This window comes from Eulemur rufifrons, chromosome 6 (genome assembly GCF_041146395.1).
Source record: "Eulemur rufifrons isolate Redbay chromosome 6, OSU_ERuf_1, whole genome shotgun sequence".
Classification (NCBI taxonomy): Eukaryota; Metazoa; Chordata; class Mammalia; order Primates; family Lemuridae; genus Eulemur; species Eulemur rufifrons.
This window is the reverse complement of record NC_090988.1, coordinates 57,380,767-57,449,799: the sequence shown is the minus strand read 5'-3', so window position 1 is coordinate 57,449,799 and position 69,033 is coordinate 57,380,767. Positions and strand designations below refer to the sequence as shown.

Below are 69,033 nucleotides of genomic sequence, written 5' to 3'. Positions count from 1 at the left end.
AAAAAAAAAAACAAAACACCCAAACTCTTCACTCTCTACTGCCTATGACCCCTTAGTATATCATCAAGATCCTCTGAGAACGGCCTTCTTCCTCCTCCCACCTCCTCCATGCACTGCACCCACTTAAGCCACTGTATGACTCAGTTTTTTGAATGCATCATGTGCACTCGTGACTTATTCCCTGCTCAAGTTGGTTTCTCAGCCTGGAATACTTTTCACCAACCCTCCTCCCCACTTCCACCCCCCATCTCAAGCTTATTTTCTGTAGCTGGTGAATTCCTATTCACTCTTTGTCCATCAGCACTCAGATTGACTGCCATTTCTTCTCTGATGCTTTTCTGGACACCTCATTTGGTATTAATCTCCTCTTCCTCTGACCTATGTATGTTCCTAACACAACTATTTAGAGCCCTTTTTACTTTCTGCCTTGTATTTTAATTATCTCCAAACATTCATTCTTACTTAACAAACATTTACAGAGGACTCTCTTTGTGCCAGGCACTGGGGACAAAGAGATGAACATGGCAAACTCTCTGCCATCTGAGAACTCACATGGAGAGAAAAACTCCGATACACAAACAGATAATTGCCACATGGTATGACAAGGAGTGAGGTTGGAGGATGTACGAGGTGCTGTGGGAGCTCACAAGGGGGCACTGGTGTTGCTGGGTGAGGCAGAGGGGCTGGGAGGCTGGTCCCATTTGTTTGTGTCATTGTCTATTGAAAGATGGATTCACTTTTTGACCTCCATATCACAGCCAGGCAGATCTGGACTGAATCACCCGTACCCATGGCTTCAGCATGAGGGAGATCGGCACTCAGGGAGAGAGGGCAGGGGGCAGAGCCTCCCAAGTTGGGAGGAGGGAAGGGATCAGAGTTGTAGCCCTCTCTCCCACAGCCCCATACATGGGCTGACTCTTGTCTTAGCTCCTAAATTGAACTACAACCATGTGCCACATAACAATGTATCAGTTAACGACAGACTGCTTATGTCTATGGTCCCCAACCCCTGGGCCGCAGACTGGTATTGGTCTGTGGTCTGTTAGGTATCAGGCTGCAGAGCCCTGTCGCCACCTCCCTCACCCCTGTCCATGGAAAAATTGTCTTCCGTGAAACTTAAGAATACAGCAGGGACGCACAGCAGGAGGTAAGTGGCGGGTGAGCTAGTGAAGCTTCATATATATTTGCAGCTGATCCCCATCACTCGCCTCACCACTTGAGCTCCACCCACCCCCCTCACCCCATGAAACCAATTCCTGGTGCCAAAAACGTCAGGAATTGCTGGTTATATGACAATGTTCTCATAAGATTATAACGGAGCTGAAAAAAAAATTGTATTGCCTAGTGTAATGTCAAGGGCAACACATTACTCATTGAGTTTGTGGTGATGCTGGTGTAAACAAATCTACTGCATTGCTAGTCTTATAAAAGTCTAGCACATATAATTAGGTACAGTACATAATAGTTGATAGTGATAATAAATGACTATGTTACTGGTTTATGTATTTACTATGCTATTTATCATTATTTTAGAGTGTGCTCCTACTTATTTAAAAAAGTTAACTACAAAACAGCCTCAGGCAGGTCCTTCAGGAGGTGTTTCATGAGAAGGCATTGTTACTATAGGAGATGACAGCCCCAGATATGTTATTGTACCTGAAGACTTTCCAGTGGGACAAGATATGGAGGTGGTAGACAGTGATATTTATGATCCTGACTCTATGTATGTCTAGGCTAATGTGTGTGTTTGTGTCTTAGTTTTTGACAAAAAGAAGTAAAAAGTAAAAAAAAATTTAAAATAGAAAAATGCTTATAGAAAAAGAACATAAAGAAAGAAAATATTTTCATACAGGTATACAATGTGTGTTTTAAGCTAAGTGTTATTACAAGAGTCAAAAAGTTAAAAAAGTTTATAAAGTAAAAGTTACATTAAGCTAAAGTTAATTTATAATTGAAGAAAGAAAAATATTTTTAAAAATAAATTTAATGTAGCCTAAATGTACAGTGCTTATAAAGTCTACAGTAGCATACAGTAATGTCCTAGGCCTTCACATTCACTCACCACTCACTCATTGATTCACCCAGAGCAACTTCCAGTCCTGTAAGTTCTGCTCATGGCAAGTGCCCTATGTAGATGTACTATTTTTTTAAAAAATCTTTTACACTGTATTTTTATCGTAACTTTTCTATGTTCAGATACACACATACTTAGCACTGTGTTACAATTGCCTACGCTATTCATACATTAACATGCTGTACAGATTTATAGCCTAGGAGCAATAGGCTATAGTCTTGGCGTGTATTAGGCTGCTATACTATCTAGATTTGTGTAAGTGCACCCTATGATGTTTGCACAACGATGAAATTGCCTGACAATGCGTTTCTCAGAACATATTCCTATCGTTAGGTGATGCATGACTGTATTTTCTCATAACAATAACCAACTTATTTAGAAGTTGTTGTAGCCATCAAAGAAGTATTATTTATAAGATATTCCCAAACTGAACTCAGCAGTAACATTATTTGCTCAGGACCACACAGCTGGTAAAGAGCTGAATCCAAACAGAAGCCAAGTCTCTGGATCCCTAAAATGCTTTCCCTCCTACTGCTCCCTGGCTGCTCTGTCATTCATCATACGGCCTCCTTCTCTCAATCAAATCTCAATCTACGTGCCTCTTTCTCCCTCCCCCTATACTCAATCCTGGCACTTCTCACTGTTTATGTTTAACTCTCTGTCTTCCTCACTAGACTATGAGCGTCTTGAGGGCAGGGGCAAGGTCTGTCTCATTCTCCAGTATATTCCTAGCATTTGGCATAATGTTCAGCACATGGAAGGCAGTCAATACATGCTTGTTAATGAATCTTGAGTGAATTTGCCTTTTAAGAGAGAAATGCACCTGCTTCTTCTCTCCTCATCCCTCACCTCTGTGGAGATACTCCATCATGCTCTTTTTTCTCTGCCTCTGTCTCTTTGGAGACACACGTTGGAAGGCCCTTGGAGCATCAGTGACAGGCTATGATTTTGGATGCACAACTTTTACTTTTATATACAAACCATCTGTGTCTCTTTTGGAAGCTGGGACCTTCTCTGTAGGGAGGGATTATGGAAGGCTTATATGTGACAAATTTGAGGGGAGTGTGTGTGTGTGTGTGTGTGTGTGTGTGTGTAGGGAAAAATAAAGAACCTTTGGGAGGGAGATCTCTGTCAGAGAAGTCCCTGGTCTCAGAAAAAAGAGCTGGTGGTCTATCTGGCACTCTTGGTGTCTCTTGCAAGTCCATTGTCCTCCTACCCCAACCCCCACCTCTTTAGTCTCTCTAGTTCCATCATCTCTTCCACATCCTCCTCTGAGGGTTTCTTTTCAACTGATTCTTGATGCAATTGCCACATCTCAAGTTGGTACAGGACTCTGAACTGTGAAAAGTACATTTCTCATTCATCCATCCAGCTGATGTGCCCCATGTGTGTGTCCTTGAACTTATTAATAGCTCAGTGTGGGGGACTATAAAGACAAAGCTAAATCTTACCCTTACAAAGTTTCTGATCTGCTTGGGGACTCCTGAAAATTAGAGGACAAAGTCCCAGTAAAAATGACCAAAACTTGTACAGTGCTTTTGCTGTTTTACTGAACATTCCTGGCTATTTTCTTATTCTCAGCCACCACAATGTTTCCAGGTCTTTACTGTTGAACAGTTAGGAGACATGAAAAATTCTAATTAAAAGCAATCTTAGAGCCTGAAGTTTAGGGAGAAAGAAGGACAGATGAATAGGTAAAGCACAGGGGACTTTTAGGGCAGTGAAATTATTCTGTATGATACTGTAATGATGGATACATGTGATTACACATTTGTCAAAACCTACAGAACTACACAATACAAAAGGTGAACCCTAATGTAAACTACAGAATTTAATTAATAATGTATCAATATGGGCTTATCAATTGTAACAAATGTATTACACTAATGCAAAAATATCAGTAAGGTAAAATAGTGTGTGTGTGTCTGAGGATATATGGGAATTCTCTGTAATTTCTGTTCAATTTTTCTGTAAACCCCAAACTGCTCTAAAAATAGTCTATTAATTTTAAAAAGTCACATGCACACAAAGTAAATCATAATTAAGGTGCATGTGTGTACATCCATGTGTATATGTGTGTTTGAATATGAGTGATTGCAGTGGCTTCAGTGACTGGGAACCTAGGGCAGGGGTGGAAGGATGGGAGATAGCACCTGCTGGGGTACAACCACCTGTGCCTTGATGGTCTACCTGTGGGTATCATCTTCCTGGGGATGTATTTGTTCTATCCAGATGATGGCAGAGAAGTATGAGCACAACAATCCAGATAACATGGCATAAAATGAAAACCAGGCTTTTCTAAGAAAGGATTCTACAGAACACTGAAGCTGCTGATGCCTTGAATTCTGCCTTCCACTACCATGTTGGATCTGGTCACCCACACACGCAGACATCGAAGTTAAGACCTAGAGCTCTGTAGTAAGCAGGGATTGTATCCAACTGACTGCGTGCAATAACTGGGTGAATAGGGGACACCCAAGTGTCAGTGGGTACCAACTAAGGGAGCAAAAGCAATCTGAAAGGGCATGTAGAGTGAGCATTGGGTAATACTTTAGTGTTTGAGATAATACACAGGTGGGCAAAAGTAACACTTCTGTGGGCAATATCTGGAGAAGGCTAACATCTACATGTCTTTACGCAATATCTGATAGAGTGTGGGTTACATTTAAGTTTAGGTAATATCGGAGTAAGTGTTGTAACATTTGAAAGAGTAAGGGTAATATCCAACTCAGTAGATAACATCTCATTTTATAGGTATCATCTTCAGGAAGTATGGGTTACATTAAGAGGTCTTTATGTGAATGGGGGAATAGCCAAGTGATGGCAGTAATAGCTGAGTGAGCAGATATAATATCTAAGTATGCATGGGCAGTAGTTAAGTGAGTAGAATGTGAGACGTTAGCATGTCAGGATGTTAATCTAACTGAGTAAAATAAGCATCTGAGTGAATGTAGGTAATAGCTGAGCCTTTCCGAGTACTATCTGAATATGTGAGAGTAATGTCTGTGATTTTAAGGGTAATATCTAGAGAAGGGCTACTTAAGTGGGCATAGGTAATGTCTTATTGTGTGTGGATAATAATAAAATGGAAGTGAGTACTATTTGAAGGATGGGTAACATCTAAATGACTTTGGGCAATGGTAAAGTGAGGGTGGTAACATCTGTCTTTTTGTGGGTAGCGTCTGAATAAACATGGGTAATACTCAAGCCTGTGTGGATTATTTAGGAATAAAGTGGTAACATACAAATTTTTATGGTAACATTGGAGTGAGCCCGAGTAACATATGCATCTGTGGGGTTAGTACCTGAATGGGTGTGATGAACAGGGTCTCTTTGTGTATGTAACGTCTGACTGCCCAGGTAACATCCACGTGCACGTGAGCAACAACATCCAGGCACGTGAGGCCAATTCTTACACCTGTGCTCTGAATTGCTTCACGTCCTGCTTTCTCAGGGTCCCTTGCTCTATTGACGAGCCACTTTCTCATCTGTATCTTATTAAAACTTCCTCTCTCTTGGCCCATTATCCATCAAAAATTTTAAAGTGCTCTTGTCTCTACTATCCACACACACATCCAAAAGACAAACCTACACTCACATCCCTTTCTTCCTCAATTCCATGCTATTTTTGACACTATTTTTCTGTCTCTCTCCCTCTCCCTACCAAACTTCTTGAAAGTTTTGTCCACACACCTGGTTCACTCCTTTTAACCCAGCCCCCCCCACCCCGACCCACTGGACCAGTCTTCAACCTATTGTAGTCAGTCCTCAACACCCACAACTCCTCCTAAGAACCTCCTTGTTATTGACTCCGAAGGATGCTGTTCTGATTCTCCTATCCCTATCTGACTTCTGTCGTTAGCATCTGACGTCACTTACCTCACCCTCCTTGAAACTCTCTTTTCTCTTGTCTTCTGGCAGGATGTAGCTCCTGTCTCTGATGGTTCAGGGACTCTCCTTCCTCTGCCTGGCTTTTAAATATTGGTCTTCTGCAGGGTCCTGTCCCAGGACCTCTACTCTTCTCATTCTACATAATCTTTTATGATATTATCTATTTGTATGGCTTCTACCTCCTCTAGGCAAAGACCTTTCAAATCTGTGTTTCTACCTCAGACCTCTCCTGTAAGTCCCAGATCCCTGGAATCCATAGTTTACTGGGTAACCTCATCTGGATATCCCACCAGCATCTAAACTCAGTGGGTTCCAAACTAAATTTATAATTCCATCTCCCAAACCTGTTTCTCTCCTTTGTTATCTTTCTCATTATATATAGAAGTGACATCCATTCAATTGTTAAAGTCAGAAACATGGATGTCATCCCTTGACCTCCTCTGTCCTCTCTACTTCTAATCAATTGCCAAATTCTATTGATTCCATTTCCAGCAGTGGCTCTCAAATCCATCTACTTCTCTCCATTCCCATTGCCAGTACCTTCATCTAAGCTAGCACCATCTTTCATTCCAACCAGTGTAATATGAGAACCTTCTAACGTGTCCCCCTGCCTTCCATCTCATGTCCCCCAGTCCATCGTCTGCACTACAGAACCAGTCCTAGCAATAGTTCATATTGCCCTCAGGATAAAATCCATACTACTTAGCCAGGTCTATCATGCTCTCTGAAAACCTGCAATTCCCTACTTACTTGTCTGTCTCCACTAAACTCTGAGCTCCATGAAGTAGGAATTGTGTCAATTTTGCTCAATTTACATCCTCACTGCCCAGCACAATCTCTCATTCAATAAATATTTGTTGAATGATAAACCTAAGTGAAAGTGCGTAACAACAAGGCTGAGAAAGCATGGATTATTTTGTGGGGTAAATAAATACTTGGATTACAGTTTATTCCAACTTTCCCTTCTTGAGCTTAGAATAATTTCCTTCTGCTTAATATTGTTCCCTTACCTAGAATTACACTCCTTCCTTTTCTGCCCACTGAACTCTAACTTCAAGACCCAGCTCCTAGATTGCATCCTTTGTATAGTTCTCAGACGCCATCTTCTTTGGGTGCCAACAGTTCAGATTCTCTCACGAGACTTCCATGCCTACTGTAATTTTTCCATCTGCTTTTTTCTCCTTTGCACTTGACTATGGAGTAAAGAGGGTCCAGACTGGGTCTAGTTCAACCCTGTGTCCCCAGTGCCTAGCTTAGGGACTACAAGCCTAGGACTTGGGAGAAGGCTTAGAAGGGAGTTGGAGACATTACTTGGAGACTGAACAAAAGAAAGCACAGAGTCTTGAGAACTCCAGCTTGGGAGGCAGAGGGGTTTGAGGATGAGCGAAATGGAGATGGGTAGCTCTAAGGAACATCCCCCATTGTTCAGCCAAATTCAGATTTGAGGATCTTTTTGGGGAAAGCTGGGGATTAGGATGGAAGACACAGGAGATTATAACTCTAACTTCCCATTCAGACCTTTCAGAGTGCTCCTTCCCTCAATCAGCCCCCTTCTTCTCCCAGTCTTGCCTTTTTCTCCCTTCCCTTGCCTGCTGTGGCTCTGTGAACTGAATCTAAAAGGAAAAAAGAGATCTGGAAGGATTGGCAAGAGGAGGTCCTTGCCTCCCAACTGTCTGTGTCTAGGAGGGGGCTGTGCGTTGGGGTGTGTGTTGTGTTCTGGGTTGAGCAGGAGCTCTGGGTGTGACCAGGGGACCAGGACGTGAAGGAGTCTAACTAGGTGGTGCGAGCTGTGATGGAGTTGTAAGAGCTGCGGGGATGAATATGCGAGGGGGTGCTGTTTGGAGGCTGAGGGAATACTATGAGAGGGATGTGGTAGGCATTTGAGGGGGTAGCGTAGGGGTCATGGGGGCCTCTTGCTAGTGTTATGGGGTGCAGTGATGAGCAGCTTGTGCAGGGGGCTGAGGGAGGCACCCACCTCGTGTCCCGGCTCCGCGGATGCGAGGGGGCTCGCAGCTGAGGTTGCCCGCACTGCTGCTGTTGAGGAGAGGGCCACCTGGGCGGCACAGGGAAGCCCCCGGCCCGGGTCCGGATCCATGCACGCTGCGGTTCAGATTTAGCAGCTCCATGGCCCCCACCGAGCCTGCCGCCTTACTCAGCTCGGCCCCGCTGCCTCCCGCCGCGGCTCCACCTGCTCACGCTGGGATTCCGGCTCAGGCTCCCCGCCCACCTCACTCGGCTCCCGGCTCCCCGCCTGGTCCCCGCCCCCAAACCTAGCCCCAGCCCCTTCACTCCCTCTGCACTCGCCCCGCCTAGGTTCCCATCCCTTCCCTGCTCTAGTCTGTCTCAGTCCCCCCAGGTGACTCTCCGCCCCTTCTGCCGCTCCGGAGTTAAGCGCCTCCCAGTGTAACTGTTCACCAGGATCGCCCCCTCCCTAGACCTCTCCTGTCTTCTCTTAGAGATTTCTTTCCTGCCCACCCCTCTTTACCAGCGCTCCCGATGCCTGGGAATTCGTGTGTGTGTGTGTGTGTGTGTGTGTGTGTGTGTACGCGCGCGCGCGCTGGCAGCGTAGGGAGAAGGAGTGTAGTAGGGGTGGGATAGGGAGCGGCTGCGGCGGGGTCCAGCATCTTTCTCTGGTGGGTCAGGGGACGTGGAGGTGGCGTTGGAGACCAGGTCTGCGTGCGTCACCCGCTGCGGCCAAGGTGCCTTAGCCTACGTTTAGCGCCGCGTTTACCGTACTATGCTGCAGTGGCTGCAGTGACCGTGACACTATCACTACCGTAGTTCCCTTCGGCTCCTCGCTGTGGGGCTGGGGTAGCCCCTGCATGTGCCCCCGCACCTTCCACTTCCTATGTGAGGCCCAACACCCAGAATTTCACCGAAGGCTCCCAAGGAACCTTCAGTAGCGGGGCGGGGCCGGGGCGCATGTGTCCCTAGGGAAGCCTGGGCAGGCGAAAGAGTCTGCCTTGGGTGTTGAGGGCGGCTGGGGGTGGTGGCGAGAATTGCCTGGGATAAACCCAGGTGAGCTGAGGGTGGGGTGGGGTTCCAACCCCAGCCAGGAGCAGGCAAAAGAGGGGAGGAGGCAGCTGGCTTTCTCAGCGGTCTCCAGGTAGCGCCCACCCCCACGCGACACGCTGACGCTCCCTGTTTGCTCTCAGAGCACATGGAGCCGCCTGTGTAGGGTGTCCGGTTCCCACGAGAGGGGGCTGGAAGGGCACTGGGTCACTGGGGTGCAGCAGGAACAAGGCTGAGAGATGGGTGTGCGGGACTGAAGTGGGCTCAGCTTTTTGGCCTTTCTCTACTATTTCAGCCTTGCTCCCTATTTATTCTCAATTTCAAAGAAACTCCAATATCATGTGAAATTCCAGCTTCTGGTCCCCAGCAGTAGCTGTAGGAGGTAGGGGCATCTGTGGAAGAACAGATTAGAGGATGGGGTCTGGGTTTATGGGGAATTCAGAGAGCCTTTACCCAATCTTTTGGAGAGGACCTGGTCCAGCCAGCACTAAGTTTATAGGAGTGGAAGCATTGAAGGAGGGTTTACAGCTGGAGTGGGTGGAGATGTCATCACCTGCTCCCTCTTCTCCTGGCACTGCCTGCCTGGCACATCAGAGAGCCCTGCACCAGAAGCTTGACTTGCTGTTTGTTCAGCTGCAGCATAGGTGGAGCCGCAGATAACCTGCTGGATTTTTCCCACATTGGATGGTGGTAGGATGTAGGGGCATGGGAGCAAAGGAAAAATTAGGGGAGAAAAGAGTGGAAATAGAAGTAGACAGACATTCACTTATTCAGCAAACTATTTCCAGTTACAGGGCTGTGCAGTAGTTGTCCAATACAGTCTGTCCCTGAGTAGCACCCACTCTAATGGAGATTTTCCCAAGTAAGTCAATGATTGCAATTTAGGGTTGCTAAGTGCATCCACCAAGATGCACACATCAGAAATTTAGGAATCACCCTTGATGCCTTGCTTTCTTATGCTCTTTCACCCCTGTCTGGAGGCTGTGACACAAATGCCAGACTCCTTTTCAAAAATGAAGAACTTATTCTCACCAGCCACTGAGAGTGCTGCTGAAGGATGGCGTTCAACTGTCAATCTCTTTCAGGAGTTGCCTGAGCAGAAGAAAGCTGGCTCATTCAAGGTCATGTTCCCTTTCTGGGGCATCCTGCATCCAATGACTGATCAGCACAGAGGTAGAAAGGTTTAGTACCCTTACCCCAGTGGAGGACAACTCTGAAAGATGTTCACAACTCCAGAGTTCCTCATGAGGTTGACTGAGGTCTTTGTTGGGACTGAATTACTGCTCAGCTTTTCCTTTTACCCAATCCTATTTTCATCCTCTCTCTTGCACAGGTGTTGACTCCAAGAACACTCCTTAGTAAACATCCTTCATAGTAATCTTTGTTTTAGAGTCTGCTTCCTGGGGAACATAACTACATCACTCCCAAATTCAATCAATCACGAAGACCTGTTGATTTTAGCTACTGAGTGTTCCTTGAATTTGTCTGCTTGTACATCCACTGACATTACGCTATCCTTGCACTATTCTCCTACCCTCCGCCTTATAGCCAGAGTGATATGCTCATAATACAAGTCTGATTATGCCACTCTTCTGACCTTTGCTTTTGGGATTGACAAAACCTTTTAACAGTATCTACAAAGCCCACATGGTTTGACTCCTACTGACAACTCTATCCATCTTATTTCAAGTCACTGTCATTCTTGTTCTTTCCACTGTGGGCTCATTGGTCTTTCTTTAGCTCCCCTTCTCTTTTTTTTTCTTTGCTATAGGTTCTCCAGTTACATGGCTTTTGTGTATGCTCTCTAGAAGTTTTGCCTTTCCTTCTTTATCTAATTAACTCTTACTCGTCAGTCTGATCGCAGCTCAAGCAACAATTCCTTAGGAATGTGTTTCTGTTTTGTTTTGTTTTGTTTCTTTTTTGAGACAGAGTCTCACTCTGTTGCCTGGGCTAGAGTCAGTGGTGTCATAGTAGCTCACTGCAACCTCAAATTGCTGGGCTCAGGTCATCCTCCTACCTCAGCCTCCAGACTAGCTGGGACTGCAGGTGCATACAACTGCACCTGGCTAATTTTTTTTCTTCCTATTTTTAGTAGAGATGGGGTCTTGCTCTTGCTGAGGCTGGTCTTGAACTCCTGAGCTCAAGTGATCCTCCCACCTCAGTCTCCCAGAGTGCTAGGATTACAGGTGTGAGTCACCATGCCTGGGCCCTCAGGGATGTTTCCCCTGGTTTTCTCTCCTGGGATAGGCAGAATTATAAGATGACCCCCAGTGACTCTCACCTTTGTATAATTTTCTCTCAAGTGTGAGTGGACCTGTGAATATAATGAGATACTACTCCCATGATTATGTTCTATGGCAAAAGGGATTTTGCTGGTGGAATTAATGTTATTAATTCAGTTAACTTCAAGATAGATTATCTGACTAGTCTTTACCAAATTACAAGTTTTCTTTGGCTGGCAGCAAAAGAGGAAATCAGAGAAATTGGAAGAATAAGTATTCAACACACTGTTGATGGCTTGAAGGCAGAGGGGACAATGTGGCAAGGGTGCTGGTGGCTGTTGCTGGCTTGAGAATGGACAAGGGCACAGCACAAGTACCCAAGAGTACCCTCTCACTGACAGCAGTCCCCAGCTGACACCCAGCAAAAGAACAGGGACTTCAGTCCTCCCCCAAGTCTCTGTAAGAGAATTCAGTCTGGCTGACACTTTGCTTCAACCTTGTGATAGCCTGAGCAGAGAATCCAGCCATACTGTGTAGACAGACTTCTGATCAACAGATCCGAGAGCTAATAAATGTTTTAAGCCACTAAATTCATGGTAATTTGTTACACAGCTATAGAAAAATAATACAGCTCCCATCTCAGGAGGCAGTGAGTGCAGACCTTGCAAGCCATACAAGGAAGAAGTGATAGCATTGGAAATTTGTTAAGATTTAGAAAGCTTTGCAAAGATTGCATCGGCAACTAGTATGGAGAGCAACTTAAAAGGTGGGACCAATTTGGAGTCCATGAGAGTAATTCAAATGAGAGATGATAGTGGCTTTAACTAAAGTTATGTAGGTGGTGGAGAAGTTGAATTCAAGAGCTATTTAGGAGGTAGAGAGACAGAATTGAGAGATTGTTTGCATATGAAGAGTGAGAGAGGAAGATGAGATAAAAATGAATAAGGTTTCTGGTAACTGGACAGAAACTGATGATCACCTACTATGCTCCAGGCACATTACCTTTAATTACAGTTAACCCTCATAAAGAGCTATAAATTTAGGCCCAACATTATTGATTACCATGTTAGATGAAAAAAACTGTAGCTTGGAGAGAGTTTAAGTAACTTCTTAAAGCCACAAAGCTACTAGGTGAAACAGCCAGAATTCAAAGTTAGGGATTTTGGAAATTAGAATTTAGGTGTTCATACTATGCTGCTTCCCAGAATAAGCAGAAGTCTTACTAAATTTCTCTGATCACCTTATTTCTCACATTTTGCATGCTATTTTTTTCAAATTTCCTTGACTCATAAAATCTCTAATTTCATTTCCCACCCTGATACACACACACATACACACACAGCATCCTTCACTCTCAGTTAACCTAGACTCCAACTTCATAGAGAAAATAGTAACTAGCAGAGAGCAACTCCCACCAGCAAATCTGTTCTGTTTTGGACATGTTAAGTTTCAGATGCCTATTAGATATCTAAGTAGAAATTCCTGTAGGAAGCTGAATATGCAGATTGTATAAGAAGTAATGCAAACCACAGAATTAGTGAGAGTGTATAGAATTAGAAGAAATATAGGACCAGGTCAGACTTGGAGAAGGCCATTATCTAAAGCCTAGGTAAAGAAAGACCAGCCTGCAAAAGAGACCAAGAAAGAGCAGAGAGAAAGGAAGAAAACAAGGGAGCAAAGCATCATAAAATTTAAAGTAGAACACACCTGTAATCCTTACATTCTGGGAGGCCAAGGTGGGAGGATTGCTTGAGCTCAGGAGTTTGAAACCAGCCTGAGTAAGAGTAAGATCCTGTCTCTACTAAAAATAGAAAAAGTTACCTGGGTGTCATAGTTTGCACCTGTAGTCCAAGCTACTTGGGAGGCTTAGGCAAGAGAATTGCCTGAACCCAGGAGTTTGAGGTTGCAGTGAGCTATAATGATGCCACTGCACTCTAACGGGGGATACAGAGGGGGACTCTGTCACAAAAAAAAAAAAAAAAATTTAAAGTAGAAGAGATTCAAGAAGAAAGTGTCAAACTCATTCAAATGCTGCTCCTGGATAAGAAAAATGAGGACTGAGAAATGTGCTCTGAATTTAGCGACCTGGAGACCCTTGGCAACCTTAGAAAGAGCCATTTTGGTGAGGTTGTTGAGGCACTTCTGTACACAGGTGGGTGTACTGAAAACTCAGTATGACAGGAGGAAGTGGAGTGAATGACTTCAGGCAAGTCTTTAAGAAGTGTAGGTATTAAGGAAAGGAAAGAGGATAGCACTAGAGGAGGGTGTGGAATGATTTTTTTTTTTTAGGATGGAAAAACTAGATCTTTATTTTTTGCAGATGGAATTACTCCAATATATAGAAAAGACTAAAGATATAGGATAGAGACAGAGTGGCTAATTAATAATGCAAGGTTCCTGAGAAGGCAGGGAAGTATTATGTTATATGGTAACAGGGATATGGGAATCAAGAGCAGACGTGGAGGGTCCTAGCTTTCGATGGAAGTAAAGACTAAACCGTGAGAAGAAATTAGAAGAGAATGATTATAGATGAAAATAAGTTATGGACAACTGGATAACAGCTATACTTCCTAGACTGTTTTTGTAGTTAAGTACAAAAACTGCTTGATGACTAGAACAGTGGCTGTAGGTGGAAGTGATATGTGCAGCTTCCAGATCAAAATCTTCAAACAGGGAAGTAGACCTTCTCTTCCTCATTGCCTCTTCCTGCAGCTCAATGTGGGTGTGAGAGTGAGCCACATTTGATCATGCAGTGAAGGTAACAGACTAGGGATGGCAGAGTGACAAGACAAAAGGAGTCTGGGTCTCCTATATACTGTTAAGCCATTTTACTATCCCTGGTACTGCTGCATGAAAAAGAAAGAAACTACAATCATGAGTCCCTGTGATTTTTTCTCTATTGTCATAGCAACGTACTCTCCATCTTAAGATAGTAGATTTGGTGGGAAACTGCTGTCTAATAGTTTTTATTTTCTCTCTAAAGTTGAAGATCTGGTTATCAGTGAGTGGTGTGTGTGTGTGTCTGTGTGTGTCTGTGTGTGTGTATGGGATTGAAATTATAGGAGTTAAGATGGTTTAAGAAAACTATATATAATGGGAGAAGGAAAGTGGATACTAGAGGAATGTAGTAAGATAATAGGAAAGTATTAAGGGCCCGCTTAAGGGTTGAAGACCATGAATTTCTAGTGTTATCAATTTCTCCAGCAGAGCTCAGCTGGTTGGATGCAAGCATGGAGAATGTTGATGGTTCAGTTCATCTAAAGATGGGATTTTACCAGGTAGGTGGGATGGAAAAATAAAGGGATCACGGTGAAATAATGGGCCATGAATTCTCAGCTGGTCATGGAGAAGAGAGAACTATAGCTTAAAGTGACAAAGCCTAATGTGAGTAATAGGTAGGCACCGGAAGATTGGCAGTTGTTGGCAATGGGGAAGGGAAGAGGGTAGCATAATGAATGTGTATGAACTTCAAGAAGCTGGACTCTACTGAGAGTCAAGAAGAAGCATCGGTGAGTAAAGGACCCCAATTCTGGTACAGGCTTGCGAGAGGATGAGAAACCATCCCTTTCTGCAGAGGAGGTACCATCCTTAGGAGACTGCTATTTTGGTTAACAAAGGAGTTGGGAGATTGTTCAAAGAAGTTGAGGATATAAGAGTCTGCTGATCTTGGAAAAGGAGTTAAAGAGAACAAAACTCCTCTGAGAAGTTTTCCTTAACCCCTCAAGTCTGGTTAGGTGTCTCTCCTGTGTGCTTCTGTAATATCCTCTACTTCTCATGGTAATTCTTACAGTTACACGCCTTATAATTGTCCTTTTGCTTTTCTGGCTCCTGCCCTGCGACTGTATTTGGAGATAGGGCCTTTAAAGAGGCAATTAAGGTTAAATAAGGTTATAAGAGTGGGGCCCTAATTGGATAGGACCGGTGTCCATATAAGAAGAGGAAGGGACACCAGAGATCTCCCCCTTCCCCGGCTGCTGCCATGCACGGAGGAAAGGCCACGTGAGGATACAATGAGAAGGCAGCTGTCTGCAAGCCAGGAAGAGAGCCCTCCCTAGAAACTGAATCTGCTGGTACTTTGATCTGGGAATTCCAGCCTCCAGAACTGTGAGAAAATAAATTTCTATTGTTTAAGCCACCCAGCCTGTGATATTTTGTTATGGCAGCCTAAACTGACTAATACATGCTCCATTCTCCAACAGTTTCTCAAATTACTCTCCACACTACTCTCATTACTTATTTTCTATCTTTTCTTTATTCTCACACCCAGACACTGGCTCCAGCTGGATGGTCATACTTGGCTTCAGGAACCTTGAATTGCTTACAGTTTCTTTGTGTATGCTGTATTGTTCACCTTTGCACCTTGCTCATATTCTCCCCTCCAACTAAATGCAGATGGGTGATGGGAGGTGAGGCCCAGGAGTTGGTGTGTATAGACTGATTTCAAGAAGATGGTTTGTAAAGAGGAAAAAACCTAAGTAATAGCTACAGTGAAGAAGAGGAGGGATGTCATGAGCAGAGGAGAGAGGGGGAGAGGATGAAAATACAGTAGCAAACGGGGTAGAAGCTCATTTCTCAAAATCAGCAAATTCCATCTATGTCAGCAATAAGCCAGCCTTTGGAGAGAATGGGATTACTCAGGGCCAGGAAATAGGGAGGCTTTAGATCAGAGGAAGGAGGGAACTGCAAAGTCCATATGGGCAGCCCAAGGAGAGAGACCTGGACCCTTGGAAACCTAAGAGGGCAAGAGGTCCTGAAGTAGGGCTAGGCTCAGTCCTGAGGGAAGCTGCTTTTTTAACTCAGGCCTTGACCTGCCAAGGTTATTCCTTCTTTGTTTTTGTTTTTGTTTTTGTTTTTGTTTTGTTTTGTTTTGAGGGGGATTCTGGACCACCTAGTTTAACTCTGGTAGCTAGAACAATTTACCTCCCCCTTTGGGGAGTCTCAATCACCCATGCCACTGCCCCATTAGCCTAAGTGTGGGCACATGATCCTTCTTTCAATATCCTGTATCACAATTGAGATAAGAGGGGAACGTTTAAATAACACTTCAGTAAATATTCAGGGGAAACAATCAAAGAGAGCAGAATATAGTGCCTAATGCACAGCCAGATAGCCTGCTTTATAAGGTAGCTTGCAGGTCCACAAAATATCAGTGCTTTACCCAGGAAACCCAATATTCATAGACATAGTAGCATGAGGGTCATGTTACAGGCTCTGCCTCCAGGACCCTGGCTCTGATGCCCACACTTGAAGCTGGGATCCAGTGCTAGGAAAGAAACCAGCCATAGTTTGGTCCTTGGGGTGCTCAGCTTGCCCTTTTCCCCATTTGCTCAAACCCTCCCTCTGTATCTGATTAGGCTGCCTTCTCTCCACATCTTTCAAGGCCTTTTTTCTGCATTTTTGTGATATGCAGATATGCTTCTGTACTGAGCTCTTGCCCACGTGTTCCCTGCCCACACAGGAGGCCCTTCTCTTGGGATAATTAAACAGAAGGAGCTGGCTGAGAAGGCAGAGGAGCTGGAGTCAGAGCTGGCAGGGAATGTTGGGCAGAGAAAAGAAACCAGAGCAAGGACTTGCCTTCTAGGTTCCTGGAGCTTACGCTGGGGGAGAGCAGAGGCATACACCCAGGGCTGGCTCTGGCTGGATGGTCATGCTTCAGACATAGGCCCTCACAGGTGGGCCATGAGGGGCCTGGATCTCCCAGGTCAGGTCCTTACTTGAAGGTTAAAAAAGCCAAGGGAAGATCATTCAGAGAGAGGGCTTTAGTGGACACGTTCAAGTTAGTAGCCTCTGGGGCCCTGTGGGACCTGCTGCTGAAGGGAAAGGCTGAGGATAACAGGCCAAGGCACCAAAACTGGAATGGCAACCACAGACACAGAGAGGGCCCCTGGGCCTCTGGGTCCGGGCGTTCTGGAGGTGAAAAGCACAAGGAATTTTCAATCTGTGTGGAGGGCAGTCCTGAATGTTCCCAGTCATTCAGTGGTGCTGCCTGCAACAGGGCTGCTAATTGGGCATGACCTCCTCAGTAATGTCTCTCAGCATCACCACTGATGTATTTTAGTCCTTGTGAAAAAATCCGAACAAGAGTTTTCACAGACCAGTTGAGATCACGATTCCCCAACATTGTTTCCTGTCCCCGTGATCGCGTTTCTCCCAGCTTATCCAGGCGATGCAATCCTGAGCCCTGGGAGGGAGCTGGAAGGAGGGGAGGGAAGGAGTGTCTTGCGCTCTCTGCTGGCCAAGACCTTGCATTGCTGGCACAATCTGGAGGCCCAGCCAGAGGCCTGAGACAGGCCGAGCAGGACAGCCTCTGCCCCAGGGCTCTGAAAGACACAACAGCTAGCTGCCAGCAGGACCGGAGAAATAGTCATAGCTGCTATTCATTATTAAGAAATTGCTATCTTCCAGGCACTGGTAGGCAGTTTACATTAATTATCTTATTTATATTTTAAGTCTTCAGCATTTCTTTCAACAACCCTGAAAGATTTTGTAGAGAAGAGTCTGAGAGTCCGCCAGCTGGGGTGCAATGTTTCAGAACTAAAACTCAACTCTGATTAGCTCCAAATACAGGCCCTTTCCCATCTGTTGTACTTTACAGCCAGCCTAACACTTGCCCTGACGTGAGCTAGGCTGTGATCCCAGCTCTGACCCAGCTTGCTCATCCATCTCTGATCTTCACCTCCAGCCAAACGTCAGCTTCAGCCTCAAACTGGAATCAACCCACACTACCTCCTGCTCCTGGCTCCTAGTGTTGCACGAGATCTCTCCTTGGGTTGAACGGCCCTACTCCCTAGCAATCTGATTTCCTCCCAAGCTTGATACTTTATTTCCATCTGTCTTCTGGGGCTAGCAGCCAAACCCTAAGAAAGAAAAGGGTGGGGTGGGGTGGGCCAAAGAAGCTGCCGTGGGGGAGTAGCGAACTGGGAATACTGAGCATGGTGTACATTCCAGGGTCCTGCACCAAGGAGAGAAATGGGTGAGGCCCTAGGGCCTGTGGGAGGAAGGAGAGCTAAGCCAGAAGCATCTGGGCTCTCAGCAGAGAGCCCTTGGAACAGCTTTGAAAACGCTGTAGAAGTCTAGCAGTGGCTCCCAAACCCCTGCCCTCCTCTCACTGCTGTGTGGGTGCAGACTCTGGGGCTGGAATTAGCAACTCTTCTCCAGAGCAGTGGGCAGTGCCTCGTCTTTGCCTGCAGGCAGCCTTGCCAGCGATTCACAAGCTTTGCCTAACAACTGGCTCCTTCTCCCCCAGTTACCACAGTTACTGCTCATGATGGTCATTCTCAAGAAAGGAAGGAGCTGGCCTGGCCTTAGCCTCAAGTTGATGTAGCTCCTTTCCTTATCTCCCTAAAAGAAACAATATGACAGACTTGGGTTTCATTCCATGTGACTTAGGAGCCTTGTGATATTGGGCAAGTTATCTAATTCCAGAGCCTCGGTTTCAAAATGGGCCAATAATGGCATCTTTCTCATATAATTGTAAGGACTAATTGAGACAATGCACTTAGCCCAGGCTCTGGCACAAAGTATTAATAATTTCTCAATACATCAAATCTATTATTTTTAGTTGCTATGGGGGCTTCGGTTTCCTGATCTGGAAAAATGAGCATAACAATAATTTAACTTTCTTAACCTTGTTACAAGAACCAAATGAAATAATGTATGTGTAGCAGAGTGTTATGAATGATTGTATAATTGTGTGTAGACTATTGGACATTCCCTTGATTCTCTAAATCAGACAATTCTCACCTAAGCTTTTCAACAACTACTTTATGGGAGATTTAGTATTAGTTGTGTTTTGTGGCTTTCTTCCCACTCTATCTCCCCCAACTTAGAGTCTTGCAAAAGTCTCTGGGGTTTTTTATGTTGGACAGACATCTGGGGCCAGGCCTCTGACCTTCAGACCATAATGGTGATGCTGGTGTATTCCTTGTTCAAGACTGCCCACCCCTAGAGGCACTGCTCTGAGGCTCTAGTCCTGCAGGAGCCATTTCCGCATCTAGAATATGCTATGTAGTCAGTTATCCCCCTACTTGTGCCCTAGACCAGGATTCTATAGAGTAGCAGGGATCACCTGTTCTAAGAGATCCTTCACTGGGACAGGATGTAGTGTTGTGTCAACGAAAAGCTTATTCTCAGCTCCCTAAATCCACCAGATACCACCAAAATGGCCTTCACAACATATCACTCATTCTAATTCATTGTGATTTGAGGGAAGAGATGGTAGAAAACCTCTTGAGAAATTGACACACATCTTCCTCCAATATTTGGTCGCTATCTGGTTCAACTCTCTTTCTTTGGTTAGCAAATATATATTGGGTACCTACTATGTGCCAGGCACAGTTTTGGCCCTGGGGACACAGAGATGAACAAGACAGATCAAGAGCCAGCCTTATGAATCTTATATTTTATGAGGAAGATGTTACAAAATAACTATATATTTTAAAATGATTTAAAGTGCCCTGGCCCTTATAATCTCTCCTGAGGGTAGAAACTCTTCGCTCAGTTATACCTATAAGTTAAATCCTGGGTACATTTAAAAATACCACTTGGCAGAGCTCAGATCTGAAGACTGGCTAGGCCCTGAAGGAGCTAAAATGGTGACCCTGGGTGAATCTGATTCAGAGAGGACATCAGATTCCTCCCCACGGACTGTACAACATCTTCCCTGCCCCAAACATGCAGCCTCCTTCCAAGTACACCAAAGTTACTCTAAACCTCCTGACACACACTCATTTCTAATTGTCCCTGACCATGGTATTCCACTCCACCTACTCTCTATTCTCCCCCCTATATTTTGAAATACCATGCAAAGAAGGAAGGCTGGATTTCTTTCTACCAGCACCAAAACCAGCTCCAACAACTGGTATAGTGGGACAGGGACAGGCAAGTGGTCCTGGGCACTATTCTTTCCTTGGAATCAGCTCTGAATGCAGGGAAGTACAGCCACAGGCTCCAGGGCTGGGCCAAGGGAGAAAAAAGAAGCCAAGGTATCTGTTCTGGCTCACTAAACTAGATCAAGTCCCTCAGAGATCACAAAGTTGAGAACATACACTCTGGTGTGGGATGCAATGGCCAGCGTGAATATGTATATATATTACACTTGCAGCAGTGTGATGCAAAAAGCCTGCTTTGCCTTGGCTAGTATTGATTCTCTACTTTTTGGGAACCCCAACCTCTTTGAATCTAACCCACTAACTACTAAACAGACCCCTCACCTCTGTGACTCAGAATTCAGACAGAATTCATCCTGGCCCACCATTGGATTTGCCTTTTATTTCCAGCCCCATAAATGCTTAGAGAGGAGGAAAATATTTTATTGAAGTGCAATGTTCATGGTACACTTATGAATCACCTGTATGGGGGTCATTCAAAGGACATCTTGGACCTAGAGGGCTCAGAGTGTGTTTTCACAAGTGTGTGCACACCTGTGGAGAGCACCTATGTGTCTATTGGTGTATGGCTATCAGCATATGTGTGTTTAGGAGGAGCATGGCTGAATGTGTGTATAGATTATATGAATGTAAGACATATCTGTGCTTGTGAGAAAGCATGTACACTTCCTGAATGGAAACTCCGGAGCATTTTAGATGGAATGCACAGTTTTGGGACCAGCATTTGTACGTGCAACTGTGTGTGTGTATACTGGTAAGTGGAGGATGAATATGTGCTATACTCCTACACCTCGAGCTGGGCATCTATAGACCAATATGCTCCCATCTCTGTGACCTAGAAGACAGGATGGAAGAATTTCTGCAGGCAGGCTTTCCTACGTATCTGGATTTACTCAGAGGTGGAAGTCCTGGGGATAAGGATGCAGTCACTCTGGACCTGGGGGTCCCCCCTGGCCGGCCCTGCCTTCCGCATCCTTGGAAGTTCCCTCCCCAGCTTCTCCCTCGTCATCGGCCTCAGCCAGGTCCTCGGGCATCGGCCACTCTCGAGTCTGCCACTCTAGCCGTTCGACACGGTAAGCGATCTTAAGTGCGCTGGACTCCAGCTCAGCCAGGAGGCGAGCGAACTTGGTCTGTAGATCATCAAGCTGCTGGTCTAGGCCTCGCAGCCGGGACTCAGTGGCCTCCTGTAGGGCGATCTCAGCTGCCTCAGCATTCACGTCCAGCTTGTTCATTTTGAGCAGGATCTCACGTCCCTTCTCCTCCATGACGACCTGGGCTTGTGGATACTCACTCAGCACCTCCCGCAGGTCCTCTTTGCTCAGGCAGAACAGGTCTGAATAACCTAGGCTCTTGATGTTGGCGGTGCGGCGGTTCCCAGACATGTTCCCTGTGGCCCATGGGCAGATGGGAGGATAGTTAGCAAGGGGCAGGGTGGTGACATTTCACTCCTGAACCAGGACCCCCAACTCCATATTTGTGATTTTGAACCTCTTTTTCTGTCTTATGAATTCTTTCATTCAGTAATGTACTGGGGACCAGGCCCTGTGCTGGGTGGGTATCATTGACCTGCCTCAAAGAATTCACAGTCTAGAGGAGATAGGAGTGTAATAGAATAGTTACATAACAGTATGGCTGTTACACTGTAGATGTATGCATCAGGTTATTGTGGGAAAATAGGCAAAGAGCCCCTACCAAGCTGTAAGGCAGGGAATTTAGGGAAGCCTGGAGGAAGGGATGCCTGAACAGAGTTGAAAGTAACTAGGGGAGGACGGGGAGCATGGGGGAGGGACTCTAGCCAGAGAGAGGAGAATGAGCAGAGGGAAAAAGGTAGAAAAGAGTCAGGTGCATGCAGGAAACAGTAAGCAGTTCAGAGTGGCTGAAATGCAGGGGGTGGGGAGAATGGGGAGAGGAGAGAGTTAGGTTACACTGGTGAGGAGCGGGTGGGAAGACAGGATAGGCTGAATGGTACAAAGTCTCAGAGCTAGAAGGGCCTTAGAAAAGGGAAGGGGAGCTACCATTTCTTAAACACTTGCCATGTGCCAGGCACTGTACTGGATGTCTCACCCATATAGCTCATTTACTCTCACAAATAAATAACTCTGGGTTTTCAATGTCATCTTCATTAGGTGGGTGAGAAAATTGAGATCTAAATAGGGAAATGACTTGTCCAAAGTCAAGCAGACAGTAGCCAACCACATACAGGATGTGGAGCTTGAGGGGGTTGTTGGGGGGCAGATGTGAGACCTTCAGAACTACTCGAGGTTGGAACCCTCAGGTTCAGAGAGCTAGTCTAGAGCACGTCTAGCCCTAGTCAGTGACAGTGCACTCAACCCCTTTCCAGGCTTCTCCCTCTCCCATGGCCCAGTTTCCTTACCTGTGATTAGGCATAACAACTCCTGCTGCACAGGGCTAGGAAGAGGAAAAAATGAGCCAGTGTAGAGTAACTGGCCTGGCCCAGAGTTGATGGTCAGTAAATGGGAATTTCTTCTCTTCTACCTTTCCAATTGGCTGTGAGAGAGTTGTTCTTTCTACTAGTTCCAATTGTGTGTACCTGTGTAACCCTGGGCAAATTACCTCTGTGAGTTTGATTTCCTTATCTTTAAGAAAACAGGAATGAGAATAGTATCTATTTTATACAGGTGCTGTGAGAATTTAATGAGTTGATACATGTGAAGCACTTAGAACAGGGCATATAGTAAACATGTAATAAATATTAGCTATTATTATTATCTCTGTCACTTTCCACTGGTCTGTTGGTGCCTTTGGTCAATACCCACAGAGCATGTCTACTCTGTCTTCCAAGACCCAGCCTGCTCACTGACCTTGGCCCAGCTTCCTCTCAGGGAATAGATCTTCCATGTCCTGCTTCTCTCCTGAGCCATTTAGTGACTCAGGTAAGGGCCAGGTTTCCTTACTCTGTAGGCCCTGAAGTACCATCTGGTCCCAGCACTGGGTTCTGCTGTCCCTCTCCTTCTCCCCAGCCCTGTCCTGGGAACAAATGCTGAGGGGCGCACCTTTGATGTTGATGATGCTGATCTCCCCAAAGTAGAGTCCTGCACCAAGCACAGCATACTGTGTGACGCCATCATCTGCCACCACAGCCAGTTGACCCTCGCGGATGATGTACATCTCTCGGCCAATGTCCCCCTTGCGGCATACATATTCGCCTGGTGAGTAGGTCTGGGGCTGCAGCTTCAGCACCAGCTCCTCCAGCAGGCTGGCCTCACAGTTCTGGAAGATCTGCACCCGGCTCAGAGTAGACAGGTGTACAGATACGGCCACCTCAGCTCGCAGCCGCTCGGGCAAGTGCTGTAAGATGGCTACCTCGTTGGTCATCTTCTTGTTGATGTGCAGGTGCTGGTACCTGAGGGTAAGTGCAGTGTCATTTCCTTACCAGCCCCCCACATGCCTGCCTCCACCCCCTTCCACTAGGGCTCAGCTCAGCTTCAGCCAAGAGTCCAACCATACTGAGATCTCACAGAGGGCATGGAAGTTCCTGACAGTTGGTTAATCTCCTTTCCTAGTCATAGAGATGTTTTGACTTCTTCTACCTCACCCAGGGTATGGAAGCCTCCATCACTTGACAAGGAATAAGCTATCCTTGACCTCCTGTCAGACTCTACCCGACCTACCAATCTGTGATGTCTTGTACCACCCCCACTGATAGCTACTTCTGTCACCAAGCCCCCATCCTCTCTAGAGACTCTCTGCTCTGGTTCTCCAACTTTGTGACACTTCCTTTTGTTCAGTCCAGAGTATAGATTATCATCACACCCAGTTAACCATCTTGTGGTTGGCCCTCTCCTGGGGGGGTGGTATTGCTCTTCTCCCACTCCCTCCAGAGCCTTCCAAGCCCTCCCACGCAATGGCAGTTCCCACTCCCTGGTCTCTGTTATCCTTCCTTGTGCATGAGCTCCTCTCCCTATCCATCTCTTACCCACCCCTCCCCCAAGTCCCGACTCCCTTCGTTGAGGACATTCCTTTTCAAGTCCCACCAGTGAATGCCACATTTTGACTGCCTTGCCCAGCCCACAAGCAATGCGAACCCAGTCACCTTCCTCAGGTTCTACCGCCTACCCTGTCCCTGTCCTGGTCTCGAACCCGGCCTTCTCACCAGTCAATAACTCGCCGCTCCAGCCGGCGGTTGATGTGATGCAGCTTCATGTACTTTTTCACCAGCGCGTGATCTGGGTAGAAAGCCGCATCTGCAGTGTTCATGTTGTAGATGACAGAGCTCATGCTACCCATGATGGTGGCGAAACCCATGACAGCCAGCAGGAAGTTGCCCACCATGAAGAGGTACTCCTCCTCCCGGGCCGGCATTGGCGTGTCGCCCACCGTGGTCAGGATCAGTGTGGAGAAGTAAAAGCTGTAGAGGTACTGGCGCTGCAGGCGCTCAAAGCCAGGCTGCACGGGGTCCGGGTACACCCACACGTCACGCCCGAAGCCTAGGTACTGGGACAGCGCAAAGTACAGGCAGCTGTTCCAATGGATGACGACAAAAATGTAAAGCATCAGCTTGGCAATGCGAAAGGCGTTCGGGTAAGCTGTGCGGGTCTCTGTGCGGTCAAAGGCCTCGAAGAGGCGGGGTGCACGGAGAAAGCGGTTCAGCCTCAGCGTGGGTGTGTGCGGGCCCAGCCGCACGTAGGCCACGTCCGTGGGCACCAGGGAAGCCAGGTCCAACAAGAAGCTCCAGGTGCGAACATACCGTCGCGAGATCCTACCCTTGTCCACCACCAGGATGCCCTGGTCTAAGAATCCTGGGAGAAAAGGGAGGGAGGCACGGGCTGGGGTCAACAGTCGGTGAGGGTGGGCAGGCCAGAGTAGGACAGGGAGGTGGTCACAGTTACAGGGTGAAGGCTCCAAGGTTTCTGGGGTGAGCATGGAGATGTCAAGCACAGAGGCGCGTGAAAGTGCTATCAGGGAGGGCGGCTCTTGTTTGTTACTAAGAGGCTTTCTTTGGAAAGGGAACATGGAGCAAAGGGTCAATCCTAGGAGCTCACTGACCTGTGTGGAAGCGCACGACGATGTCCAGTAGGTACAGCAAGTCACTCGTGTAGTCCAGCACCAACCAAGCCACCAGATAACCATGCTGCAAGTCGGGAAAGCAGGCTCTGCAGGGCAGGGGTAGAAACTACTGGCTTAAGGGCATGCTCTGTGGGTGAGGCGGTGTCCCCAGGCCCCTCAGTACTCTACCTTGGGCCCTCGCATGGGCACCGCCCCTTCTTAGAGCCCCGCCCAAGGGCCCTCCCCTCTCCTCCGCCTCACTCTTTAGCCCTCTTGTCGCCTTAAGGCCCCTCCCTTAGCGCCCCAGCCAAACCTGCACACGACAATGATGAGGTTATACATTACTGGGAAGACCATCGTGTTCAGCCACCAGTAGTAGTAATCCCCAGATGGGTCCAGGACAGGTATCGACTTCCTGTGAGTAAGAAGGGAGGTCTTGGTTTATTTATTCACCAGGCATTCCATGCTGTGGTGACTGAAGGCACCAAGAGTAATGAGGCTCTGTGGAGTGAGGTGGACAGATCAAAGCTAGGGGACCAGGACTTCTCACCTGGCCTTTGATGGAGCAGGGGGACTGGACTCTGTTGTCTTCACTTTGCTGTCCTGGCTCATGGTTCTGTGGCCTGGTGCTGGGATGTGAGATATCCAGGGCCTCTCTGCCTATAGGTGGCTTTGGGAGGTGGGGGCTGGTGCCTAACAGCCTGGAAGAGCTGCCCTTGGGTTCCAGCTGTGACTTCTTTGTCTTTGATGCTCTTAGCAACACAGCCAGGGCTAGCAGCTACTGAAGGGGTGGAGACAGTGTAGCTCCTGTATCCTGCCCTGTCTCCCAGGGCCTGTGCTTACACCTGCCCAGCTAAACACCTCTAATGAGGTCCCTGGAGAAGGTAGGGAGGTGCATGCCTCAGAGCGAAGCCTGGACCTTGTTTCTGCCTTCTTCCTCCCCTCCCTGCACCCCAAACTGAGTTACATAGGGTCCTCTAGTCCAGGGGAACCTGAATTTTAGTGTAGGCTCAGACACTCACTCTGTTTTACATTGTGAGAGTTCTCTGCATGGGCCTCATTATTTATTTATTTAACAACTATTTACTGAATGGCTTATCTATGTCAGGTGCTAAAGTAGTCTCTAGGGACAGAGATGCCTCCCACATCAGACATAAGCTCTGTTTTCATTATCTACATCCTTAACTGTATCCTACTCTTATCTACATCCATGTCTGCCTTCCCTCTTTCCTGCTGGATGGTGTGATGGGGGCCATCCTATGGTGCTTTTGTCCTTGTCCCTTCTTGTTACCTCTAGTACCTGATACCACCAGGTATTCTATGTGTTTTATGGCTCCTCAACCTCTTTCAGGTTTTCCCTTTCTGTGTACGTGATTTAATATATTCCATACCAAAACAAACAAAAACCCTATAAATTCTCCCTTAACCTGATGTACCTTTGCCTATTATCATCGTTCTCAGTCAATAAGTCAAAACCAGAACACCCACTATATGCCAGGCCAATATTGTGCTAAGTCCTGAGGATTAAAGGTGAATGAGACACACTCCCTGCCCTCTAGAAGCTCACAGTCTGGTAGGGGAAATAGGTAGACAGATAATTTACACATCAGGAAATTACACAGGGGCAGTTGTTGCCAGGGTACTGATGAGTATTCTATTAGGTGGATACACAGAGAGCTATTACAGTACATGGGAAGAGTTCCCAACTGAGCCTGGGTTCTATAGGATGAATAAGAGTTAGGTATAGAGATGGGAAAGTGAAGAACAGTAGAGGCAGAATGCACAGAATATGCAAAGGCATAGAGACATCAAGAAGTAGGGGTGACTAGGGGAACATCATTTGGCTTATTTTAGAGGAGCTAGGTGGGCAGTGGTGAGAGATGAGACTGGATGATAGACAGAGGCCAGCTCAAGAAGAGTTTTGTCAGCCATGTTATAAAACTTGGATTTTACCCAAAGACAATGGAGAATCTGTGAAGTGTTTTGCACAATTAAGTGAGAGGATCAGATTTGTGTTGTTCTATGATGCCATAATTTCTTTTTAAAAAATATTATAACTTTATTAAAATTAAAATATAATATTCAAAATAATGCAACAAAATGAATAAAATCCTTTGTAATGCCATATTTTTTTGGTCTTCTATTTATTTCTTCTTAGTCTCTTTCATAAGATCCTCTGCCCATCCCTTCTCTGTAGTGTTTTTAAGGACTTTTTTCTAGGCTTTCCTCTTTTTCCATCCTCCTAACTCTTTCTGGTTGATCTTGGTCATCCACAGGACTTCATTTCCCATCTAATGGCTCCCAAGAACTTCCCTGAGCTGCAGTTACCTACATTGCTAACTGCTTCCTGGATATCCCCACTTGGACATCCCACAGTCACCTTCAACTCACTGTGTCTATAACTGAGCTCATCATATTCCCTTACCTAATTTTTCTCTTGTAATTCCTATCTCTGTCCTTTTATCCAAAAACCTTGGACCAGTGTTTATTAGTGTTATTGTATAACATTGTGGCAGTTTTAAAAAAATGGGCACAAATTCTTTGACACTGCTACTTTGTGACTGTTTCAACCAGCAGAGTATAGCAGGAGTGATGTTGTGTGACTTCTAAGGCTAGATCATAAAAAGCCATGCAGCTTCCTTCTGGTTCTCTTGACATGCTTGTTGTCTGGTAGCTCCCTCTCAGGTTGCTCCTTCTTGGAACCTAGTCACCACATTTTGAGAAGCTCTGTTTGACAGTTCTTGGCTGAGTTCAGCCTTTGAGTTGTCCCAGCTCAGGCACTAGACATGTGACTGGAGAAGCCTCCATATGGTTCCAGCCATCAGCCTCAAGTCACTTCCAGGTGTTCAAGGTTCCTAGATGAGGCCACAGACATCATGGAATAGAGACAAGCCATTCCTGCTATGTCTTCTACGAATTTTCAGATTCTTTGAGCATAAAAAATGGCTATTGTTTTGTGACACTAAGTTTGGGGTGCTTTGGTACACAGCACAGTAACCAGAACAAACAAATATATAAAAAGGTGCACATTTCCTAAGCATATAGCTTGATAAATTTTCACAAAGTCAACATACCTACGCAACTAGCACTCAGATCAAGAAACAACTTCCTAGTGCCTCAGGAGCCCCACTCTGCCCACTTCCAGTCAATGATTTTCCAAGGATAATCACTATCCTGACTTCTAATGGCATAGTTTAGTTTTGCCTGTTTTCAAATGTATATAAGCTAAGAATCAATTTTTAATCCTTCCTCTTTATTTTTCTTTCATATTCACCCAATTATCAAGCCCTAGTGACCTACCTTCTAATGTCCACATGTCTACCTCTCTGCATTTTTACTACTCTACTTTGGGCCTTATCCGCTCTTGTCTGGCCTTTTGCAAAGGCCCCCTCACTATCATCTGGCCATGTATAAAATTCTTTATGGCTCTCTATCATCCCAAGGAGAAAATCTAAATACCTTAACATGTTTACAAAGCTCTCTAGTACCTGATGCCTGTCTATACACTTCAGCCTCATCTCACAATGTTTCCTCTGCATGTTCCCTAGGCTTCAGATACAATGTACTTATTGCACTTCCCAGAACACTCCTCCATGTTGTCGATTATTCCTTGCCTTGGTATATGCTGATCCTTTGGGCTGAAACTTCTATTTCTTTTTAAATACTTTTTATTTTGAACTAATTTGAGGCTTACAGAAAAGTTGCAAAAATAATAGAGAGTTCTTGTAAACTCCTTATCCATGTTCCCCTAATGTTATCATTTTATACAACCACAGCACAATGATCAAAAACATGTATTCAACACTGATACAATACTTTAAACTACAGACCTTATCCAAAACTTCCATTTCTCTTAGTTTATCTTACTTTTGCTTGATTCCCAAGACTCAGCTCCTCCTGGAATTCTTCCCTTAAACCCCTTTGCTTTTCCTTCCCCTCATTCTCTATATCCTCAAATCATGCCAAGTGCTGCTTCTAGATGGCTCTCCTACGATAGAACTTATCACACTACGTTGCAATTGTCTGTGTCTGGTTAAAAGGCTGAAGTCCTGAATGACAGAGACTGGTTCTAACTAATCTAGAATACAGCCTGACATGTAGGCACTTTTTCTGAGATAATTCCCAGTGGGTCACAAAAGCAACACAGCACATAGGTGTTACGGGAGCCCGGAGTGGTCACCGCTAGGGTATTAAAGTTCCAGCCATGCGCGAAGGTGCGTAAAAAATGAACCTGATTGTAGTCAGCCCTCTTTAGGGCTCGGCTTTTTTACAGGCCCTCCCCTCCGGACTTCTGCTGACTCCTCCCCTCAGACCCACCCTTTCGTACTAGCCCAGCCCCTTCCAGGCCCACTCTTCCACTCTAAGCACCGCCCAGGAGCCGTGGTCCCGCCCCTTCGCTCTAGTGTTTCTTCCGTTCCCGTCTCTCTCTCCTAAGCCCCGCCCTTCTGGTCTTTCCTCTAAGTGTCCCGTCCCTCCTTCGGTCCCGCCTTCTGCCCTCTGGTTCGACCTTTCCTTCCCAGGCTCCACCCGGCCCCCGCGGGCCTCCTCCTCCCCAGAGGTCTTCCCCTATGACACGCCGGAGTCCTTCTGAGGGGCGGGGTTTACAGCACGAAGGGGCGGAACCTAGGGGAGAGGCGGTACTCCTCCCTCGGAATGGCGTCACGACCCCGCCCCTTCGCTCGACCGTTGCCAGGAAACAAGCGCCGACGCTCCAGTTTTGGACAGGCCCAACCAATGAGCTGGTACGCCATTGCCTAGTCGTGCGTCGCTGGGCGGTTACGTGTGGTGCGCTGGGGTGCGGGCTGCGTGTGGCGCGGGGCGGGGCGCGGCTGGTGCGCCTGAGGAGCGATGGCGGCGGCCTGAACTCACCTAGCAGCGCTGCTACGACCGGGCCTGGCCAGGGTCGGCGTTCTGTGAGTGAACGGTACTCACGGCCAGAGGGCCGGAGAGGCGCATGGCGGGATGAGGGACTGGGAAATGACGGCATTGGGTTTGGTGACTTGTTGTGAGGGAACAGGGTGAGGGGCTGGCAGGTGGTGAGGGGCAGGTTGTGAGTGTCTAAGGTAGCGGAGCAGGATGAGAGCCTAGAGGTGAGTGGACAAGTACGAGGCTGGTTATATGAGGGACTAGGATGCCTTCTGAGGGGCCAAGTTGAAGGGACTCCTGAACACGGTGTACTAAGGGACTGGGGCTACCGAGGGCAGGGGTGAGGGACACCCCTACGAGCAGACTGAGGGGTTAAGGTCTGTGTGAGGAGGGGAAGAGTAAAGGCGAAGGCGAGAACCTGCGGGGTGATGACGAATTGGTGAGAGAGCTGAAGGCAGGGCATGAGAGTAGGGAGTGAGGATTGTGAGACTTGGGTAAGGGTGAGAGGTTGGTTCCGAGGCCTCCTTCCATGGCCTGTCCTGCCTAGTGCAGTTTTAGACTAAGCAGGGCAGCTTGGCTGGAAGTGTTGTGCGCTTGACTCCCTTGCTCGTATGAACTCCACATATTTTGTAGTACAAAACAGTGAAGACTTCATGGGCGATAGTATAATAACTACGGTGATGAAAATCGTATTTGACGCGCAGTCTTCAGAGTAATCACTGGAACCCCAGTTCCCTCGAGTTCCTCCTTTGGACTGCATACTTGAAGGTGGGCCCTCTCATGAAGGTTTTTGGCTATGACTCCTTATTTTTGTTTTCTCTCCGTCTGCTTCTGGACAGCCTTCCTCCACTGCTGCTACTGACCTGTGCTGAACTGTGGGTCTTTGATTGGATTGACCACTTTCAGTTGCTAATTCTACTTTCATGGAGGTCACATGATTAGTCACATACAGCACTGTATTTTGGCTCCCACCAAGATGGCCTTACTCTCTTTTTCTTATAGTTTTTTTGAAAAACTACTTTATTGAGGTAAATTTATGTACAGTAAACTGTTCATATCTAAAATGTACGTGTGTGGTGAAACCATCACTCTCAAGATACTGAGCATTTCTGCTCATCCTCAAAGTTTTTTCCTATCCCTTCACAATCATCCCTCCCTCCACATCCTGTAATTGGGTTCACTTTATTGGCATTGTACAGATCCCCTTCTCCCCACCAACTCATATGCACATGAAAATTTTGAAAATTCTGGAAAGTTAGATTGGCACTCAGTGGTAATGGCCATGTTCACACGGTAGAGCTGAGACATCTTGACACTTTCTAAACTCAGGAAGAGTTAAGCCTTTCTTATCCAGACCATTCCCTGAGAATTAGGCAGCCTCATTATCCATTCTATTCCAGAAACTCATCCTCAGAACCAACTATTGTATCCTGTGGTATGTTTTCATTGCTTCTCTCTGGAGGGCAAACAGGTCTTCATACTGGTGGAACCCTTGGCAGCCTGCCAGACAGTCAGAACCCTATAGGATCTACATGTATAATTCAGAGTTTAGAGTAGTGGTTCCTAAACACAGCCAAGAACCTGGTCCATGATAAAGTTTTCATCCATCCAAGGTGGAAGGAGAGAAATAAAGACAGCCTAGTGAATTTTTCTTGAAGATAAATTTATTCTGAGATTATCATTCCTATTCTTTTGGTGTTGAAGTGTTCTTTCACTGATGAAATAATGGTGACAGGAGATAGTGAGTTTTTAAAAAATGGTCTTATTTTCCAAAATAAAAAATGACAACCTATTTTAATTTTTAAATTAAAAAAATTATTTCTACTGGTTAATGAACTCCAGAAATTTAGAGTGGTGATGGTGTGGCTGTTGTATTAGGTTGAGGAAGCCTACATTTGCACAGTAATTCTGTATAATTTCTGACATCTGAACAGCATTCATGCTCTGCATAGCAATTTCAGATGTTACTGAATTTACGTAGATATCTTGTAGGCAAAAACAGGAATTCTCATTTTATAGTTGAGGAATCCAGTTCAGAAGCCAGAGGTCACATAGGGATAAAATGTCAAAGCTGGACCCAAAATTTGGTTCCCTGAGAGGGAGAGTGACTTGGGGAAAGAAGATTTGTAACAGAGTAAAAGTGATGTAGGAACATTTTTTTATAATTTGTAACCGGTCGATTTTTAAAGGAGACTGAGGGACTTAGAGGGTGACATACGGATGAGGGTTATGTTTTATACTATGGCAATAACATTGGAACAGTTACACCTAATACTTGGATCACATCCTGATAGTGGATTACATCATGATAGTGATAGGATGAATCAAGTCAAATGTCAGAAAGTTGTTAGGGACTGTCCAAATTCTTCATTATATTGGAGAAAGCACTGGATTTGGTAAGCTTATTCTTTGCTGTTGTTTGCCAAACTCTTTGTTGAAATAGTAGTGCCTTACATGTAATGGATTTTGAAAAATGACATGTAGCTGAGTGGTAGGTCTGAGTGGGTGAAACAGATGAAGATGAGGATGTAGAGGTAGAAACATGTTTAGGAGTCTGTGCCAACCATTTATTCCATATCTGTTGTGTGTCAGGCACTTTGTTAAGTTGTGGAAGAGCAAATTAATTTATTCATATATTCATTCATTTATTCATTCAGCAAATAGTTATTGAGCATATAGTCTGCCCTTGTTAAGCTCACATTTTATGGGATAACAAGATAAATAAAACATGGCCCTGAGGTCTCAAGGAATATTCAGTCTGGTTGAGAGTGATAGACACATGAAAAGATAATTTCAATTTAGGGAGAGAATGTGAAATATTAATAGAAAAATATATCATAATGAGGTGATTACTTCTCTGGATCTAGTTTCAGTCTCTCCCTCTGTTCCAAACATATGTATCCATTGATCTACTGTATATCTCCACAGGTATCTCAAAATTAATACATCAAAAACAGAACTCATTTTCTTTACCCCACAATCTGCTTTTGTACCCATATTCCCCATCTCTTTCCAGGCAAGGATTTCAATGTTCTCTTTCCTTCTTTCTGCTCCTTCACCCCCCTGCATTCAATCAGTCACTAAAATCCTAAAACGTTTCCTTCTGTGTTATCTCTCTTCTCTTTATCTCCATTGGCAGATCTTCACTGTCAAAGCTTCAGTTTAGCTCCTCCTTATCTCATCTGATTTATTTTTTAACAGTGTCTTATCTTAAAACTTGCTCTTTTCTAGTCTATCCCTAGAATGATCTTTCTAAAAATACAAATCTGATCGTAGAACTCTGCTTAAAAACTTTTGGCTCTTTATGTCCTGTAGGACAACTTCCAAATTCCTTAATAGGGCATCATTTGGCCTCAACTCACCTCTCCGGCCTCATCTCCTGTGTCTCCCTACTCTGTGTTCTAGCTTGAATAAATTGTTCACAGTTCCCTAAAAACATGTTACTTTTTTGAGGCTTGAAATCTTTGTAGTAGCTGCTTCCTCTGCTAAGAATGCCTTTTCTTCTCTGCACAGTGAACTTTCCTTATCCTTTAGGATCTGGTTCAGTTTTACCTCCTCTTTGACATCTTCTTTGTCACCCTCACACAACAGGGGTAGAGATAACTCTGTGTGACATGAGGATTCACTGTTGTAAAGGGGAGTCACTGTGTGCTAGAGGTTCACTTTTTGAATTGTAAGGGCTCACTGGAGTCAGAGAAGGAGATCGCTGCAAGAAGCAGAGGTAGTAATGGGGGAAAGGGTGGGAGTGAGTTGGGACTATACCCTGATATCCCTTTTGTCTGAGGAATGGAAACCCAGGGAGGATATGTGTAAGCTGAGCTCTAGATTGGTAGGCTCCTATTAGGTGGTCTTTTTTTTTTTTTTTTTTTTTTCCCCTTTTGTATCCCTATGAGGTTTTAACCAGGTCTTTCTACTTTTATATTTAGCGTAACAGCTCATCCATACATCAGTCTTCTTGCCTAGGAAGGGCCACTGTAAGGAGAGATCAACCTCAGGACTTTACTGACCTGTTCTTGGAAGGTCATTTTGGTTTCTCCCTGTCTAATGTAGGTGTTGTTGCAGATATATCTCTGCCCCCACCTCCTTCCTTCTCTTTGCCTCTCCCGGGGCAAAGGTTCATAAGTGAGGCTGAGGCACTTCCTGTCCTGTGTCTGTTGTTCTGAGGTTGGTTGACAATACCTTGCTGTGTGTACCTGTAAGGCTGTATTCTAGACCCTAAGGTAAGTGCCTGACCTTGGCCATTTGTGAGTTTGAGAAATCAGCTCCTTCTTCCCCTTTTTTCCTTGTGACTGAGCCTGAAGGTAAATCTGGGAAGAGAAGGGGTCTACTTTTTTTTGAACTTTGCTATAGGAGGAAAGGGCACCATAAAAGGTGATTCTACCTTCTTTGTCTTGTTCTGAACTTTTCAGAAAGTCTAAGTAGATGACAGGAACACTAAGCTATAGCCTTCTTTTATGTTTTTGCAGTATGTGAGCAGGGCCCAGATTAAGTGTTGGCTTTTGAGTTTTGAGGTGCTGATTCCAGTGTAGCTCTTCTCTTTGAGGTCTTCGAAAAGGGATGGGGGAGATGGTGAGAAAAGGTTCTAGAGGCCAGTTTTCCTTGGGTCTATGAGCAGTGCCCTTTGTTGGTCAAGCAGTAGGGTAGTAATGGGCACTCCAGGTATATTGAAAGGTGGAGGCAGTTTGTTAATGTTTGGAATTGAGTTCCAGAAGCTGGAGGCAGTTTAGTTTTAGATATCTTAAAGCCTTCATTTGCTGAAACTGTGTGCTTGGCCTTTCTTCAGCTCACTGAGGTATGTATGTGAGACAGCGAGGTTAGACACATCAGAGCAGTTTATATCTCTTCTCTCAATCAGAGATATGGGTACCTGAGTCAAACAGGATCAGCAGAGGGAAGGAGGAAAAGAACATGTAATTTATAGAGAACCTGCTTTATGCCTAGAGTGCTACTTTATTCTTAAAACTAGCAATATTTATTTCATCAGAAATTTATAGATGAAGAAACTGTGGCTCAGATGTTTGAAGTGATTTATTTAAGGTCACACAAGTGGAAAATGATAGACTGAGATTCAAACCTCTGAGGTACTCCAAAGCTCAAGCTTTACCTACTATTTTGTATTATTCTTGTTTGACCATAGAGTCTCTATTTGTTTTCAGTCTTCAAATGGGATGTGATTGAGAAAAGTGTTCTGTAGACAATAATACTCTTTTATCAGTCAGACTCTTTGCAGTTTGTAGATGGCTAAAGCTGGGTTTGAGAAGAGTTTAATAAAGGGACTATATTTACAAAGGTATGGGCAGGGTTTAAAGAAACCGACAAGGGATGGTGCAGTTTCCCAGGGCTAATAACAGTAAGAAGGACTAGTAACAGGGGACAGTTCTTACCACTTTTCTCAACTGTTGGCTTTCCATGCCTACTTGGGACTGTAAGTAGTTAGGCAGATGGACAAGTGCTTTTTCCACAGCATCCCTGCTGCTGATAGCTGCTAGTTCCTGGGACTGTGTTTGATGGTTTATAGGAAACCATGTGTGAAAGACTGAACATCCATTCTGGGTTCTACTGCCTTTTCACTCCTTTTTTCCCTACCTCCACTCACCTGAGTAAGTGAGGAAGCGAAGGTGGGGTGGGAGTGGTGATAGATGTCAGTTTCCCTCTTTCTTCACTTTCAGATTTACCTGAAGTGGTACCCATCCTTTGTTTATTGCTGTTTTCCTGCTTTCTAAGAGAAAGTGGTATACCTCTTTTTCTCCGACGATACCTGATTTTTCTGTCAGTTATCCCTATCTTATTTATTTATAACGTGTCACTTTCTTCAGACTTCTTTTCTCACTTGACAAACATCCTTTAGGCTCCTCATCCTAAAACAAAACAAAAACAAATAATAATAACTCTTTCTCTTGACTCCCACTATCCCAGCTTTCCAGCTTCTTTAAGCTATTGCCTTGTTTTATCCTTTCTTATATCTCTGACTTTCTGAAAGTGTGTCTTACACTTCTTTGAATCCTATTTATTCTTTAACTAACTGCTTTCTTAAGTTTATCAAAAACTTGATTGCTGAAACCATTGGACCATTTTCAGTCTTCATTCTACTTGAACTTTCTATAGAGCTATACACTGTGGGCAACCTTCAGTTTCTTGAAACTTCCTTTCTTTGATATCTAGATCATCATTATTTCTTGGATTTCTCTTTCCCTTTCTGGCTACTTTCACAGTCTTTCTTAGAGACTCCTTCTCCTTTGCTTTCTTAAATCCTGGTTTTCTCCTGGATTTTACTCTTAACTCCTTTCATGATCTGCTGATCTCTTAGATAATTCTATTTACTTCCATAGCTTCATAGTACCTATGAGCAAAGGTAACTATTGCATTTATATTTCTACTCTTGATTTCACTCTTGAGCTCAAATATGATATTTTTGCTTGCTTTCTGGACATTAAGAATATCCTGTAGGTGTTGCAAAACTTAACATGTCCAAAACTATATTCATCTTCTTTTCTAAAACACAATTCCCTGAGTTAAATGTTTGTAGTCTGTTAATGGCATTATGTTTTACTGAGTCTCCTATACTTCCCATTATGGTCTTCTTTCATACCCATTCATTTGCCAAGTCTTGTACTTTTACTTTGTGATTAATTTAAATCTAGAGGCAGATTTTCTGCCTCTAGATTTAAATTTGCATCCAGCCTTTCACTTAACCAGCTAGCTCAGGTTGGGCAATTTATTTAACCTCTCTGGGCTTTGATTTCCTCATGTATAAAATATGGCTAATAATACTTGTAGGGTTTTATGAGGTTTCAATGAGCTACTTCATGTATTAATAGTTCTTAGAAGGGAGTCTGGCATGTAGTAAGTGCTCAGTATATGTTAGCTGCTATAATTGTTATTAATTCAGCATTCAGTTCCATAGGATTTTTGAGTACAGGTACTATGTTGGCACTGGGATTTCAAAGAAGAATGAATAGGTCTTATGTCAAGGCGCTTGCTATTTATTGGCAGAGACGTTACAGATATAAATAATTTCAGTATTACATGGAACATGTTAAGATAGAGGTGAATCTCAGATTTATCTTTTCTAATATTGCTCTTATTACCTTAGTTCATGCCATTACTTTTTAATATGAATTATTGAAACAGCTTCTTATAAATTGTCCGCTGCCATCTGTCTCTCTGTGCTCCACCTTATACTACTATCCAACATATTTTTAATGACAAATCTGATCTTGTCATTTCCTTGTTTAAAAACCTTTGTCTCCAGCGTGTCAATAGATAAGACCCAAACTCTTTAGCACGATATTCAATGATGTTTATAACCTTCACCCGTATTTACTCTTCAACTCAATATCAGACCTCGTGTCTCTGAATAGTCTGTGATTAAGCCACACTGAATTTGCAACTGTTCTTTAAATTTGTCATGTTCTTTCACAGTGCCATATTTTTGTTTATACTGTTTTTAATATGAAGAAAGCCTTTCCCTCTGCTCTCTATGTAACTGGTATCTCATTAAAGATCTACCAAAGATCTATCTGTTCCAAAGATATTACCTCTTTGGAATCCTTTTACAGTGCCCTAGGCAGAGTTAGTTCCTTTCCTTCATGCCCCCATGCCACTTTCGTAAATACCTCTATTTACAATATTTATTGGAGTTTATGTTTATGCTCCCTCAACTGTTTTTAGCCTTCTGTGAATTTCCAGGGTTACTTAACATTGTGCCCAGTTCTTTGTCAGTATGGATGTACATTGAATTATTAAATGAGAAAGCCTTGCCTGCTCTTTAGGACTACCCCATTCCCCTTTAATAAGACTGTCACCCATCCTACAGAAGGCTTCCTTAAGCATAGTTGCTACCTGCTTTTAGTTATGAGCTGATAATTGTGAGAGAGAGTATCTGAATGAAAGGGGATATTGGTTAATATAACTTTAGGGTAAAATGTGGGGCTTGTGCCAGGTCTCTGGGTTCCTTTAGCCTTTGTTGAGTATATAAAGAGGAAGGTCAATGAAACCACACCTTTCCTCTCAAGGTTTTATGCTTGTAAAGGACTGTACTGATAAGGGGGTAATGGCTATGATGGTGAAGAAACTATGGGTCATGGTCTGGGCCAAGAGCCAGCTCTTCTGGTACTATTATCCTTTCTCTTGTGAGGGTGTCTTATCATATCCCTGGGAATGAGTTTTGAATGCATCTGACAGGAGTAGGTACTATATGTGTATATGGGAATGTGTGCATGTGTTCCTTGTTAGAATGAAAATAGCTCTACTCTTTTGATTGGCTCTGAATTCTACCCCTTAAGCATATTCAGTCACTTAAGGGTCTATTTGCCCATCTCCCAGAGGCTACTGGGTAGGTTTCTAGGGAGGGACATGTGATAGGAAGAAACAAATTTGTTCCTCAGTCATCCCAGAAGGTTGGAGTCAGATCAGGACTGGGTTTCTTGATTGTGTTTGTTTATTCTTCCTTTCATTTACTCACTTAAGCATTTATACGTTCAGCAAATACTTACTGAGTCCCTAGGTACTGCTCTAGCATGGAATAGAGTAGTAAATAAGACAGACAAACCCTGCCCTCAAATAGCTTACCTTTTAGTTGGGAAGATAGACAAATGAATAAACCAATGTATAATTTTAGATTTTGAAAACTGCTAAGAAGAAAGGGTTAGGAAGCTATAGAGTAAGATGGGAAGATGTGCTATTTAGATAGAATTCTTAAAGCCTCTCTGAGAAGATGGTGTTTGGAAAAGAACTGAGTAATGACAGCAATGTGAGAGCAGGGGAACATTCAAGGCAGAGGGATCAAAAAGTATTCAAGAAGGCCTCTGTGACTAAAGTATGAGGGAGGAGGAGAATGGTAGGAGGTTATACAGATTAGATTATTTAGGCTCCTAAAGGCCCAGGTAAGAATTTTAGATTATTATTAATACTAGTGTGATAGGAAATTATTGGAGGGTATTCAACAGAGGAGAGATAATATAATTTAGGTTTTAAAAATATCACTGTGGTTGTTGTGTGGAGACTGAATGCACAGGGATGCAAGAGTGGAAGCATGGGGACCATATTGGAAGCTATTGCAATAGTGAGACATGTTTTGGGCATAGAGATGATAGGGTTTGCCAATGAACTGGCTATTGGAAGTAAGGAAAAGAAGAAACAAGGATGATGCCCAGGCTTTTGGCCTGAGCATGTAGGAGAATGTTGGTATCATTTATTGAGATGGAGAAGGTTGGGGGAATAACAGGTTTGGTGGCAGAAATCATGGGTTCTGTTTCATGTCTAAACATTTAGACATGTCAGGTGCTGACTGTGTGTGTGTGTGTGTGTGTGTGCACGCGTGAAGTTTTTAGCAGAGTGATAGTTCTGAATTCTTCCTGCTAGGGAATGGAGAGAAGTGAGCTTCTGTTTATCTCTTCCATTCTCTCTCTTTGAATTAGATTTGCAAGTCTGGACTGGACAGTGACTTCTGGGCTTGCCATCCAGCCTGGTGTAACCTCTGGCTCCATGACCAGCTACTGGCTCCTACAGACCGGATGAAGCAGACTGGAGACACAAGTGGAGAAAGCCTCCAGCTGGCAAATCCTCAGATTGTAGTCCTCTGGCTGCTGGCCCTGCCCAGCCTGCCTCATGGAGAGGATGAACTGGCTGAGCAGACTGGCTTCCCGGGGCCCTGGGCACCGTGTATCTCAAGGGGCCAGTCTGCAGACGCCTGTCACGGCTGATCCTGAGACCTGCCTCATGGTCTTCAAGAATCATTGGTCCCAGGTAGGAGAATGTCTGCCAGAGAGCCCAGTCTGCTGGCCACCTGAGTCCTCCTAACCTGTATTATCACCATCCTATTTAGTCACCTTATCAACTTAGATTCCTTCTATCTTCTGTCTTTTTCCCTTAGGTGGTGCGAATCCTGGAGCGGCAGGGCCCTCGGGCAGCTCCTGGGGGTGCAGATGATCTCAGTGCTGTGCGCAACCACACTTACCAGATGTTGACACTGCTGGCAGAGGATCGTGCAGTTGCCTCAGCCCCCACAAGCCCAGGGCCCCTATTGGAGTTTGCTCTGCGCGAGGATCTGCTGACTCGTGTGTTGGCGTGGCAGCTACAGTGGGATGAGCTTGGGGATGGGGTCGAGGAACGGCGGGCTGAGCAACTGAAACTATTTGAGATGCTAGTGAGCGAAGCTCGCCAGCCACTGTTGAGGCATGGTCCAGTTCGTGAGGCTCTGCTCACCCTACTAGATGCCTGTGGCCGTCCTGTGCCCAGTAGCCCAGCACTGGATGAAGGCCTGGTGCTGCTTCTCAGCCAGCTGTGTGTGTGTGTGGCCCGGGAACCTTCATTGCTCGAGTTCTTCCTGCAGCCACCACCTGAGCCTGGAGCTGCTCCCCGTCTTCTCCTCTTTTCTCGCCTTGTCCCTTTCGTCCATCGAGAGGGCACCCTGGGCCAGCAGGCCCGTGATGCCCTACTTCTGCTCATGGCTCTGTCAGCTGGGAGCCCCACAGTGGGCCGCTACATCGCGGATCACTCTTACTTCTGCCCGGTTAGCACCCCCTGGCATGGGGGGTATGGTATGGCATATAGACACTGGATAGCACCTTCCTATCCAGGAGATGTGGAGAGGCTATTTACCAGGGCAGTACCAATCCAGTACTTCCTGGATTTGAAAGAAGCCCCTTGGAGTTGGAGTGGGGTTGACACATGGGCTTAGATGGTTAGGGCAGGTACTAAGGCTCTCTATGGGCCAATATTCGTAGGTTAGGTTTTGGCACATCGGGTAGTTAAATACCTGCTTTGGTAATAGCCCGTACCCCTATTCCCATCAAAACTCTGGATTAATAGTTCCTCTGTCCCACTTTTTATATTTTCTGAGCCTTTGGTAACCTTTCCTAGGTGCTGGCCACAGGTCTTAGTGCCCTGTACTCCTCACTGCCTCGAAAGATTGAGGTTCCGGGAGATGATTGGCACTGTCTGCGACGGGAAGACTGGCTGGGAGTGCCAGCCCTTGCACTCTTCATGAGTTCCTTAGAGTTCTGCAATGCAGTCATTCAGGTAGGACTGGAATTCCCAGGAGGTCTGTCCCTTGGTCATTCTAGGACCAAGGGCCATGGGGGTGCATTCCCTAGAGTTCTGCTGTTCTGCCATCTTGTGGGTAGGATACCTACCTATATTGTACCATTCTACTCCCTTCCAGACAGTGGTCTCTTTATAGTGCTCCCCCTTCTTTCTTGCACTCCTACAGGTGGCTCACCCCCTGGTGCAGAAGCAGCTGGTTGATTATATCCATAATGGGTTCCTGGTGCCTGTCATGGGCCCTGCCCTGCACAAGGTGAGAGTCATGGGTGGCAAGGCAGATCAGGGGCTAGGCTGCAGGGTGGTAATCTCAGTGCCAGGACCAATGTGGGAGGCAGTGGGTGGGGTAACTGCTCCCTTTTTCCGTGTCTACTCCTGATTCCTCCTTAGAACCCTGGGAAAATGACTCAGTGTATGTGCAGGGAAGCCCTAAATTTCCGAACTTTCCCCTCCCTTCATCCAGACCTCTGTGGAGGAGATGATCGCCAGTACCGCCTATCTGGAACTTTTCCTACGGAGTATCTCAGAGCCTGCCTTGCTCCGTACCTTCCTGCGATTCCTGTTGTTACACCGGCATGACACCCACACCATCCTTGACACCCTCGTTGCCCGTATTGGCAGCAACTCCCGGGTATGGCCCTTACCTCTGTTTTGGCTTACCTGGGTGAGCCATCTTCTCTCTCTGACCTTTGTTCCAGAAGGATGTTTCTACCCTTCTTTGACCTTTGTCTCCAGCAATCACTTCAAAATTAGGTGGCATTTACTTTCTAGCATTAAATTTTTAACCATTTTGGGTACAGATTTTAATCTACTCCCCTGCTGTTATAATACATGAATCTAGAACACAGTTACCTTTCTGTCTGACTTTGGCTGTTCCTCATGACTGTAGGTTTTGCCACTCTGCTGTATTTATGACGTAGCATTGGCCTGAGGTTCATTTCAGCTGTTTATCACGCTGTGGACTGCTATGGGTGACTTGAGATCACTTTAGATTTTGTGTCCGCTTTGATAGGTGATCCAGTGGCTACTGATATGCTTACTTTCTTTCTCGTTTGGATTTGCTGCATCTGAACTATAACTTGGCGCACTCATCCACTCACCTACTTACATTCCTTCCTCCTAAACATCTTTATTGAATGTTTACTATGTGCCATATTGTTTGCTGGTGCTGAGGATATACTGATAAGCAGGGTAGGCTTTGTTGCTAACTTTATGGAGCTTACTCTATAGAGAAGGTAGACAAGTGAAGACATTAATAAAATAATTACAAATTGTGGTTAGTGTTATGAAAAGAACAGAGTTAGAAAACAAAAAGTGGTCAAGGAAGACCTTTTTGAGGAAGTGACATTGAGCTGAGACATAAAAGTTGTGAAGAAGTTCAAGGGGAAGAACATTTTAGGCAGAGAGAGCAGCATGCAAGGGACATCAAATGGGGGAAGAGCTGAATGTACTTGAGGAAATGAAAGGCCAGTGTGACTGGTGGTGTAGTGAGCAAGGGGGAGAAGGGAATGAGATGGAAGTAGAGAGGGAATGAGATGGAAGTAGAGAGGTAGATAAGATTCAGATCATGCTTGGCCTGATAGACCACAGTAAGTAGTTTGGATATTAATCAATAGAAATGTATATGAAATGCGAGTGAATAGTTTCCAAGTGATAAAGGGCTGAAGGCTTTCTAGGAGAATAAAGCATTAGTTTAGCCATGGACTTTATGGCATTTATTTTGGCTCTGGAACCATTTTTATTTCCTTCCTTTATTACAAATAGTTGAAGTTCCTTGGATCCTTGTTTTTTTTTTTTTTTTTTTTTTTTTTTTTTTTGAGACAGAGTCTCACTCTGTTGCCCAGGCTAGAGTGAGTGCCGTGGCGTCAGCCTAGCTCACAGCAACCTCAAACTCCTGAGCTCAAGCGATCCTCCTGTCTCAGCCTCCCGAGTAGCTGGGACTACAGGCATGCGCCACCATGCCCGGCTAATTTTTTCTATATATATTTTTAGCTGTCCATATAATTTCTTTCTATTTTTGGTAGAGATGGGGTCTCGCTCTTGCTCAGGCTGGTCGCGAACTCCTGAGCTCAAACGATCCGCCCACCTCGGCCTCCCAGAGTGCTAGGATTACAGGCGTGAGCCACCTCGCCCGGCCGGATCCTTGTTTTTAAAACAGAAGTTCTTTGGTCACTGGTTTTTTGATATCTAGAAAACTTCTAGATAGTTGATGTACCTGGTAGTAGGGTTCTAGGTCAGTGAGGTTCCTGGATAGCTATGTTTTGGATAGGTGCAGTTTCTGAATAGCTAAATTAGGATATAAAAGAGATATTCCAGACTGGCTCTGATTAGATCAGTGTTTCAAAACCAGGTATATACTTCAGAATCATCTGTGGAGCTTTGAACATGACAAGAACTGTTAATACAACAATAAATTCTAAGTTCTACCTTAGATCTCTTGAATTGTAATCTTTGCTCAGGGCATGTGCATTTTTAAAATGTTCCAAAAAGTAATTATGATACATGCCTTAGGTTAAGATTTATTGGTATAAACCAAGAGGGAATAGTTTTCAAAGCTTTAATTTTACAAAGATATCAACAAGTTTTATTTCTCATTATGGTCTTATATCTGTTTGGCCTTATGGATTGTCCTGTTCATGTATAGACAGTTGATTTTCTTCTTGAGCTTGATTTTTTTTTTTCTCCCTTGCGTTGGCTCTATTCATCTTTGTTTCATCCTAACTTTTTTGATTCTCCCTCATTATCTTTAGTCCTTAGTGCCTATTTCTATTAGTCTCCCTCCCATTTGATCCCCTGGTCTTAGGAGCCTTTTGTGTTCTTGGGTGTTTCTTCTTGGTTTCTGGTTCTTAAAGGAACCAGATCTCTTCCAGTGTCAGGATGCCCACATTAAACATGCAGATGATTTTCTTCCCACTGTCTGGTCCTTTCAAGCTTGATTCTTTGGCTTGACTTTGTAACTTACATATAGCCTGTCTTTTGTGCCTTGAAATGAATTATTCTGTATTCACTTAATGTGTTTAGTCTCCTATTGCTGTCATAAAAATTATCAAACTTAGTGGCTTAAAACAGATTTATTATCTTATAGTTATGTAGGTCATGTGTCTGACATGGATCTCACCAGGATAAAATCAAAGTGCTGGGGGGACTCTGTTCCTTTCTGGAGGCTCTCGGGGAGGATCTGTTTTCTTGCTTATTTGTGTTATTGAGAGAATTAATTTCCTTGCATTTGTAGGACTGATACCTCTCTTTTCTTGCTGTCAGCTGAAGACCATTCCCAGCTTCTAGCGCAACCAGATTCCTTGGCTCTTGGTCTCCTCTTTTATCTTTGAAGCTAGCAATGATGGTTTGAATCCCTCTGATGCTTTAAATTTCTCTTCCTTCTTTTTGACCCAGCTGGAAAAGGGTCTATGCTTTTAAGGAATCATGTGATTTGATTGGGCCCACCTAGATAATATAGGATAATCTCTTCATCCCAAATTCCATAATCTTAATCACATCTGCAAAGTCCTTTCTGCCACATAAGGTAAAATATTTACAGGTTCTGGAGATTAGGATATGAATATCTTTGGGATATGAATACTTTTCTACCTACCATACTACTTTTCAGTGAGTCAGTGTTTTCATTGCTAGTTAAGTGGTCATTTAAGATAGCCTCCTGAACATCCATGCTGTTCAAAATGTGTACTGCTATTTTATCTCTATTCTACTTAGGTGGTTGACTTTTAATTCTCCCACAGTCATTTACCAAATAATGAACATCCAGACTATGCAGGTAGCACCCTAGACTAAGACCCATTAGTTGTCTTCAGGGAGCTCAAGGTGTCTGATATACTTGCCATAAGGGAAGTATAGAGAAAGTACTATGAAGGATTTAGAGGAGTGAGGGAGAGCTTACATGTGTCTGTTCTCTTTGCCTAGCCAGAGATGAACTTCCCTTCTTCCTTTTCTAGAACAAATGGTTTCCCCTGCCCTGAAGCCACCTCCTTTTTCCTTTTCCTGTTAGCTGCCCTTGAGCTTTTCTTTATCCTACCTTCTGAGAGACATTCTGGTATTAGAGAGGTGACTCAGACTCCATGTTCACAGCCCCACCCACTTCCCAGTTGGGATTCTTCCAGGTTTCCTCTGGTTTCTTGTTGGTAGGCATTCAGTTACTTTGTTACTACAGACCCTGCTGACAGGCATTCACTTAATTATGTTGCTGTTGTCTCATGTTAGTCATTCACCCACTCACAGTATTTCTTTAGTGTCTCTTTTCATGGGTGTTCATTCAAGTATTGCCAGAGTCTCTGCTGACAGGTGTATATAGCCAGAGAGTGTGCTGATATATGTACGGTTGATAAAAATCCATTAGGTCTGACACACGGTTCATTCCTATCTGTGAGTAGTGAAGTCTTGCCCACAAAGATCATATGATCATCTAATTAATACTTGAATGCCCAGGCCTGGTGCACATGTCTTCCTCTAGTTTGGCCTGGGGCTGGGGTTGGGGGTGGGGTTCCTATTTGTTGAACAGCTTGGGGGACTGTGCACCCTTATAGTGATTCCCTCCTTTCTCCCCCACTTGCCCAGCTCTGCATGGTCTCTCTGAGTCTCTTCAGGACCCTTCTGAACCTCAGCTGTGAGGATGTACTGCTGCAGCTGGTTCTCAGGTACCTGTGGGGGCAGGGCTGAGGGATGGCTGACTTGGAACTCTCAGGGCCTTGTGAATTGCTGGGGTGATGGGCAGTATTGGGGTTGCTCATGAGGAGCCACATGGAGCCTGGCTTAGCTGTACAGTTCTGTTGGCCTGATTTTCACCCGGGCCCTTTCTTCCTTCCTGATTCACCTTGTGTCCCCTTTCTGCTGTCTTTCCCAGGTATCTTGTTCCATGTAATCATGTGATGCTGAGCCAGAAGCCAGCTGTGCGTGATGTGGACCTATATGGACGAGCAGCTGACAAGTTTCTCTCCCTAATCCCACGCTGTTGTCGTCACCGTGCCCCCAGCCCACCTCGTCCAGAGCATGCCTCATGGGCACGAGGTGGGCCTAGCAGAGAGACAGGGAGAAGGGAGGACATCACGGGTATGGCCTGGATTCTGGGGGAGCCTAGTAAGAAGGTGGGGCTAGGGTGAGGGGAGGAAGGTGGCCATGAGTGGCATTCTATCTTTAGGGAGGTTGATTAGGGTCTTGCAGGGAGGATCCTTAACTTTACCAAAGAAAGTTAGAGTGGGGCTTCTGGGCAGAGCTGTTCCTCTTCTTCACTCTAGTCCTGTACTCTTCCTGTTTCCATTGTTTCTTTGGTGGTGGTGGTGGTGAGAGGGGGTGGTGGATGAGGATAGGTTAATCTGGAGGCTGGAGAATCAGCTGTCTAAACAGGTTCCATATTTCTACCTCCCCATTACCTTCCCTCTTAGTCTCCCTAGTTATCTTCTCTCTCCTTCTGGACCTTTGTCTCCTTGATTCCTCTTAAATTTTTTTCCTCTGTAGGCCCTGGAAGCCCAAGTGTTGACTCCTCTTCTGTGGTGACAGTAACCCGGCCCTCCACACCATCTCGTCTGGCTCTCTTTCTGCGGCAGCAGAGCCTGGGTGGCTCTGAGTCCCCGGGCCCAGCCCCTCGCTCACCAGGTCTTGCTGCATCCCCAGCTTCCAGCCCTGGCCGACGGCCTAGCCCTGCAGAGGAGCCTGGTGAGCTGGAAGACAATTACCTGGAGTATCTGCGTGAGGCGCGCCGTGGTGTGGACCGCTGTGTCCGAGCCTGCCGTACCTGGTCTGCCCCCTATGATGGCGAGCGGCCCCCTCCCGAGCCCAGTCCTTTTGGCTCCCGGACTAAGAAACGCAGCCTGCTGCCTGAGGAGGACAGGAACAATGTGGGGCAAGGAGAGGAGGAAGAGCTGGGGAGTAGGGGGCTGGCTGGAGTTACAGGGGAGGGCCCTGGCCACCTGCCCCCTCCCCAGCTCAATGGGGTACCAGGACCATGGCATGAGGGTGCCAAGAAGGTTCGCCTGGTGCCACAGGAGGGAGCTGGGGAACTGCTAGAGGGCATCTCTGAGGGTATGGCAGGACTAGAGGGCTTTGGGCAGGAGCTCCGGGAGCTGGAGGTGGCATTGAGCAATGGGGGAGCTGGCTCAGAGTCTGCCTTAGAGCCTCCACTACCTCTTGAGGAGGAGGAGGCCTACGAGAGCTTCACCTGTCCCCCTGAGCCCCCTGGCCCCTTCCTCAGCAGCCCTTTGCGGACTCTCAACCAGCTGCCAAGCCAGCCCTTCACTGGTAAGCTACTTAGCCTAGGCCTTCTCCTTTGTGTACTCTTTGCATGTTCGCAACATGTTTGTGCTGGTTTCTGAGACTTTTTGGCCATGTCATTTCTGTGTACTTGCCTAACCCCTCATCCATTCTGCTTGGGTCACTTCCAGATACATGTCATGTCATACTGTGTCCCTGTGTCTGTCTATATGTCTTTCATGCTTGTGCTGGTTTGAGTATTGACTTAGATCTGAGCCTTGTATGTCTTATGTGCATGTTCCTCCTGTTCCCCTAGTCTGGCCATGTCTTGGGATTTGTGATTAGGATAGTCTGTGTTTGGTGACTCACGACAGTATTTCTGAACCGTTTGGAAGATATAGGTGCTATTCCGTATGAGAAGCACCTGTGAACCCTTTGTTCCGTGCTTTTCCCACCAGTTTATCTGTCTGGGTGTTGAGTCTTCTGTCAGCTCTCCTATGGCCTAGTGTCAACTCTTCTGGTGCTTTCCCCTCTACTCAGCTTCCTTCCTACCTCTTCAAAGGAAGACCCAATTTCAAGTTTTTCCTGTCCACTCTCCTTGTGCCTTCTTGGTTGGCATGACTCCCAGTAAGACTATTTAAAGAATTATGGTTTGGTTAGTAGTAGGGTGAAATACCTCTTTGAGGGCAAATGACAGAGCTTGACCTCAAGCTTTTCAGCTGAGTTATTTTGGACTTTCAGGAATGTCCCTGGAGCTAGACCCAATCTGAATGGTTGGGCCAAATCCTCTTTGTTGGCCAGCCTAGCCCTCTTCTGGCTCTAATCCTCATTCCACACCCCATTCCAGGAAAACCAAAAAAACCAAAAACATACCTCTGGGAAGCAGTGTAGAGGCTAAGGCTAAGACTGCAGTATTTGGATTAGGCATAACTTAAGTTAGTATCCCATTTCTGCCATTGGTGCATAGAAATTTCTTACTACAATGCTGGCACATTGTGAGAACTCAGCAAGTGGTAGCTTTTCACTAGGATTATCATCTCTGGGTACATGGCAGATATAAGTTGACCAAGGCAATCACCCACCTTTCAGTTTGTAGTCAAGTTGTCATGCTTTGATCAGTTCATGTCCTGACTGTGCCTGGGATGTGCTGGCCATCCTGCTGGCACAGCACCAAGGCTTCTGCTCTGGAGTAATGCCAACTCTCTCTTCTTGCAGACTATGGAAAATACATCTTAATGTTTATCTAGTCTCTGATGTGCTCCTTCCTGCTTGATACCACTAGGAGGTAATGTGCAGGTTTTACCACAGTCTTGAAGTATTAATTACAGCTCCTGTCCTTTTTCTTCTTTGTAAACTTGTCTGAGCTTTTTGAATTGTCTCTTGCAAGAAACTCCCAGGAAATGAGAGGAATAGAAAGACAAAGTTAGGGAGTATCTTAGGACCTTGTTAAACTAGAGTTGTTTTGAAGCTAACACTAGTCGTGTGCAGCTGGAGTTCACGATGTTTTAGGATCTTTTTCAGAATTCACTGCCTCCTGCTCTTCATCATTCTCATCTGTCTCAATTTGTAGTACAGTTTTTAGATACACTCCCTTTCCCCTGATCAGCACTATGGTGGTTCTAGAGTCCTAGTGCTGGTGATCTGGCGATCTGGCTTAATTGAAGCCAGTTCTCCCAGTAGGTAATGCTAATTAATCCCTTCTGTTATCTTAAGAGTCTGTTCTGAATCAGTTTTCTTTGCCCCTGAACTAAGTGATCCTTTTATTCTATATTCTGTTCCATCTTCTTGGTTCCCAGATTCTGAAAGACAGAGCTATGTCTTCTCTGGCCTCCCAAAGATTTCTCCCCTGAAAACTGGCTCACATAGTCACTTTCTTTGTCGTTGTAACACTTTCTTTTTCTTTCTGACCAGCTTTAGTGTTCTATGTCTTATGTGAAACCTAATTCTTCTTTTTGGTCTTAATCACTTTCTCTGCCTATTTGTTCTTCTGTTGTGCCTCTTGGGTGAAGTTTTTTAAAAAAGTGAGAAATATGTAGCTTATGGTTATAATTGAACACTTAAAATTTGCTAGATATTAGGCTAAATGTTTTATATTGATATCACTTTGATCATCTTCATCACCTTATAAGGTAGGTATATTTTCTTATTTTACCAAGTAGGAAACTAAAGCTTGAAAAGTTTTGATTTATCCAATAACATAACTAGTAAAGGGTTAAGCTGAAATTTGAAACCAGACCTTTGTAACACCGGAGCCTACCTAAGATCTGGCTCTTTGGCTTGAGTGTGTGTAAAGCTGGCATCTGGACTCTTAAGGGTCCACATGGTGTCTGCCATCTTATTTCCTTCAGAATTGCTAGTCATGGGATATTTAAACATACCTAAATAATTTTCATCTAGTGTGTGTGGGGGGCGTCTCTTGTTTTTGGGAGGAATGCGTGCGATGTGCATTGTGTTCAGGCCTTGTATCCTTGTGCCCACCCCCTCCCAGGCCCCTTCATGGCTGTGCTCTTTGCCAAACTCGAGAACATGCTGCAGAACTCCGTCTATGTCAACTTCCTGCTGACGGGGCTGGTGGCCCAGCTGGCCTGTCACCCCCAGCCCCTGCTCCGCTCTTTCCTGCTCAACACCAACATGGTCTTCCAGCCCAGTGTCAAGTCCCTGCTGCAGGTGTGCGATGCATGCATGCATGGGTGCGTCCAGGCTCCATGGTGGGCCAGGCCCGCAGCTGGAGTGACCCTGGGTGGGCTGGGAACAGGCCCAGTGGGACTAGAAAGGACTGTGTCAGACTAGAGCCACCCAGAAATGTCATGGAGTTGTGCTTCATAGGTGCTGGGCTCTGTGAAGAATAAGATTGAGAGCTTTGCAGCCTCCCAGGAGGACTTCCCAGCACTGCTCTCCAAAGCCAAGAAGTACCTCATTGCCCGTGGCAAGTTGGACTGGGCTGAGGGCACTGCAGCAGGACCTGCCCCCCGCCGCTCCGATCCCCTAGGTGAGGCCTATCCCACCACCACCACCCCTCTGCCCACCCTCCCTAGATAGTTTATTAGCCCAGGTTATTTGAGCTGTTATTAAGGTTGAAACTTTGTGCTAGGAAAGTTGTAGAAGATTGAGTCTTATTATTTGTAGAACATAATTCTGTCTATTAGGAGCCAAATCAGCAGTCACCAGCAAAAAATGCTCTAGGATTTATGGAAAGACAAGGGGACAGAGTAGTCTCTAGGTTGAGATATTGTTACAGTTTGTAAAGGACATGGCATTTAACATGGGCCTTGAGAGAAGTGTAGGACTTAGGTAGATAAAGGAGTGGGAGGTCTTTATTCTTTTGTCAGAAGACATCCTGGACTATTTGGTTGGAGCAGGGGATTTAAAAGGTGGGGGAACAGTTGGTGGTTAAACTGGAGAGATTTGGCCAGAGCAGAAGGTTCTCAGAGTGGAAGTTGGGCTGGGTAGAAGTTGTGATATTTTAGGCATTGAGAAACCACTGGAGGTTCTTCAATCTTTAAGTGGAGAGATGAGTATTTTAGTTCAGGTGAATTGGAGCTAGGGAGAAAGGGAATCAGGAAGAGTAGTCAGGAGGCTTTTGTCATAATGCAAATGTTACCAGAAAGGCTTGAATTAGAATAGTGGAAATAGAAAGGAAGCATTGATGAGGTAGAAATGGAAAGGAAATATTGGCAGAATTTGGTGAGTGGTTGGGAGTATAAGGAAGAAGGAAGAATTAAGTATAGCTGTGAAAGATCTTTCATTTAACAAGTATCTAAGCACTTGCCATATGTACTGGGCATTGTCTTTGATACAGGGGATTCAGGGCGGTACAAGATGTGATTCCTGCCTTCAAAGAATGTAAAATCTGGAGAGGAATGTAGTAACAGAGAGAGCAAGGTCCTGGAGGTGGTGAAAGTAATGGGATCTAGAGCACCAGAAAAGGATTAACTTTGGACAGGAAAAGGCGTTTTGTTTTTTCTTCTTTTGAGGCAAAAGAGAGCAAGGAGGAAATGACATGTGCCAATGGAGTTATCAAGTGTGGAGGGGAAAGTTAGAATTTCATGACATCCTTTATTTGCTAATCCAAATAGGAGGCAAAATGATATGCTGAGAGTATAGATTAGAGCAGAGGTGAAATGGAGACTTAAGGAAAAAAATGTGTGGGTTGGGAAGAGAGTACCACAGGGGTTATTGCACAGTTGTGAAGACCCAGCCAGAGGTTCCTTGCATGATTTGCTCATGGTCTAGTACTGGGAGTATTTTTTGCTTCTACAGTTCTGGCACTGGGGCCACTGACATAAGGGAAGATAAGACACAGTCCAAGCCCTTAAGCTCACAGATTAGTGTATGAGGTAGAAAACAGAAAGAAATTATTGAAGTATGTTGAGATAAGGGCAAAATAGGAAGTCAGTGGGAGGCAAATCCGATGAGGTTTCCCAGAGAGGTGAGGATAGTACAATTAAGCCAGGGTGGATGAAAAAAATAGACCAGAATTTAGGGAGAGGGAACTGTGGAAGCATGAAAAGTGCCTTCCAAGAAGGTAGGTGTGAATGTACAAGCTAGTTAGGGTTGTGGAGAGTTTGAGAAGAGATCGAAGTGTGAGCCTGATTGTGAAGGGCTCTGAATGCTGGGTTTAATAGATCTGTATAGCATCTCTGTGGCTAATATTAGCTGTAGGGAATGGGAACCGTTATCATGATCTAGAAGCTAGAGTCTAGGTAGTGGATATGGATCCAGACCCAGGAATCTAGGCCGAAAATTAGAGGAGAGAGGACAATGTTTTAAATGGCTCAGCTGGCTCAGGCTAAGTGGACTTGAAGTTGTCTGGCTGCAACCAGTGGGAGGGAGGCTTTGGTGGTAATAGGACAGGGACTGCTGAATGGTGGAGTGGTGGTACAGGAAAGCAGATCTTGGAGGGACAAAGGAGTGTGACAGAAGTGAAATAGCCATGAACTATTGCATATGTAGCCCCTGTGGGTATTGAAGAAGCAGAGGATGTGGTTCAGGTGTTATAGATAGGCGGGAAGATGGAAGTGGTTGCTTCTAGTTCAGAAGGGTGATGGAAAGCATGAAGTAAGGACATGTTGTAGACTGAGGAGAATAGCTTGGTGGTGGTAGACTAGTGACTGGAAAGAGGAGAATTTATGAGGGTGAGGGGTATGGAGAAGGAAGGGATCTTGGCTGAGAATGAAGTGGCTGAAGTGTTGACTGGTTAAAACTGAGGATGATGGTTGGCTGGGTGCGGAGGCTGGATAGAGGGGAAAAAACCTGGGCAGGCAGCATTTTGGTTAGAGTGAGAAGGAACCCCTCCCCACGCTAGTCCTCAGAGTCATCTTTAGGGACAGGACAGGAAATGGTACCTGAGGTTCATTTCTGGTCCATTTTGTTCTTTTTTCCATTTCCTCAGAACCCTAGTGAAGAAGTCCAAGAACCTAGGGGGTGGGGGAATCTCCTTTCCCAGACCAAGGATGTTGTTCCCTGATCCCAGTACCTTCATGATACCCCTGTTTATTCCCAGTGAAGAGCCGGAGGCCATCCTTGGGGGAGTTACTCCTGCGGCATGCACACAGTCCAACCAGGGCCCGGCAGGCGGCACAATTGGTCCTTCAGCCTGGGCGAGACGGAGCAGGACTTGGCCTAGGTGGGGGCTCCCCTGGGGCTTCAACTCCAGTTCTAGCCCCCCGGGGCGGGGCCCCTGAGCGCCAAGGTGAGGCTCTTCGAGTCAAGAATGCTGTCTACTGTGCAGTCATTTTCCCTGAGTTTCTCAAGGAATTGGCGGCCATCTCCCAGGCCCATGCTGTCACCTCACCTTTCTTGTTGGATACTTCAGAGGAGGGATCTGGGCCTCCCATCTCAGGCTTTGGGCCCCTCAATCCTTAACTATCTTCCATGGACAATCAGGGACATGGGTGGCCTGGGCTGGGGCTAGGGCACAGGCTCCTTTTTATGTTTGGAGGCAATGGCAAAAGGACTTTTTAATTTATTTCAGATGAATGTTTTATGGAAAACTTGTTGCAATATGTATAAAAGGGAAATCTCTATTCTGTGCTCATTTTTCTTTCCCACCTTTTTTCAGTGGGGCTGGGGCCCCAGAAATGGTTGTACATAGATGGGGAGGTAGTTAGGGGTATTTTCTCTTTGGTGAAGACTTTAATGCCAGGGATTCAAGGTACTCCTTATGCCCCTAGAGGGTGAGGGGACTTGAAGCCTAGGGAAAAAAATGGGATTCTCCCACTTCTCTGCACCCCAGAAGGAATAAGCAGCATGGGACCAGGATGGTTTGGGGGGAGCAGCAGCTGATGTTTATTGGGGACCAGTATCCCTATGTCAGATCTTGGGGGCCTCGCCCCCTGCATCTCTTGCTTCCGCTTCACTCGTCGCTGTCGAACTCCGAGGACAGACCCTGCAGCAGGGGCAGGGACATGGAGTGCCGGTCGGGGTCCCCGGGGTCCCCACCCTGGGCTCCTGGTGAGGGGTTGCGGGGGCTGAAGAGCCAGTTCTCTGCCAGGGTTGGGGATAGTCACAGCTTGACTCATGCCTTGGTGTTTCTGCCCCCCCTCATCCCTCCCTCTGGTCATCTGTAGCATCCCCGCCCCCTCACCAGGGCCCCTTCATTCCATCTCACCCTCCCCTGGCTCCCTCATTCCATCTCCCTTATTAGAGTCCTATCCTGAGTCATGGATTCCCCACACACTCCTAGGCTATAATCCTCATGCCCTCTCCCTCCTCCACTTCGTCCCTCCCATCCCTTTCATCTTCATTTTCCCTAGCAGTACCTGACAGCATCTGGGGCCCCCTCCGGAAGGGGTTTCGGCCCTTGTAGGAGAATCTGGTGGGTCTGCCCTCTGGCCCTTCCTGGGGAGGTGGTGTAGGTGGGGCTGGAACAGGTGGGGGCATATCAGCAGCTTCAGAGGTATTGGCAGGTGCTGACGTAGGGGCCAGAGGTGGCATGATGCTGAGGTTGGGTCTGACCCAGTTGGCCCCATGCGGCAATGGGTCTTTGGTCAGAGGCTTCTGTGGTCCCAGCACACCCTTGGGCTGCAGTGAAAACTTGAGGCAGGAGAAGGCAATAGGCAGTGATCGCTGTAACCGGAGCAGCTGGGGCTCACGAGCTGTAGTCAGTAGCCCTAGCTGCAGCCAGGAGCAGGAGAAGACCTGGTAGATCACATAGATGCTGTGGGTGCTTCGGAGCCAGGGAAGAGTCTGCTGTAGGCTCACCTGCCCTGGTGGCAGTAATAGGAAGGCTACCTTCTTGCGTAGACCACCCATACGTAGGTGGATCCGGCAGGGCTGCCCATCCAACAGTCGCATCTCTTCATAGGTTATGTCTGCTCGGCCATTTGGTGAGTATTCCCGAGTGCAGTGGGCAAAGGTACCCTCAGACCCTGTCTGCTCCAGGAGGTTTGGCAGCGGCCCTACTGGTTTCAGTGCCCTCCGGCCCTGCCGACCTGGTAAAGCCAAGCGGGTGTGGGCAGGGCGGGACTGTTTGACTAGCACTCCCAGTAGGTCATAGCAGGCTGCATCCGACAGGAAAGGTACTGCCACTACATTGGACCCAAAGCGCTCCTCGATGACCTGCAGGTGTCCAGTTTATAGGTCAGGAACTGATTAGGGTCAGGAGTTAACTGATTGCCTATTCTAGATTGACTCTCCCACCATTCACCGTTCAGTTACATTTCTGCAGTGTGCTCAGACACATACTTCCTGCTTCTCTTCCAGTTCTCTCCTGTAGCAAAACCTTGAATGTCTACTATGTGCCAGACTATGCTAGATACTGGGGATACATAAAAGAATGAGACTTTGTCCTTGTCTCATATAGTTCTGTCTAATGGAGGAGATAAAAATATAAACAGCTAAGTAAAATAATAGAGAGCAAGGTGAGAAGGAGATAAGAAGTGATTGGACAATCTTTGTCTTTGATGGAAAGAGGATCGAAGAAGGTTTTCAGGTGGTAATACTTGAGTTTTGAAGGAATTAGCCAGATAGGACAATGGTCAGTCCAGGCAGAGGGGACAGCCAGTGAAAAAAACCTGAACTTACAAACCAGGAAGGGCATTAGGAATACCATTTCATGTTACTTACATGTAGGATATGAAGAGGGGAAGACTCACAGTTACTAGATTATGAAAGGCCTTGTGACTGTACTAAGTGGCTGGAATCTTGTTCTGAGGGGAATGGGAAGCTACTTCAAGGGCTCTGGGTAGGAGGGACAGGATCAGATATGTATTTTAGAAAGCTAATTTTTAATAGGAAGTCATAAAATAAGGAGAGATCAGTTAAGAGTATTGCAATACTCTAGGCAAGACATGATTAGGCCCTGAGCTAAAATAATGGGGAAAGATATTAGAGATATTTAGGTTTTAGAATAGGTAGAGTTAGGTCACTTAGGAGGTATGGGAAAAGGAATCCTCAGGATCATTACTAGGTGACCAGTTACATAGGTGATGTCATTGGCCAAGAATGGGTACACGGAAATAGGTTTGGAATGTCCATTCTTATACTATAGGTATACCTCTCAGTATATACCTTCTGCCCTAGTTGTAGGGGGTAGTTCTTTTAGGAAATTTGGGGCCTCATCTTTGTAATGTTCTAATACGCTTTTAGGAATTTTAGTTCCCCTTGCTTTTATCCTTTTTGTCTTGACATTTTTGGGCTTAGTAACCCAATTCTAGAAAGTTTACTTCATGACCAACTGTGAAACCCTGTAAGATCGCTAGTAATTGTACTTAGGTATTAATGATCTTGACCCATTCAGGATTTTGTTGGCTGAGACTTCTTGTCTCTTCTGCCAGGGAGCAAGAGCACACAAAAGTTCCTCTTTGGGCCTCTTTCATATTTGAGCCCCATGCTTAAGGAACTATACTCTACTCCCTACCTCCAACTACAGATCCCATGTCTGTACCCCTACTAATGGCATTGCCCACTTTGCTGGCTTTCTGGTAGAATTCACCAATGGCCCCTTAACGCCCCAAAACAGTTACATAAAGCTGTTTTGGAAGTGCTGTCCCCTAGCATAAGAGGAGGGTGGGTAACTCTGGAGGTATTTTTATTTTTTATTTTTATTTTTTTGAGACAGAGTCTCCCTTGTTGCCCAGGCTATAGTGCAGTGGCAGTGGCATCATCATTACTCACTGCAACCTCAAACTTCTGGGCTCAAGCAATCCTCCTGTCTCAGCCTCCCAAGTAGCTGGGACTATAGATGTATGCCACCAGGCCTGGTTAATTTTTCTATTTTTGGTAGAGACAGGGTACCATGCTCAAGCTGGTCTTGAACTCCTGAGCTCAAGTGATCCTCCTGCCTTGGCCTCCCAGAGTGCTAGGATTACAGGTGTGAGCCACTGTGCCTGGAGTTTCATCTGTACTTTGGATAAGCTGAGGTAGCTTAAAGACTACTACTGTGTTTTATTACCAGGCCAAGGAAATAACTGGTGTTCTTTCTTGGTCTACGTGAAAGAGTTTCCCACCATTTCTTCTTCTCCTTTGCTTCACTGAGACCCGGAATACTTTCTTTTGGGTGGGGATATAAGGTTGAAGAACAGGGCTCTGAGAAGGGCCAGTTGGGTTTCCAGGGATGAGAACAGAGCACTGGTGGGTTGACATTTTTGAATGGAATGCCTTGGCCCATGACCATGAAATTATAGTCACTAAGCATAACTTCAAAATCTCACCCTATCTCTTCCTTTGGTGTCTAGGATCCTGTACAAATAAGACAAATGGGAGTGTCTCCAGGAGAGGTCCCTCTAACAGGAATGTGACATTTAAAATACCTGGTTCTTACTGTCCAAGTTTCTGCTAAAAGGGTGAATCTATGGTTTAGCTTGAGGCTTTTCCCCAGCATATAGGTATTAATTTGCCTAACCCTAACTCTAACCCTCCTTCTTGCCCTTGATCCCAGTGGTTATTCTAAAATAGGAAAAATAATGAAGTCAGTTGCTCAGTTCTTTTTTTTGTGTTCTTGGTAAAGTCACCATTTGAGACTACTACCTTCTACTACTGAATTTCTGCTTCTGGGTAGAAGTTATATAGACCTTAGAGGCCAGGAAATTTAGGTTTCCCAGGGGCAGCCCAGGAAAGTGGTGGTGGAAGATTGTCTTCCTACATATACCTTGGTTGCTTTGAATTCTGAATGGGGAACTCTTTAGCCACATCCTGTTTAGCCAAATGTTGTACAGAATGCCCAATAAACTGTTAGTGGTTCTGGGGACAGCAAACCAGGTCATTTAAAGGTGCCCTAATACTTAAATTTGTTGTATACTAACAGTGATTTATCTTGCACATCTCTACTCTGCTTTTCCTGACAATTTTCCATTTAAATAGGATAGTGAGTTTTTCTGCTACTCAGATGGTATAGCTTTCTGATTGTATAAAGACTTAATTTACTTTCACCCTAATTCTGATTGATCTAGTCCAGTATCAACCATCTACACTGCTGAAACCAGTTACTATGATACTTGGGAAGACCCTGGGCTCTCCTGTTTCTGGTTCCCTGGAAAGTTGGCTTTTGTAGTGGAGCAGCTACCCCATTTGGAATGAGAGCTACATACCATTAAGGCTGCTTAGAGTGTGGTAGGCACTGCTTTAAGATGGTTTCTTAAGTTTGGTAGACTGCCTTCTATGAATGCTTTAAATTCACTTTCCTTCATATCTCTTAGCCAGAAACTTATCCCTAAATTTTCTAATCTGAGAAATTTGCTGACATGTAGCCTGCAACTGACAAGTGATTTAGTGGGATTTGTTGGACACCTGCAACCCAAATACAGCTGTGATCTCCCTTCTTGAAATCTACATATTTTACTCAAAATCCAAATTTCTCATACTGTGGAAATTAAGGAAGAGGGAGTATAGGTGAAGGGGTTGAAGGTAAAGTCCAGGTTCTGTAGGAAGCTTAAAGGGTCTTTTATGATCCTTTTATACCCCTTTGGCCTCATTTTCACCCCTACTTCTTTGGATTCTGCTCTTGAGGACTATTTGCAGTTCACATATATGCATTTTTCTTTTTCCTCTCCTGGCTTTTGCATATGCTCTACTTTTAGTTAGTATGCTATACACTCACCCACCCACCTGCTCATTAACTCATTCAGATATTTACTAAACACCTTTTATGTGCCAGGTACTGCTTTCCTCCTTTGTGTAAATAACTCCTATTTGACTAGCTAGAATGTTACTCTTTCTAGGAAGCCTTCCTGACTTCCTAAGGCCTACCTTGGACTTAGTGCTTCTCCTCTCTGCTTTCATAGCTCCCCATACTTTGCTTTTCAAGGAACGTTTTTCACTGTTTTTGCAATTGTTAATCACTTTACTGCAGTGCCTGGCACATAAGCAAGCACTGAGTAAGCGTTAGTTATTATTGTCTTCAGGCTTCCCACCCCTTCCTACTCACAGGCTGCTCAGATCCATCCAGGCCATGCTTTGTTACTTCTTCTTTAGCCTCCATACTTTACCCACCTTATCCTTGATGAGGGTCCAAGTGGCATCAGCTTCATCCAGTGTCAGCAGGTGGGGGGTACCAACCAACATGGTGGGGTGTGGGAGGGATGTAGCAGGGCAGTGGCTGCTGCAGGAACCCCAAGCTGCCCAGGGAGGTGACACCCTAGGCCTTGGGCTCTGAGCTACTGCTGCATGAGGTCATAGAGGTCCTGCTAGGTAATGGTGTCATGAGTAGAGAGAGGACAGTAACTTTTCTAGCCTCACTACAGCCTGTAATTCATACTCTGAGTCACCTATCCATCCTCCTGCTTTAGGGGCAGAAAAATGCAGGTATCTGTTATGGAGCATTTGTATATGTCTATGAGTGTATGTTTGTGTGTAGTTCTTGATCTGAGTTCTTTAAGGAAACAGGATCATGTCTCTCTTCCCTTCAGCAGCCTCCATGAAGTAATTTGCTATCTGGTTAGCTGCAGATAACTTCTTTGTGAAATTGGCTGGGGGTCCTGAAGGACATGGGAGAAAGTACAGTCACATGCCACACTATGATGTTTCGGTCAACAATGAACCACATGTATGTCAGTGGTCCCACACCAGAAAATTATAATTCTGTATTTTTACTATACCTTTTCTATGTTTAGATACACAAATACTTACCATTGTGTTACAGTTGCCTGAAGTATTCAGTACAGTAATGTACTGCACAGAGTTTTAGCCTAGGAGCAATAGGCTATACCATATAGCCCAGGTGTGTAGTAGGCTGTACCATCTAGGTTTATGTAAGTATACTCTGTGATGTTTGCACAATGATGAAATCATATAATGATGCATTGCTCAGAACATAGCCCCGTTGTTAAGCAACCCATGGCAGTATAGACTAGGACTTATATTGAGAATCCAACAATGGTTCTCAACCTTGGCTGCACTTTGGAATTAATTGGGAGCTTTAAAAATTACTGGATCCTACCCCTAGAGATTCTTACTTAATCGGTCTGGAGTGTGCCTGGGCATCATGATTTCTAAAAGCCCCTAAGGCAATTTTAATGTGTGGCTTAGGCTGAATCCCATTATTAATGGGTGGATTACAATTGCAATGAAAACTAGGGGGGGTGTGTGTGTGTGTGTGTGTGTAGGAGGATGCTATGCTAAGCAATGACAATGTGGAGGGTAAGAATCTAATTGGAATAATGTTGCCCTAGTAACTGGAGAGAATTTTCAGCAAGCTAGAATTACCCAGGTAAATTTGAAGAATTTATTTTTTTATGGTCCACTCCTTGTCCTAGTCTGATTTGTATGTAGTAGCACCTCGCCCACTCCCACTCCAGCTCTTATCTATGTGTTATCTCCTCGTGTCTTTGTCCAGAGATCTCACCTAGTGTTTTGCCATAGAAGAGTGGTTCTTTGAAGAAATTTCCAGTACCTACTTTCCCACTCTGTACCTTATCTATCCAAGGAGTCCTCTCTTTGAGTCCCTCTGCAGAGTCTCCTTTGTGCCCAGGAAGATCTCTTGTGTGTAGGAAGTACCCTCCCCTAGCCCAGCCCAACATGTAGATCTATCCCACAAAGTTGGCTGTCTTCTGAACTGGCTGAGGTGGTATGAGTAGGGGCATAGGGAAGGGTGGGAAAGAGTGTTACCAAGAAAATTTTCCTAAAGGAGAAGTAACTGGCCTCAGGGGAAGGAGAGTCTCTCCTTAGACAGAGTTATGGGTATATAGATAGGTGCCAGGTCTTTGAGCAAAAGTTTGACAGTGGACATTTTCCTTTTTTCCAGGAGAGGAATTAATATCGTATTTCTTTCTTTCTTTTTTTTTTTTTGAGACAGAGTCTCACTCTGTTGCCCAGGCTAGAGTGCCACTGCGTCAGCCTAGCTCACAGCAACCTCAAAACTCCTGGGCTCAAGTGAACTTCCTGCCTCAGCCTCCCAGGCATGCACCACCATGCCTGGCTAATTTTTTGTATATTTTTAGTTTCCCAGCTAATTTTTTTTCTATTTTTAGTAGAGACGAGGTCTCGCTCTTGGTCAGGCTGGTCTTGAGCTCCTGAGTTCAAGCAGTCTTCCTGCCTTGGCCTCCCAGAGTGCTAGGATTACAGGCGTGAGCCACCGAGCTGCCCAATATCATATTTTTTGAGCTCTTCTGTGCTAGGGGCTGTGCCAAATACTTTTAATTCATTATTTTAGTAATCTCTTGAAGTAGGCACTACTATCCCATTTTATAAGTGAAAGAACAGGCTCAGAGAGGTTAAATAATTAGCCCAAGGCATACAGTGAGTTTATAGAGGATCTGGGATTCAGAAAAAAGTCTGCTTAACTCTGGCTCTAACCATTAAACAGTATTCCTTTTGGTGAAGGGAGAAGCCAACATGTTCCTTCTGTTCATTTTAGAGTGTGGTGGGGAGGGGTCCATGCTAGGTGGAAAGTATAAAGCGGTTTAATGAAAAGGAAATGAGCAGGATGAGAGAGGACCCACAGTGGACCAAGTCAGAAATTCCAAGTTTCTTGTTAAGACAAGTGAAACCAAATTCTTTCCTCCTAATGCTCCTTTAGCACATTTTTTATTATGGTTGACAAGGAGAGGTCACCTGGTGTAGTATAGTTGGCACCTCTGTTCTCTCCAGGAAGGAATTCTGAATGAGACAGACAGAGGTAGAGTGAGAGAGACATACACAAGAACAAGAGACATAGATGTGGGATAAAACTGACAGATGGTGCAAGAAGACAGAGGTACAGCAGTACAGAGACAATGAGAGTGATTGATAAGCAGAAACAGAGAATGATGCATATCCAGATCCCAAGGAGACTCCAGCTTGAGAAGGAGGTGGATGAGGGAGGTACAGGAGTGGTGGGCTGTTGGTGAGGAGGACAAGGAGGGTCTCTTTACATCCTCAGTGGGATGAGGAAGATCTTGTTAGGCTTTTTGTTCATGGATAGGGGATAAGAGGGGAAACTATACTGATGAACTCCTCAGTCAGAAGCCCATACCTCTGTTTTCTTTCTCTTGCTGTCTGATTCCCGTGATTCTCTTGGCTCCCTAAATTTCATACTGGTTTACCCTGACATTAAGTCTTTCTTTCTTTTTGGCTCAGAGAGTCTGAGACTGAAAGGTACAGAAGGAAAACAGATGACAACTGAGTCTTGGATGAAGTTGGTGAGCCCACGGTCTGGGCTGTCTAGGTTGTATCCTGCTCATAGAGTTTGCCTTTGGTGTGGCATGTTCTGGGGTCTCTCTGGGAAAGAGGCACGGATCATCAGCAGGGTATCTGAGAGTGACCTGAGTGGAGAGCCTAAGAGGAGCAAACAAATGGGGCTGTTTATCCAGAGAACATGACGTTCCCTGCACAAACCTCTAGGGTAGTATAGAATAGTGTTGACAGTAAAGACTTGATAAAGAGCCCTAACAAGTCTCTTCACTTCTCTCAGGCTACAAGGATAATCATACAAGTCCCTAATACCTATTCAAAACTTTTGGGGACAGATATATTCTGGTATTCAGAATTTTTCAGTTTATAGAAAGAAATATAGTATAAATATTATATATTAAGGAATAACCCAGTGGGATTCAGAACAGTGCCCTGTAATTAAATGCATCAACATTTCTGCCATTAAATGTATGTATGTTCATACTAAGATAAATACTATAAATAGGGTCATGATGGTTGAGGTCAGGTTTTGGGCCAAAGTTAAGAAAAAACTTGTCAGAGATTTTCTATTTTGGAATTAATTATAGACAAAGGATGGTGGGCTTATAATGAATTCTTCTCAGGTTGTCATGAGGAATGAGAAAGTATGGTGAAATTTTCTAAACATATCACATGGTAAGTATGTATGTAATCTCAATTTGCAACAAAATACAATGTCCAAGGGGGTGGATTTTTGGCTTTAAGGAACAAAGTTCTTACAGTGGACAAAGTACTGCTTTGGAACCAACTACTTTGGGGAGTTGCATACAACCAGAGGTTGAAGGTGCCTTAGAAGAATCTTCCTGTGGTGGGAGGGTGACAGAATTCATTGCTTATGAACATTGGCTGCATATAATTTCCCTTTTAATGTATCAGAGGGGAAAGACAAAAAATGGTGTGTGTGTACGTATGTGTGCCACGGGATTATCATACATTTCTTTATATTTATAATAATGTAATAAATATCATACTGCATACATCTTTGTTCACACTTTGATTATTTTCTCAGATTTATTAAAGGGGAATTACTAAGAGAACGATATGAACATCTTAACAACTCGGGACCATTAGGATTAGAATTTTGTCACACTTACACACAAAATCATGCTTAGAGGGCATTTAAACTCAGAACCTCATCAAAAAATTAGTCTTGAGAATGACTGAGCCCACACTTGGGTTGACTATAGATTTCCTCCCATTCCACTTGGATTCAGTGTGATGACACTTCTGAAAATCACAGAGGTTCTGGGCTAACTCTTCAGTTTCTTATTAATGAGGACATGGTGGTACCCTCCATGTGGCACTGGAGATGGCATCAGCTGCTTTTTCTCATCTGCAGTGTCTTCTGTGTGGTGTCCCATGCTGCCTGGTTCAGCTATCTGTGCTGAGAGGGCTGGGTTGCTCCTGGCTTTGGGTCTTTCTTCATGGCTAACTCCAATACCTGTGGTTATGATAATTTTCCTGGAGAGCTTGGGTTTGCCTGTGCAGCCTCTAGCTTTCTCTGACCTCATAACAGTGATTCCCTGCCTTCTGTCTAAAATTACGCTCATTCTGAACTCCATTCTGGTGTGAAAGACCTTTTGTTATGCAGTGTCCCTTCCAGTGTTGGTGGAGTCTTAGCTGAAAATGAATCCCCATGGGCAACACCATGATACTTCCTGTTTAATATCTCAATGCTGTTGCAGCAACAGCCGTGTGAAATACTCCTATTTCATCATGTTGTGCTAACTTCATGTGCTTCCAGTGAGGACCCCTGCCTCCTCCCAGGCAAGGCACATGGTCAGGCCACAGTCCACCTGTGCTAGTGGTGCACATAGTGGGGGCTTCACAGCAAATATCTGTTGAGTGATTATCACAATCATAGGCAGACAGTGGGACAAAGATGACATAATCCATACCCCCAGACCTCAGACTCCTAGTGTACCTCCACCCCAGGATCCCTTCACCCCCACCTCCATCCCCAGTTCTGCCCGTTAGAACTGACTTTTTCTGAATATGAAGGTTTCTAGGAGTCGGCCCCTGATCTGCTTGGTGCGGACCCCATAGATGAGGGGGTTGAGTGCAGGTGGCAGCAGCAAGTAGATATTAGAGAGAAGAATGTGCACAGGCTTTGGGACGGTGTGACGACCAAAGCGATGTGTGAGGTAGGAGAAGAGACCAGGCACATAAAAGGCCAGAATGACACAAATGTGTGAACTACATGTACCAAAGGCCTTCGCACGGGCTTCCCGGGTAGGCAGCTGCAACACAGCATGGACAATGAGTCCATAAGAGCCAGTGATACCCAGAATATCCACACCTGACACGGCCAGTGAAAGCGCCAGCCCGTACAAGTTGTTGGCCCGTGTATTACCTACCACCAGCTCTACCACTGCCATGTGTGCACAGTAGGCATGGCCTATGGTCTTGGCTCGGAAGTGCTCAAATCGTGCCACCAGCAGAGGGAAGGGCACAACAATAGCCACAGCTTTCAGTGCCAGTGCCAGGGCTGCATAGCCTATGCGGGCTTTGGTGACTAGGATAGGGTAGTGCAGTGGGCGCCCTACTGCCACAGCACGATCACAGGCCATGGCTAAAAGCACACCAGATTCCATGGCAGTCAATGCATGTACAAAGAACATCTGGACCAAGCAGGCAGCATATGGCACAGGTTGGGGTCCAAGCCATAGCACAGCCAGCAACCCTGGGGCTACAGATGTGGCTAAGCCCAGGTCTGTGGTTGCTAGTGTGACCAGGAGTAGAAACATGGGCTGGTGTAGCACAGAGTCTGTCCATACCACTGCCAGCAGTGCTCCGTTGCCCAGCAGAGCCAGCAGAAACATGGGCCCAAAGACCAGTGTCAGCCAGGTCTGGGCACCTCTTAGCCCTGGAATGCCAGTCAGTATGAAGAAGGTTGGGTGTAGGAAGGTGGAGTTGGACTGTGGTGTTTCTGCCATTTGTGGGGGGCAAAGCTTTGGGGATCATGGAGGCATGACTCCTGATAAGGGAACGACAAGGGGAGAGATTTTGGGGGTGTCACAGTGGCACAAACCCACCCATGGGGTATGTGTAGGGGTAGTGCAGGGCTGGGAGGATCACAAGGTTATAACCTTTGGGTGGGGGTTTTGGATGGATAATCAAGGTCACAACTCTAGCTAGGATGGGAGAATCCTTTGCTCCTAAAAGCAAGATTATTGTAGGGGGAGGAAGCAGGGAACAGTGGTCGTGAGGAAGGGGTAGTGAGGTAGGGGTGACTGCTGCAGTAGCTGGTACAGCCCGAGCCCTCCAGTTGGAGGTCAGCTGACGGTGGAGCCGAGATAAATGTTTTTCTTCCTCAGGGTCCAAGTAGAGTCAGTCTCAGTCTCTGTGTATAGGGAGGAAGCCAGTGCTGGTTGAGGATCAGGTCTCAGGCTGCCCTGTCCCTGACAGTGTACCCTTGGGTGGGACCTCTGGGCCTCAGTTTCTTCAGCTGTACAGTGGAGGTGGGCACAATGATCTTAAGTGTTGCTCAGCTCTAACATTTTGGGTACCAACCCTTTAAGAAGAAAGGAGGCAGAGTAGAAAAAAAGGGAGAAACAGTAGTGGGAGGCAGATGGGATCTGGAGTGAAGGTGGGGGCATGGTGTGGCAGAAGAAAAGTTGGTGGGTTTTTGTGGTGTGGGGTGCTTACGTTATTCTGAACTTGATGCTGAAGTAGTGAACTTGAACACTAGCTGGAGGGTTGAAGTTGGGGCTGGGGAGCAATGGAGAAAGACAGATGGCAGCAAGAAAAGGAACTTACTTTCTCTGCTTCATAATCCAGAAAGGGGTCCCACTAGAGTCTCATTCCTGGGGTACCAGAGGGAGTAGAGGTGACACACGGGGAGAAAATGGCCCTCAATCCAGAGTAGCAGCCACCTGAAGAAGAAGCATCTCTGATGTTGGAAGAGGCAAGGCAAGTAGACCGACTCCTCCCAGAATCTAGCCCGCAGCAGAAGCTTAAAACATGTTGAATAGATAAAAGAATGAGGAAGAAATCTCCAGCAGAAGGTTGGACTGGACAAAGATCTTGAGCACTGTGTGTTGGCAGCTTCTCTTTATCTTGACCAATGCCTGTGGGTCCCTTTATGAGGCTGTTCTACCTGCTTCCCTCAGGGCCCTTCTCCCTCCCACCTGTGCCACATTAACTCTTCCCTGTTCTGCTTCTTTTTTTAATGCTGATGGGCCAGTAACTTAGGAAGTAGAGTAAGGAGGCAGAGATGGGGGCAAGCAAGGAAAGAGTATGGAGCAGAAAGATCTGGGAAAGTGGAACACTTCCTCTGGTAGGTCTTCGCTGACTCCCTGATGTCTGGGAGAAAATTAGTTAATTAATTACAGGGTCTGGCTCTGTTGCCCTGGCTAGAGTGCAGTGGTATCATCATAGCTCACTGCAACCCCAAACTCCTGGGCTCAAGTGATCCTCCTGCCTCAGCCTCCCGTGTAGCTGGGACTACAGGCATTTGCCACCATACCCAGCTAGTTTTAAAATTATTTTTTGTGGAGACAAGATCTTTCTATGTTTTCCAGGCTGGTGTTGAACCCTTGGGCTCAAGTGAGCCTCCCCCAAAGTTCTAGGATTATAGGCATGAGCCACCGTGTTGGCCTCCTTTGTTCTTCAATAGCATCTGTTGTCCCACTGTATTGTAATTATTTGTTTGTCTCTTTCCCACTAGACTGAAAGAGTTACAAGCATTGCTTTTTATTAATCACAATATCTTTACTGCTTATCACAATGCCTGGCATGTAGTTGGCTGTGAAGAACTAGAACTCCTAGCCCGGAGAGCCTCTGCTCACTAACAGGGGCTCCTATAGTTTCAGGAGCCTTAGGTATCCATGGAGAAGAGAAAGAATTATTTACCATCAGCCACAAATCTGAGTACAGTTCTTTCTATTATAAGGAGACATATCCTTAAATCACCACACTATGCAAAATCATGCGATAAAACCCACAGGGCTTATTGGGGAAATGGGGATAGGGAAACAACACTCAAAAACTTAACATTTCAAAAAAGACAGGAACCTAATAAAAATGGTAGCACTAATTTTCACATATTAAATGGTTAGAAAGTACATAAATACTGCAATTAATATGACACTTTGCCTTGAAAAAGTCTGGGTTTATTCTGTGGAAGTGAGTGTTGGAAGCACCTTGTGAATCATTGTGAAGCAGTGAAGGAGGCTTGTCTGAAACTGGGTGAAAAGTTGTGACCCCAGATGTGGATGGGTGTGGCTCATAACTCAGGTAGTGAACTGAAGTAGCTGATAGATGTTTGAGGTGTGTGTATGTTGGCCTTTCCTACTCAGTTCAGTTCAACTGGGTACAGTTTTCTGTGTTCATAGTTTCTTGAAAATGGAATCACATAAAAGAAAACATGAAATTCACATCACGCTGAGTTCCTTAATGCATACTTCAACTGTGTTTGAACAAATTTTCATTTTAAAACCAGCATTATGGCAGAACTGATTGAATCTCTTTTGTGCCTGACCCTGTGCCATGTGGTGAGGATACAGTGGCGATAAGACCCTGCTTCCCTCAAGGAGTTCACAGTCTAGCAAACACAGTACTGTAAACAGTAACTGAAGGACTATTAAGGTAATTGTGTTAACTCAGGTCAATACCAGATAGGAGGGCAGTACAGAGAAAGAAGGCTTTCACTCTCCTGGAGGAGTCAGGGAAGTCTCTGAATCACTGTATTGGCTAACAGTCCCGTGGAGCTTCTTAGGTGCACATACTGCTCTAAGCCCTAACCTCACAACAGTCATTTGAGGTGGGTACAATTCTTTCCCCCATTTTACAGACAAAGAAACTAAGGCACAGAGATTGCCCAAGGTCACATAGCTAGTAAATAGCATAGTTAGGATACTAACTCAAACAGTTTGGCTTTAGCATACTTGATCTTAGCTACTTCAAAGATTTCAGCTGAGATTTAGCACATGAGTAGGAAATTTTAGAATAGTTGGGGAAAAATGCACCTGTTCCTGGGAGAAGGCATTCAGGAGACTTTGGGATTGGCAGGTGGTGCTAAGATTTCTGAATAGAGAGGTGTAGAAAGAGCTACAATTATTTGGCATTGGTTGGTGATCTCTCATCCACTGAGGGAGGAGGGGAGCACTTGGGAAGTGGGAGCAGTGGGTTGAGAGCTGTGAAGGAGAGGGTTATGAAGAAGTGCTCTCAGCCTCAAGAGGACACTAATGGGACTTTTGGCTGTCTCAGACACTTACTCTTTGTGCAAATTGTTCATTAGATAAATCACAAAGCCCTTAAATGCAAGAAGCCCAAATTTAAGGTCATTAAGTTCTTGGATATCTACAGTATTCTACATTTCCTACTCTCCAGTAATCCAAGATACATTGGAAGATATGATTGACTCTGTCTCTAGAAAATTCCTTTGTTGGTCCTCTAGACCTTAGTTCATACTTATAGAAGCTCTCTGAGCACATGGGGGGCAGTAACAGGCTGGTCTTTTCCTGTGATATTGTCCATTAGAGGAGAGGATTTGACAATACACCTATGACCTTGTGCGGCTACGTGCCAGCTCTCTGCAAGGAGTGTGGTGGAGTAGGGGGAGGAAGGGAGGCTCACTGGACCCATCAGTTGCTTCTAGGCTGGCACGGAAAATAGGATAGGAGGGTTCGTTTTGGAGATTGACCCTGATTTTCCTCACTTCTTTGCCTAATGAAGCCACCATCAACATCTTCTATAGAATAGAGTTCTCAGATACCAACTTGTATCCATGTGGGCCTGTTCTATGGGTTTCCGTTTAAAATGGTCCATAAGCAACAACTCATGAGAGTATGTTATCCATTTACACAATAGGCAATAGGTTATAGATCAGAAGTTCTTAGGTCCTAGTGGTGTCACACTGCACTGAATCCTCTTCTAGAAACCTACTAAGGCAAACTCTCAGTTACCAAATTTCAGTTCCCAGGTCAGTAAGACCTCTTTGTGAGTAGTGTGGCACGTCAGTATCCCAAGCCTCACCTTCCTTCAGTTTCAGGGGTGGTAGAGGGATCCTGTAAGATCAGGTTGCCCTACCCTATGGAGATTTTGAAGGAGTCATGGAACCACCATGCTCATTCTGTTTTCTAGCTTTACTTTCTCCCCTCTACCTCGGGCTTCCCAGTCCTTCTGTGAGAAAATCTTTATTATTCCCTAAAGTTTGGAGCACTAGGAGTCCCCAGTTCCTAGGATAGTAGATGTGCTAGATGTGCTTGCATTGAGGTTGTAGATTTGAGAGAGGAACTGTTCT

At 45.4% G+C, this 69,033-nt stretch overlaps 5 protein-coding genes across 10 annotated transcripts in view; 1 reads left to right on the top strand and 4 right to left on the bottom strand.

Moving 5' to 3' along the window:
* CCKBR (cholecystokinin B receptor) overlaps positions 1-8,182 on the bottom strand; it is an 11,173-nt gene extending 2,991 nt beyond the window's left edge. For both annotated transcript variants that reach the window (XM_069469443.1, XM_069469444.1), the window contains exon 1: positions 7,941-8,182. In XM_069469443.1, coding sequence (XP_069325544.1) covers positions 7,941-8,091 — 151 coding nt within the window. In that variant the 5' untranslated portion in view covers positions 8,092-8,182. The remainder of the gene's footprint in view (positions 1-7,940) is intronic.
* Positions 8,183-20,943: 12,761 nt separating this feature from the next.
* Positions 20,944-25,823, bottom strand: CNGA4 (cyclic nucleotide gated channel subunit alpha 4). The gene is made up of 6 exons (XM_069469442.1): positions 25,645-25,823; positions 25,408-25,509; positions 25,095-25,201; positions 24,202-24,847; positions 23,102-23,451; positions 20,944-21,474 (listed from the first exon to the last, which is right to left on the bottom strand). Exons 1-6 carry the CDS (start codon positions 25,704-25,706, stop codon positions 21,014-21,016), a joined length of 1,728 nt encoding a protein of 575 aa, XP_069325543.1. The 5' UTR covers positions 25,707-25,823; the 3' UTR covers positions 20,944-21,013.
* A 4,102-nt stretch (positions 25,824-29,925) lies between these two features.
* On the top strand, positions 29,926-53,274 carry FHIP1B (FHF complex subunit HOOK interacting protein 1B). 5 transcript variants are annotated; one of them, XM_069471112.1, is made up of 12 exons: positions 29,926-30,018; positions 39,380-39,707; positions 39,835-40,473; positions 40,824-40,982; positions 41,173-41,259; positions 41,467-41,634; positions 45,573-45,652; positions 45,859-46,022; positions 46,470-47,249; positions 49,690-49,868; positions 50,028-50,190; positions 52,705-53,274. In XM_069471112.1, the coding sequence occupies exons 2-12, from the start codon at positions 39,570-39,572 to the stop codon at positions 53,064-53,066; spliced, it is 2,919 nt and encodes a 972-aa protein (XP_069327213.1). In that variant the 5' UTR covers positions 29,926-30,018; positions 39,380-39,569; the 3' UTR covers positions 53,067-53,274. The 5 variants fall into 5 exon arrangements, with proteins under 5 accessions (XP_069327213.1, XP_069327210.1, XP_069327212.1 ...); XM_069471109.1 differs by having other exon boundaries at positions 45,859-46,064; XM_069471111.1 differs by having other exon boundaries at positions 29,946-30,007.
* An 80-nt stretch (positions 53,275-53,354) lies between these two features.
* On the bottom strand, positions 53,355-58,955 carry C6H11orf42 (chromosome 6 C11orf42 homolog). Its single transcript, XM_069471114.1, has 3 exons — positions 58,632-58,955; positions 53,963-54,761; positions 53,355-53,687 (listed from the first exon to the last, which is right to left on the bottom strand). The coding sequence occupies exons 1-3, from the start codon at positions 58,701-58,703 to the stop codon at positions 53,557-53,559; spliced, it is 1,002 nt and encodes a 333-aa protein (XP_069327215.1). The 5' UTR covers positions 58,704-58,955; the 3' UTR covers positions 53,355-53,556.
* Positions 58,956-63,760: 4,805 nt separating this feature from the next.
* OR52W1 (olfactory receptor family 52 subfamily W member 1) lies at positions 63,761-64,723 on the bottom strand. Its single transcript, XM_069469440.1, has one exon. The coding sequence runs from the start codon at positions 64,721-64,723 to the stop codon at positions 63,761-63,763; it is 963 nt and encodes a 320-aa protein (XP_069325541.1).
* Positions 64,724-69,033: the final 4,310 nt, after the last annotated feature.

What these genes read in the sequence shown, in the direction of transcription:
- C6H11orf42 (XM_069471114.1), bottom strand. Translation starts at nt 58,703, where the DNA reads ATGTTGGTTGGTACCCCCCACCTGCTGACACTGGATGAAGCTGATGCC. An exon ending in GGACCCTCATCAAGGATAAG is followed by an intron (nt 54,762 to 58,631) that starts GTGGGTAAAGTA and finishes GGACACCTGCAG; the next exon opens with GTCATCGAGGAGCGCTTTGG. An exon ending in GGGGCCCCAGATGCTGTCAG is followed by an intron (nt 53,688 to 53,962) that starts GTACTGCTAGGG and finishes CAACCCTGGCAG; the next exon opens with AGAACTGGCTCTTCAGCCCC.
- OR52W1 (XM_069469440.1), bottom strand. Translation starts at nt 64,723, where the DNA reads ATGGCAGAAACACCACAGTCCAACTCCACCTTCCTACACCCAACCTTC.
- CNGA4 (XM_069469442.1), bottom strand. Translation starts at nt 25,706, where the DNA reads ATGAGCCAGGACAGCAAAGTGAAGACAACAGAGTCCAGTCCCCCTGCT. An exon ending in CTCATCATTGTCGTGTGCAG is followed by an intron (nt 25,202 to 25,407) that starts GTTTGGCTGGGG and finishes CCTGCCCTGCAG; the next exon opens with AGCCTGCTTTCCCGACTTGC. An exon ending in CGTCGTGCGCTTCCACACAG is followed by an intron (nt 24,848 to 25,094) that starts GTCAGTGAGCTC and finishes CTTTTCTCCCAG; the next exon opens with GATTCTTAGACCAGGGCATC.
- FHIP1B (XM_069471109.1), top strand. Translation starts at nt 39,570, where the DNA reads ATGGAGAGGATGAACTGGCTGAGCAGACTGGCTTCCCGGGGCCCTGGG. An exon ending in ATCACTCTTACTTCTGCCCG is followed by an intron (nt 40,474 to 40,823) that starts GTTAGCACCCCC and finishes AACCTTTCCTAG; the next exon opens with GTGCTGGCCACAGGTCTTAG. An exon ending in GTATTGGCAGCAACTCCCGG is followed by an intron (nt 41,635 to 45,572) that starts GTATGGCCCTTA and finishes CCACTTGCCCAG; the next exon opens with CTCTGCATGGTCTCTCTGAG.